The 72,089-nt window shown below is 40.5% G+C and overlaps 1 protein-coding gene across 1 annotated transcript; it reads right to left on the bottom strand.

The window, feature by feature from the left end:
- Nucleotides 1-17,954: 17,954 nt before the first annotated feature.
- pwp2h (PWP2 small subunit processome component) lies at nt 17,955-49,023 on the bottom strand. The gene is made up of 21 exons (XM_079851597.1): nt 48,871-49,023; nt 48,537-48,649; nt 48,307-48,401; nt 45,383-45,482; nt 45,141-45,284; nt 44,731-44,866; nt 43,603-43,865; nt 42,766-42,909; nt 41,978-42,048; nt 41,752-41,888; nt 41,529-41,677; nt 38,587-38,734; nt 36,234-36,384; nt 35,946-36,126; nt 28,689-28,836; nt 23,038-23,146; nt 22,845-22,910; nt 20,320-20,538; nt 20,066-20,216; nt 19,583-19,657; nt 17,955-18,254 (listed from the first exon to the last, which is right to left on the bottom strand). The coding sequence occupies exons 1-21, from the start codon at nt 48,886-48,888 to the stop codon at nt 18,080-18,082; spliced, it is 2,793 nt and encodes a 930-aa protein (XP_079707723.1). The 5' UTR covers nt 48,889-49,023; the 3' UTR covers nt 17,955-18,079.
- Nucleotides 49,024-72,089: the final 23,066 nt, after the last annotated feature.

Below are 72,089 nucleotides of genomic sequence, written 5' to 3'. Positions count from 1 at the left end.
CAACCGCCTAGCAACATCATAGCAACCACCTAGAACACCCTAGCAACCGCCTAGCAACACCCTAACAACCCCCAGAATACCCTAGCAACCGCCTAGCAACAGCATAGCAACACCTAGCAACACCCTAGCAACCAACCAGAATACCCTAGCAACTGCCTAGCAACACCATAGCAACCACCAAAACACCCTAGCAACCGCATAGCAACATCATAGCAACCACCTAAAACACCCTGGCAACCGCCTAGCAACACCCTAGCAACCCCCCATAATACCCTAGCAACAGCATAGCAACCACCAAAACACCATAGCAACCACCTAGCAACAGCATAGCAACCACCAAAACACCCTAGCAACCGCCTAGCAACAGCATAGCAACCACCCAGAACACCCTAGCAACAGCATAGCAACCACCCAAAACACCCTAGCAACCGCCTAGCAACCACCCAGAATACCCTAGCAACCGCCTAGCAACAGCATAGCAACCACCCAGAACACCCTAGCAACCGCCTAGCAACCACCCAGAATACCCTAGCAACCGCCTAGCAACACCATAGCAACCACCCAGAACACCATAGCAACCGCCTAGCAACCACCCAGAACACCCTAGCAACCGCCTAGCAACACCATAGCAACCACCCAGAACACCCTAGCAACCGCCTAGCAACCACCCAGAACACCTTAGCAACCACCCAAAACACCCTAGCAACCAACCAGAATACCCTAGCAACCACCTAGCAACCACTCAAAACACCCTAGCAACCACCTAGCAACCACCCAGAACACCCTAGCAACCGCCTAGCAACACCATAGCAACCACCCAGAACACCCTAGCAACCGCCTAGCAACCACCCAAAATACCTTAGCAACCGCCTAGCAACACCATAGCAACCACCCAGAACACCCTAGCAACCGCCTAGCAAAAAAACGTTCTGGTCCAAACTTTCTCAAGCCAACTTAAAGTTTGTCTCGACGAACTTTTGCATCTAGTTATTATTATTATTCCGAGACTAAAATTTCTATATGAAACTCCTCCTAGAGCTTTAACTCTACATACTCCAAACTCGGCTCAGACACTCAAACTGATCTGACTCGCGTTGCTATATCTTTTCAGACTGATCGGACTTACGGTTTTCCTAAAAATGACGATCAAAACTCGGAAAAACTCCCATTGACTTGCATTGGGGAGTTCTAAAAAATTCAAATTTAGATTCAAACTCACCAACCGACGAAAATTCAAATCAAAATACCTTGAAGACTAAACCAAACTGCCGTTCTATATACTATATTAGCCAATGAGACTCATTTAAACTAATGAACTCTAAACTCATACACTTATAAACTAATTAACTTATAAACTCATGAATTCATAGACTTATGAACTCTTAAACTCATAAATTAATAAACTCTGAACTCTTAAACTCATTTAAACTTATAAACTCTAAACTCATTTAAATTTATAAACTCAAAAACTCATACACTTATAAACTCATCAATTGATACACTTATAAACTCTAAACTCATAAACTCTTGAGTGTGCGTGTGTGTCTGAGTGAGTGTGTGAGCGAGTTAGTGTGTGTGTGTGTGTGTGTGTGTGTGTGTGTGTGTGTGTGTGTGTGTGCGCGCGCGTGTGTGTGTGTGTATTTATACTTATTTATCTATCTATCTGTCATGAACTTCAAACTACTGTAAACTACTTTAAACTTCAAACCACTTTAAACTTCTTACGTTTAAAGCTCCCAGCTCCCAAGCAACTCCATAGCAACCAAACTTGAGAACCCTAGCAACCGTTTTGCAAGACCTATATCTCTGCATCAGAACATCGTATAGAGATGAGGTTTGGCTCTTTTGACTCATGCTAGCAAACAGCACTTCCAACATGCTACACATGCTAGCAGTGAATAGCTACATGCTAATAGCGATTAGTTAAGTGCTAAATCATGCCAAGATCATGCTAAGAACTCTATAAAAACTCCATAGTAACCATCTGTGACAACTACCAACCACCTAGTGACACCATAGCAACAGCCCAGAACACCCTAGCAACCGCCTAGCAACCACCCAGAATACCTTAGCAACCGCCTTGCAACACCATAGCAACCACCCAGAATACCCTAGAAACCACCTAGCAACCACCTAGAATACCCTAGCAACACCCTAGCAACCACCCAGAACACCCTAGCAACTGCCTAGCAACACCATAGCAACCACCCAGAACACCCTAGCAACCGCCTAGCAACATCATAGCAACCACCTAGAACACCCTAGCAACCGCCTAGCAACACCCTAACAACCCCCAGAATACCCTAGCAACCGCCTAGCAACAGCATAGCAACACCTAGCAACACCCTAGCAACCAACCAGAATACCCTAGCAACTGCCTAGCAACACCATAGCAACCACCAAAACACCCTAGCAACCGCATAGCAACATCATAGCAACCACCTAGAACACCCTGGCAACCGCCTAGCAACACCCTAGCAACCCCCCATAATACCCTAGCAACAGCATAGCAACCACCAAAACACCATAGCAACCACCTAGCAACAGCATAGCAACCACCAAAACACCCTAGCAACCGCCTAGCAACAGCATAGCAACCACCCAGAACACCCTAGCAACAGCATAGCAACCACCCAAAACACCCTAGCAACCGCCTAGCAACCACCCAGAATACCCTAGCAACCGCCTAGCAACAGCATAGCAACCACCCAGAACACCCTAGCAACCGCCTAGCAACCACCCAGAATACCCTAGCAACCGCCTAGCAACACCATAGCAACCACCCAGAACACCATAGCAACCGCCTAGCAACCACCCAGAACACCCTAGCAACCGCCTAGCAACACCATAGCAACCACCCAGAACACCCTAGCAACCACCTAGCAACCACCCAGAACACCTTAGCAACCACCCAAAACACCCTAGCAACCAACCAGAATACCCTAGCAACCACCTAGCAACCACTCAAAACACCCTAGCAACCACCTAGCAACCACCCAGAACACCCTAGCAACCGCCTAGCAACACCATAGCAACCACCCAGAACACCCTAGCAACCGCCTAGCAACCACCCAAAATACCTTAGCAACCGCCTAGCAACACCATAGCAACCACCCAGAACACCCTAGCAACCGCCTAGCAAAAAAACGTTCTGGTCCAAACTTTCTCAAGCCAACTTAAAGTTTGTCTCGACGAACTTTTGCATCTAGTTATTATTATTATTCCGAGACTAAAATTTCTATATGAAACTCCTCCTAGAGCTTTAACTCTACATACTCCAAACTCGGCTCAGACACTCAAACTGATCTGACTCGCGTTGCTATATCTTTTCAGACTGATCGGACTTACGGTTTTCCTAAAAATGACGATCAAAACTCGGAAAAACTCCCATTGACTTGCATTGGGGAGTTCTAAAAAATTCAAATTTAGATTCAAACTCACCAACCGACGAAAATTCAAATCAAAATACCTTGAAGACTAAACCAAACTGCCGTTCTATATACTATATTAGCCAATGAGACTCATTTAAACTAATGAACTCTAAACTCATACACTTATAAACTAATTAACTTATAAACTCATGAATTCATAGACTTATGAACTCTTAAACTCATAAATTAATAAACTCTGAACTCTTAAACTCATTTAAACTTATAAACTCTAAACTCATTTAAATTTATAAACTCAAAAACTCATACACTTATAAACTCATCAATTGATACACTTATAAACTCTAAACTCATAAACTCGAGTGTGTGTGTGTGTCTGAGTGAGTGTGTGAGCGAGTTAGTGTGTGTGTGTGTGTGTGTGTGTGTGCGCGTGTGTGTGTGTGTGTATCTAACTTATTTATCTATCTATCTGTCATGAACTTCAAACTACTGTAAACTACTTTAAACTTCAAACCACTTTAAACTTCTTACGTTTAAAGCTCCCAGCTCCCAAGCAACTCCATAGCAACCAAACTTGAGTACCCTAGCAACCATTTTGCAAGACCTATATCTCTGTATCAGAACATCGTATAGAGATGAGGTTTGGCTCTTTTGACTCATGCTAGCAAACAGCACTTCCAACATGCTACACATGCTAGCAGTGAATAGCTACATGCTAATAGTAATGAGTTAAGTGCTATATCATGCCAAGATCATGCTAAGAACTCTATAAAGACTCCATAGTAACCATCTGTGACAACTACCAACCACGTAGTAACATCATAGCAACCACCCAGAATACCTTAGCAACACCATAGCAACCACCCAGGACACCCTAGCAACCGCCTAGCAACCACCCAGAATACCTTAGCAACTGCCTAGCAACACCATAGCAACCACCCAGAACACCCTAGCAACCGCCTAGCAACCACCTAGAATACTCTAGCAACCACCTAGCAACACCATAGCAACCACCCAGAACACCCTAGCAACTGCCTAGCAACCACCCAAAACACCCTAGCAACCGCCTAGCAACCACCCAGAACACCCTAGCAACCGCCTAGCAACACCCTAGCAACCACCTAGCAACCACCCAGAACACCCTAGCAACCGCCTAGCAACACCCTAGCAACCACCCAAAATACCTTAGCAACCGCCTAGCAACACCATAGCAACCACCCAGAACACCCTAGCAACCGCCTAGCAACCACCCAGAATACCCTAGCAACCGCATAGCAACCACCCAGAACACCCTAGCAACCGCCTAGCAACCACCCAGAATACCCTAGCAACCGCCTAGCAACACCATATCAACCACCCAGAACACCCTAATTAATTTAAACTAAATTAAACTTCAAACTACTTTAAACTTTAAACTAAATTAAACTTCAAACTACTTTAAACTTTAAACTAATTTAAACTTTAAACTACTTTAAACTTCAAACTATTTTAAACTTCAAACTACTTTAAACTTTGAACTAATTTAAACTTCAAACTTCTTCAAACTTTCTGGTCCGGCTTTCTCAAGCCAACTTAAAGTTTGTCTCGACGAACTTTTTAATCTAGTTATTATTATTATTCTGACCCTAAAAATTTCTATATCAAACTCCTCCTAGAGCTTTAACTCTACATACTCCAAACTCGGCTCAGACACTCAAACTGATCTGACTCGCGTTGCTATATCTTTTCAGACTGATCGGACTTACGGTTTTCCTAAAAATGACGATCAAAACTCGGAAAAACTCCCATTGACTTGCATTGGGGAGTTCTAAAAAATTCAAATTTAGATTCAAACTCACCAACCGACGAAAATTCAAATCAAAATACCTTGAAGACTAAACCAAACTGCCGTTCTATATACTATATTAGCCAATGAGACTCATTTAAACTAATGAACTCTAAACTCATACACTTATAAACTAATTAACTTATAAACTCATGAATTCATAGACTTATGAACTCTTAAACTCATAAATTAATAAACTCTGAACTCTTAAACTCATTTAAACTTATAAACTCTAAACTCATTTAAATTTATAAACTCAAAAACTCATACACTTATAAACTCATCAATTGATACACTTATAAACTCTAAACTCATAAACTCGAGTGTGTGTGTGTGTCTGAGTGAGTGTGTGAGCGAGTTAGTGTGTGTGTGTGTGTGTGTGTGTGTGCGCGTGTGTGTGTGTGTGTATCTAACTTATTTATCTATCTATCTGTCATGAACTTCAAACTACTGTAAACTACTTTAAACTTCAAACCACTTTAAACTTCTTACGTTTAAAGCTCCCAGCTCCCAAGCAACTCCATAGCAACCAAACTTGAGTACCCTAGCAACCATTTTGCAAGACCTATATCTCTGTATCAGAACATCGTATAGAGATGAGGTTTGGCTCTTTTGACTCATGCTAGCAAACAGCACTTCCAACATGCTACACATGCTAGCAGTGAATAGCTACATGCTAATAGTAATGAGTTAAGTGCTATATCATGCCAAGATCATGCTAAGAACTCTATAAAGACTCCATAGTAACCATCTGTGACAACTACCAACCACGTAGTAACATCATAGCAACCACCCAGAATACCTTAGCAACACCATAGCAACCACCCAGGACACCCTAGCAACCGCCTAGCAACCACCCAGAATACCTTAGCAACTGCCTAGCAACACCATAGCAACCACCCAGAACACCCTAGCAACCGCCTAGCAACCACCTAGAATACTCTAGCAACCACCTAGCAACACCATAGCAACCACCCATAACACCCTAGCAACTGCCTAGCAACCACCCAAAACACCCTAGCAACCGCCTAGCAACCACCCAGAACACCCTAGCAACCGCCTAGCAACACCCTAGCAACCACCTAGCAACCACCCAGAACACCCTAGCAACCGCCTAGCAACACCCTAGCAACCACCCAAAATACCTTAGCAACCGCCTAGCAACACCATAGCAACCACCCAGAACACCCTAGCAACCGCCTAGCAACCACCCAGAATACCCTAGCAACCGCATAGCAACCACCCAGAACACCCTAGCAACCGCCTAGCAACCACCCAGAATACCCTAGCAACCGCCTAGCAACACCATATCAACCACCCAGAACACCCTAATTAATTTAAACTAAATTAAACTTCAAACTACTTTAAACTTTAAACTAAATTAAACTTCAAACTACTTTAAACTTTAAACTAATTTAAACTTTAAACTACTTTAAACTTCAAACTATTTTAAACTTCAAACTACTTTAAACTTTGAACTAATTTAAACTTCAAACTTCTTCAAACTTTCTGGTCCGGCTTTCTCAAGCCAACTTAAAGTTTGTCTCGACGAACTTTTTAATCTAGTTATTATTATTATTCTGACCCTAAAAATTTCTATATCAAACTCCTCCTAGAGCTTTAACTCTACATACTCCAAACTCGGCTCAGACACTCAAACTGATCTGACTCGAGTTGCTATATCTTTTCAGACTGATCGGACTTACGGTTTTCCTAAAAATGACGATCAAAACTCGGAAAAACTCATTCAAAAACTCCCTTTGACTTACATTGGGGAGTTCTAAAAAATTCAAACTGACGAAAATTTAAATCTAAACACCTTGAAGACTAAACCAAACTGCCGTTCTATATACTATATGAGCCATTGAGACTCATTTAAACTAATGCACTCTAAACTCATACACTTATAAACTCATGAATTCATAGACTTATGAACTTTTAAACTCATAAATTAATCAACTCTGAACTCTTAAACTCATTTAAAACTTATAAACTCTAAACTCAAAAACTCTTACACTTATAAACCATCAATTTATACACTTATAAACTCTAAACTCATAAACTGTGAGTGTGTGTGTGTGTGTGTGTGTGAACACACACGCACTCTAAACTCATTTAAACTTAAACTCTAAACTCATTTAAACTTGTAAACTCAACTCGTAAACTACTTTAAACTTCAAACCACTTTAAACTTCTTAAGTTTAAAGCTTCCAGCTCCCAAGCAACTCCATAGCAACCAAACTTGAGTACCCTAGCAACCATTTTGCAAGACCTATATCTCTGTATCAGAACATCGTATAGAGATGAGGTTTGGCTCTTTTGACTCATGCTAGCAAACAGCACTTCCAAAATGCCACACATGCTAGCAGTGAATAGCTACATGCTAATAGCAATTAGTTAAATGCTAAATCATGCCAAGATCATGCTAAGAACTCTATAAAAACTCCATAGTAACCATCTGTGACAACTACCAACCACCTAGCAACACCATAGCAACCGCCCAGAACACCCTAGCAACCGCCTAGCAACCGCCCAGAATATCTTAGCAACCGCCTAGCAACCCCATAGCAACCAACCAGAACACCCTAGCAACCACCCAGAATACCCTAGGAACCGCCTAGCAACACCATAGCAACCACCCAGAACACCCTAGCAACCGCCTAGCAACCACCCAGAATACCCTAGCAACCGCCTAGCAACACCATAGCAACCACCCAGAACACCCTAGCAACCGCCTAGCAACCACCCAGAATACCTTAGCAACCGCCTAGCAACACCATAGCAACCACCCAGAACACCCTAGCAACCACCCAGAACACCCTAGCAACACCATAGCAACCGCCCAGAACACCGTAGCAACCGCCTAGCAACCACCCAGAATACCTTAGCAACCGCCTAGCAACACCCTAGCAACCACCCAGAACACCCTAGCAACCGCCTAGCAACCACCAAGAAAACCCTAGCAACCGCCTAGCAACACCATAGCAACCACCCAGAACACCCTAGCAACCGCCTAGCAACCACCCAAAACACCCTAGCAACCGCCTAGCAACCACCCAGACTACCCTAACAACCGCCTAGCAACAGCATAGCAACCACCCAGAACACCTTAGCAACCGCCTAGCAACCACCCGGAATACCCTAGCAACCGCCTAGCAACCACCCAGAATACCCTAGCAACTACCTAGCAACACCATAGCAACCACTAAAACACCCTAGCAACAGCATAGCAACCACCCAGAACACCCTAGCAACCGCCTAGCAACCACCCAAAATACCCTAGCTACCGCCTAGCAACACCCTAGCAACCACCCAGAACACCCTAGCAACCACCTAGCAACCACCCAGAACACCCTAGCAACCACCCAGAACACCCTAGCAACCACCTAGCAACCACCCAGAACACCCTAGCAACCACCCATGACACTTTGGCAACCCACTAGAAACACCCTAACAACTTTTTAACTTTAAACTACTTCAAACTTTAAACTACTTTAAACTTCAAACTATTTAAACTTTAAACTAATTTAAACTTCAAATGATTTTAAACTTTAAACTAATTTAAACTTTAAACTACTTTAAACTTTTTCAAGACGCCCCTTTCCTGAGGATCACGCAGCTCTCGCGCTCGCGGACGGCGACTGCCCTCACTGCGAGCTAGTTACTGCCTATGGTGACTCTTAGGACTCACCTGGCATCCTTCTCCGAGACTGCTCCTCCGCCCCCCCCAACCCGCAAAGCTCGCCGGTTTGCCCGCTTGCCTTGCCTGCTTGGGGGACGATACCTGTTCTCATCACAGGGGATGTCAGGAGCGGACGGTCACGGGGCTAGCTTTCTCTCTCCCTCTGTTCGAGCCGCGCAAACTGCGCCGTTCACAAGGGAGGCTGGAAGCGGACGGTCGGGGTTAGTTTTTCTTTACGTTACAAGAAAGCTACCCTGCCCCTGCGCCCCATTCATGCGTCACTCACCGGCGAAAGGAGTGTTTTTAGTCCCGCCGAGGATGGACTGACCTCAATTTCTCACATTTCTCAGTTCCCTGATCAGGCGACTGGAAATATCAATATTGCAGCAAACGAGCCTGTTATATTACAAGCACGCCTGCAAGCAAACGCCGAAGAAAACATGTTGACGCTCTCTTATATGCTCGTGCATCTGAAAGCCTTTGTGTTCCCCCCCGTGGCTCAGTGGTGGAATCTTAGGTTTTTCGCACGAGAGACCGGTGTTCGAATCCCGGTCTAACGGCAGATAAATTATGCCGCCAATGCTTCGCTCTGTCAGTTCCATGAAAGGCGACTGCAGATGTGCATTTTGCAGCCAACGAGCGCGTTGTACAACCCGCTCGCCTGCACCCAAACACCATTTCTATGGTTCCCGTGCGTCACTGGCGAAAGGAGAAGAGAGTGTTTTTAGTCCTGCTGCGGCCGGGCCGACCTCTATTTCTCATACATTTCTCATTCCCCTCTGAAGTTCGGGCGACTGGAAATGTCAATATTGCAGTGAGCAAGCCTGTTGTAATGCACGCACGCCTGCAAACAAACGCCAGCATGTTGACGCTCTCTGATAATACTCGCGCTAACTGAATGACCATGTGTCTTGCCCTGTGGCACAGTGGCAGACTCTCAGGCTTTCGCGCGGGAGACCTGTGTTCGATCCCGGGTCTACCGGCAGATAAAATTATGCCGTTAATGCTCACTCTGTCAGTTCCCTGAAAAGGCGACTGCAGATGTGTATTTTGCAGCCAACGAGCGCGTTGTACAACCCGCTCGCCTGCACCCAAACACCGTTTCTATGGTTTCCGTGCGTCACTGGCGTAAGGAGAAAAGAGTGTGTTCCTGGTCCGGCTGCGGACGGACCGACCTCCATTTCTCACACATTTCTCATTCCCCTCTGAAGTTCAGGCGACTGGAAATGTCAATATTGCAGTGAACGAGCCTGTTGTAATTCACACAGGCCTGCAAATAAACGCCAGCATGTTGACGCTCTCTGTTTCTATGGCAACTTCTCGCACGTTCAGTTCCAGTAAATGTGACTGTTCCAGTGTATTCTGCAGTAAACAAGTCAGCGACGCAGCCCGCTTGCCTGCACACAAACGCCGCTTTTACGGCTACCCAGATAAATCCCATAAGAGTGATTTTTCTGGTGTCCCGGCCACGGCCGATGGTGTTTTGTGTAGAAAAAATGCCCACTGCCCAGTGCCCATTCCTACACACGAGCACAGCCCGTCACACAGGGCTCGCGCACATAAAATCGACTCAGATCGATTGCGCATTAAACGTGGTAAATGTGCCCACTACCCAGTGCCCACAAACACTACGTTCTGCATGTCTCAAGGTTTCTGTAAAAACGAAACCAACGTGCATTCGCTTCACTCAAGCGGACAATGTTTTCAGTGTGGTAAATGTGCCCGCTATCCCGCGCCCACATCCACACACAGACATGATAGTTCCTACGGGACTCGCCCAGCCCTCCCTCTCTCGGTTGACCGCCGCAGGGGAGTCGAGCGTGGGCAATCTGCCCGCTGTTATCAGCGCGCCCCCTGCCTCAAATGTCATAAGCGTGATGCTTATGTTACAGCACACCAAAGCTTCTCTGTCGCTGAGCGAACGGAGCGCGCTTCGTATTCAACCCCTAGCTATTCATGCAGACGCATGGGCAAAGCTGCCCGGGGTTTCGAAGTGGGTGCTAGACATTATAAAGGAGGCTATTCGCTGCAGTTTCGCTGACGCCCTCGCCGCTATGCGGCACGCGTCGAGACCACGGTGAAAACAGAAGTAGCACATTTACTTCGAGCCGAAGTTGCGAAACTATTGAACAAAGGGGCCATAGAGCTCTCTCTCTCTCAAGTTCAGAGCGAAGGTGGGCTATACAGCAGATACTTCCTGGTGCCGAAAAAAGACGGGGGTCTCAGACCCATACTAGATCTAAGGCAACTGAACAGAGTGCTTGTGAAGCGACAGTTCAGAATGCTCACGACCAGAAAAATCCTCGCGCAGATTCGCCGAGGAGATTGGTTTGTGTCAATAGATCTGAAAGACGTGTATTTTCAAATACAGATAGCGTCACGTCACAGGCGATTTTTGAGATTCGCCTTCGAGGGCCAGGCATATCGGTACACAGTCCTGCCGTTCTGCTTATCCCTAGCACCCCGTACATTTACGATGTGCATGGATGCAGCGCTCGCACCCCTCAGACTGCGGGGCATGCGAGTACTGAACTATTTGGACGATGAACTCCCAAAAGGAGTTGAACTCCCAAAAGGAGTGTTAAACACGATCACGCAGGCTAGAGCTCCGTCTACGAGACGTCTCTACTCCTTGAAATGGTCAGTGTTCTCGGGCTGGTGCGCAGCCCGTGGCGTGTCACCCACAGACTGTGGGGTGACGGAGGTGCTCTCCTTCCTACAAGAGCTGCTGGATAAGGGCAGGACCCCTTCCACGCTCAAAGTCTATGTGGCGGCTATAGCAGCGTTCTCGAGAACAACGCTTGGTCAGTCAATAGGAAGGAACGATTTAGTCATCCGCTTCCTTAGAGGGGCTAAGCGACTGAATCCTCCCAGACCTCCCTCAGTCCCTGTATGGGACCTTTCTACGGTGCTGGAAGCCATGAAAGGTGGCCCATTCGAGCCTTTACAGACGATTGATCTGAAACACCTGTCTTTCAAGACTGTGTTTCTGCTGGCTCTCGCTTCAGTGAAGCGCATAGGGGACTTTCACACACTCTCAGTGAGTGCGACGTGCATGGAGTTTGGGCCTAATGACTCGAGAGTTATACTCAAACCTAAGCACGGTTATGTTCCAAAATCCCTCAACACACCGTTTAGGGCGCAGGTCATTTCCCTGTCAGCCCTACCGGTCCCTGATGAGGAAGGAGACGCGAGCCTCCTCTGCCCAGTCCAGGGCATTAAGAGCTTATGTGTCTCGCTCGTCTGTTTTCAGACAGACAGAGCAGCTCTTTGTTTCGTTCAGCGGGCGTTCTAAGGGACTAGCCGCGTCGAAACAGAGCCTATCCAGATGGATAGTTGACGCTATTGCGCTAGCGTACGCTTCCAAGGGCATGCAATGCCCGTTGGGTATCAGAGCGCACTCCACGAGAAGCATGGCTTCATTGTGGGCCTGGTCAAGTGGGATTGCCTTGCAAGATATATGTATGGCGGCAGGCTGGGCCTCCCCGTCTACATTTATAAGGTTTTACAACCTAGAGGTTCCCGCCCTGCAGGCCAGGCTGCTGTCGGTCTAGATAACCAGTATTGTCTGTCCTGATGCTATCAGCTCAGAATGCTGCATCTACTGAGCACAGCTCAATGATCGACAGTGTAAAAAAAAACAAAAAAAAAACAGTCTGTATGATGTAATTCGCGTCCAAGCGACGCTGCTATACGGCTTCGCCCCTCCCTCTTCCCGGACTCCCTGTGAGTTCCCTGGGTGATTGTGCACTATATGAACCCCGGGCTTTCGCCCTTGGGTCTTTGGTGTCAGATCCCAGCACGCACGGCGTCTTGCATTGGGTCCCCTAGCGTAAGATATCTTACGCAGTACGAGAGACCTCTCGTAAGAGAACGTACTCGGTTACTAACGTAACCTCGGTTCTCTCTAGTAGAGGGAACGAGTACTGCGTATCTTGCCGTGCATGCACACGCTCTGGTTGCTTCGATGATGAAAAAACAGATATTAGCTGCCTGCGAGCTGTATTTATAGGCCTAGGCCACGCCCGTTTCGGCGGGATGTGACGCAGCGGGCGCGAAGCGCCCTCATTGGGTCTGACGTCACCCCAGACCTCGCTTGATAGGCTGCTGCAGTTGCCGCAGAGCAGCCAATAGTCGCGCGAGCTGTCTCGCCTATGTCTGTATGCTGCCGCAACGCGTTTTGCATTATTAAAAAATTAAGGATAATTTTTGGCTTCAATATCTCGCAGAAAAAGGATTTTCCCCTAGCATAAGATATCTTACTCAGTACTCGTTCCCTCTACTAGAGAGAACCGAGGTTACGTTAGTAACCGAGTACGTTTTATAGCCTATGATTTTTCTTGTTTATTAATAAACAGCACAAGATGAATATGAAATGCATAACTATACACACATATATAATGTTTGATGTTTTTTTCAAACATTGAAAAAAATGTTTTCAATGTTTTTTTTTCACTTTATTATGGCTTTTATTTACTAATGAAAAACATTGGCATACTGTGAAATCAATTTCATGACTTGCGTTCTTTACATAAACTTTAAAAGAGAGCTTTGCCTTGATGAACCATTTTAAAAACAGAAAGCCACAACATATGGGAAATAACCAACACACTTAAGCCTTGTATTATTTGAGGAGTCTTTTGGTGACAGACAGTGGGGAAGACAGTTGGTTACCTGGGTTGGTTGAAAATATGACCTACATAAAGCTTGGCCTTGGTGTATTCAGTCATCACTTAATTAACAAATATATTGCCATTTAATATTAATCATGTCTGCAAAGTTAATGTGTTACATTTTTACAAGGTGTAGTTGTACACATGTGGCATGCTTCATATTAGAGTAGACATGGAAGACTCTGGATAAAGAAAATCTTAATGAAAACAAAACAAAGAAAGCAATAATCTTTCTTTAGCAATTTCTTTAGCAATAATCCTTGACTCTCAGAGACTTTTTTTAAAATATATTTTGTAGCTTGTTTGTCACCAAGATGCTTTGGGGGTAAGATGTCCCATGCATATATTTTTAAATGACTGCGGTGGCTCATACCAACTTACTAACTACAGTTTTTTTACGATCGCTATGACAATTTTCCTAAACTCTTAACACAGTCAGCATAACATCCGTCTGTGTAGGCTATACAATTAACACATTTATTGTTGCTTTGACACACAATGGTTAATACAAATTTAAAATGTATTAACACACAAGTACTTTTACACACAAGCTCAACCAAGACCAAAACAGTTTTTACTGCCAAATTTACAAATGCTTTCACACAATGTCAGAACAGATAACATCATGTTAGAAACCTAACTTATAGGCTAAAGTAAAACTGAACAGCTGTTCATATTGTGAACTGAAACAAATATATCCCCTGTATTTTATTCCTTTGCAACTGAAAAGCAGCTGATTGAAGTTAAGCAAATATATATATTGAACACTCAGGTGTTGAAGCTCTTTCAATCACATGGCCATATGGTATACAATAAAAGAGGACCTCTTTGGGCTGATTTTGTGTGGAAAAGGGACAATATAAAGCAACACACAGAAAGTAAGACAAGGGCAGGGGCAGGGGTAAGGCCAAGGGCAGGGGCAAGAGCATGGGGGGGCAAGAGCAAGGGGGGGCAAGGGAGGGGCGAGGGGCAAGGGCAAGGGAGGGGCAAGGGCAAGGGAGTGGAGAGGAATGCCTGGACGAGGACAAGGTAGAGGGAAAGGAGTTAGAATGCGTGGTGGCGCTCAAAGAAGGGTCAGAGCTAGGGTAACTGATGAAATAAGAGCTACTCTCATAGACCATGTCATAAACCAAGGGCTACAGTATCATACAGAATGGCTGGTGAACGAGTACAGCCAAATCTCAGCCGGGACACAGTGGCATCCATTGTCATCCAACGTCATCCAACAGGTAAGATATTGTATTAGGGCATCTCCTACTGCAAAGTGTAAATCATTTTACCATGTATTACAGAGACAGTATGCCTCCGGTCTCTAATATGTAACTGTATTTTGTCTCTCTAAGGATTCAACATCTACCTCCCTCAGGGGGCAGAGGAAAGCTCCTAAATGAAGAACAGGAACTTGCTATTGTCAACATGGTGATTTCTGACAATGAAATAAAACTGAAGTACATTTAGTCCAGAGTTGTAGAGGACAACCTTGTCTTTGGGAACATTGCAGCAATCAGCATAGTATCCATTTCTCGGACTCTAGCTAAACACAGAGTCCGAATGAAACAACTATATAAAAGTTCCTTTTGATAGGAATGGTGAGCACATCAAATAACTCCATCACAAATACGTCCAGGTAAGGTTATGTAATACAGTCATTATTGTACTATACATTAGTGTGTTTAAAGCAAACTACTATAAACCTGGAGTACAGTAGGACATACAGTAGGTATACAGCAAAGAATTTACACATGCGTCTGATTACTTGCAGAGAGTCATGGAGTTAGATTATTAGATTACCTTTATTGTCATTATAAACATGTATAATGAAATTTGTAAATTGGAGGCCAATCAAGTCCCATATGAAATGATCTACATTGACAAGGCTGGCTTAAACTTGGCGAAAAGGCTTTGGCAAAAGGGCCAGTTCCCATTGTGGAAAAACAGATTTATTAAATGTTTAATTTAGATTCCAATATAAACTGAGAAAGTTTAGCAGCGGTTATGATGATTATATCAAGAGATTCCTGCCAGTCCTGTTCTCTAAATGAGCCAATGGCTGAGGCTCTCACTCTCACCCTTTGTCTTTATGCATTTCCTGACCATTAAGATCAATGTACAGCTGTGCTTTTGTCTCTGTGATCATGTGAAGGTATGGGTGATACTGTCAGGCTGATTGGATCATTTGAGTTGATCCATGATAGTGTTATGCTGATTAAGGCCTGTTTCTCTTGAGCAAGCCAGATAACCTGCCAAACTGGTTTTCACTTGATTGAATCAAATCATCCCTCTGCTTGGTTTGAGTTTGTCTCCACCTCTAAAAGTCCCTCCTCCTAAAATGTATATAAAATTGCAAGGTAAAGTTACTTTGAGTTAGATTGTTGGATGACTGCAGCCACGCTCAGCGAAGTCCTCAATAAAAGAATAACTTCTGTTTGAACGCGATCCCAACGTCTCCTGGTCTGCTTTGAAGAAGAAAAAAGTTCCCAACACAATGCCTGGCCAGAGAGGAGCCAACATCTCCATGTGCGCCATCTCCAACAACGGTGCACTCCAGCATAGATGTGAGATTGGCCCCTACAACACCGACCGGCTTCTCCTGGTTTTAGAAGACCTGCAAGAAAGACTGGTAACAGAGGTAGAAAGGGGACAGATGGGAGACCACTTACCAATATATGTGATCACATGGGACAATGTGGCATTCCACCATTCCCGTGCAGTCACAGCCTGGTTTGACGCCCATCAGAGGATGATACCCCTTTACTCCCCTTTCCTCAACCCCATTGAGGAGTTTTTCTCACCCTGGAGATGGAAGGTGTTTGACCATCGTCCACAGGACCAAATGTCCCTCCTGTATGCAATGGATGCTGCATGCCAAGACATCACAGCTGAACACTGCCACGTGTGGATAAGGCATGCCAAAAATTCTTCCCAATATGCCTTGCCAGAGGAGATATCAGGTGTGATGTGGATGAGAACATGTGGCCAAATGCAGAAGACTGGGCAGATTAGAAGATGGCTTTTTCTGTTTGTATATTTTGTATTTTCACATAATAAATGGCTATATTACATTATTTTTGTTATCTTGTAGAAATGTCCTGTTGCAAATAAAGCCTTTACTGTAGCAATTCTATCTTCTTTTTTCATAAACCGTACATTCTATAAAGCTACATAAATTTTTTGTATTAAATTTCTGCAGCAAAATAAACAAAATGCACGCATTTACCAAACCCAACAAAACAAAAATGTAGAGAGGCTTCAAAATTAACTGCAGACAAAAATAATGCAGTTTCTGTAATTCCATCTGATGTTAATGGTTTTTTTTTATGACATTGTGCCATGATTGACTAAATGTTCCTGTTGGAAGAGAACATGTGTTAGTGTTTTGGAATATTTTTTTTGATTTTGAGACATGTTTGCAGTGTTTTGGTAGACATAGTGTATTGTGTTAGTTTATTAATGTATTTTGAAAATTAATGTTGGAGTTTAGTTTACAATGTGTGATTTTGAGCATGAAATTAACCGTTTTGCCAATTATGTGTTGTTGCATTAAGAGTTTAGGAAAATTGTTAAAAGTATTGAAAAAATTGTCATAGCGATCGTTTTTGTTTAGTTTTTTTACTGTAACAAACTAGTTTGGGACTGCTATTTAGCCTTGCCTTATACTGTTTATTCATCGATATTAGTCTTTCTTACAGTTTAAGTACAGTCCGAATTTACTTGACATAGATATAATTTGAATGTATGTGTATGTTAAGCAGGACTGTACCTGTGTGTCACCCATTTTTGTGAAATAATTTTGTTTTAAACATAACTAGGCTTAATTTTTTTTTAGGACTTAGGTCATGGCTTAATGGCCATGGGAAAAATGTGGGTCCCATGGCCAAACCAGTTGAGAAACACTGGTTTATACAATTCTATGCCAAATATGCAATTCTATGAAAATATAATGGACAGCCTGCCACAAAGCCTGACATTAGAACAGCAGAAAAAAATAAAGAAATGAGACACAAATAATTGCAGGTATCCTTTGGGAGATGCCATGCTCAATGACAAAGCATTATTAGTCCATGTAGATAAGCTAAGTCTATTATTTTTATAAAACAAAATCCATTAGCTCATAAGTTCTTAAACAGATCAATGTTGTTAAAGTGAAACTCTGAACACTTTCTATATTTAAATCATTTTATTTTTTACACAATACAACAAAACATCTTTCAGGATACAAGAATAATAATAATAATAATAATAATAATAATAATAAAAGTATTATCAACAGGTTTATCAATAGTTGAGCACGTTCATTTTATATATAAAAATCTAAAATGCATCATGTCTGTTCTAGCAGGTTTGTAGGTACAGAATGCCTGTTTACATTGACATAATAAACAGACCAGCACAAATAAAAAAAATAGAACACATCTCCTCCTGTTCCTTGTCCTAGCCCTGACCTGCTTTCCATTTATTTGGGTGATGTGCTGGCTCTAATGTTTCATTTGAAAAGTTCATGATATGCATTTCAGTTTTCCACCATTATAGGCTCATTCATCATATTCTCCTCACCAACTGCAGAGTCCATTGTCTCTGATGACGACTCTTCTTCATCACTGAGGGACTCTGCTGCTGTTCTTTTCATCCCTCTCTGTTTGGACAGAGCAGCGGCATAGCGAATGTTGTAAATGTTCCAGTCACAACTGGAAAGAAAACAAAAATGTTTAATCCTGATGAATAACTGGTGTGTGTTTTAAATATACACTGAAAAAAATTATAAATGCAACACTTGTTTTTGCCCCCATTTTTCATGAGCTGAGCTAAAAGATCTAAGACTTTTTCTATGTACATAAAAGGCCTATTTCTCTCAAATTTTGTTCACAAATCTGTCTAAATCTGTGTTAGTGAGCACTTCTCCTTTGCCGAGATAATCCATCCACCTCACAGGTGTGGCATTTCAAGATGCTGATTAGACAGCATGATTATTGGACAGGTGTGCCTTAGGCTGGCCACAATAAAAGGCCACTCTAAAATGTGCAGTTTTATCACACAGTACAATGCCACAGATGTCGCAAGTTTTGAGGGAGCGTGCAATTGGCATGCTGACTGCAGGAATGTCCACCAGAGCTGTTGCCCGTGAATTGAATCTTCATTTCTCTACCATAAGCCGTCTCCAAAAGGCGTTTCAGAGAATTTGACAGTACATCCAACCGGCCTCACAACTGCAGACCACGTGTAACCACACCAGCCCAGGACCTCCACATAAAGCATCTTCACCTCCAAGATCGTCTGAGACCAGCCATCCGGACAGCTGCTGCAACAATCGGTTTGCATAACCAAAGAATTTCTGCACAAACTGTCAGAAACCGTCTAAGGGAAGCTCATCTGCATGCTCGTTGTCCTCATCGGGGTCTCGACCTGACTGCAGTTCGTCGTCGTAACCAACTTGAGTGGGCAAATGCTCACATTCAATGGCGTTTGGCATTTTGGAGAGGTTTTCTCTTCACGGATGAATCCCGATTTTCACTGTAAGGGGCAGATGGCAGACAGCATGTATGGCATTGTGTGGGTGAGCAGTTTGCTGATGTCAACATTGTGGATTGAGTGGCCCATGGTGGTGGTGGGGTTATGGTATGGGCAGGCGTATGTTATGGGCAAAGAACACAGGTGCATTTTATAGGCATTTTGAATGCACAGAGATACCGTGATGAGATCCTGACCCGACCCCCCCCCCCAAACCCCTGCAAAGGAGAAGTGCTCACTAACACAGATTTAGAGAGATTTCTGAACAATATTTGAGAGAAATAGGCCTTTTGTGTACATAGAAAAAGTCTTAGATCTTTGAGTTCAGCTCATGAAAAATGGGGGCAAAAACAAAAGTGTTGCGTTTATAATTTTGTTCAGAGTACATAGAGAATTGAACTATATTTAAACTTTATCCACAAAATTACTAAGAAAGGAAAACTAATAAATACATACATTTCTATTTTAGAATTTTTTAACGGGTAAATATTTGTGAAAAAAAGCTTACAGTTTGGACAAATCATCACTATGTCTTTGGATGCTCTTCAGCAGCTGCTGTACAGTAGGCAGTATGGCTCCAGATCTGAAAATTACACACGACAGTCTTACGGTGGTCACCAACAACAGAACAATATTGATACTCTGAATACAGCACTGTAAAATGGGACTAATCTATATATATTATCTAAAAAGATAATATATATATATATAATTTTTAACTCTTTCCCCGCCAGCATTTTTTTTAAATAAATTTGCCAGCCAAAACGTTCAACATTTAGAATATGCAGTATATCAAAATAAAGAACAGAGCATCTGTATACACACATTTACATGTTTTCAATTACTTGGGTAACAGCTGAATATTTGAGATTGACAATTGTTTGCAAAAAAAAAAAAAAAAAAAAAACAAACAAAAAAAACCCCCGGCACAAATAGTATAAGAATTCAATAACCAGTGTGAGCTTATTCTGAAAAGAGTTATGTTGCTGACCGATTCTTGAGCTTCTGTCCATGTAGGGTGAGCAGACACTGAGCCCAGCTGAGGTAGAACTGCAGGTGGTTGGACTTCTCTAATGTTGAGGCCACAAAGTTTAGAAGCTTATCCACATACACATCTGGAAGTGAGCTACATACCACTGTAACTAAAGCATCAAACAATAACATGTAAAGAATGACAAGAAAATTAAGCATTTTGAATATGACAAGAAATCACAACAGATGTGAGCGTTTTAAAAGGGAACGCACTTTGGTCATAAGGGACTGCCTCCAGAACTTCTCTTATGAGTGGAATTTCATTCAGACGAAAAGACAGCAAAATTGCAGATGCCCACTCTTTTTTCGTCACCTGTCGCCGTATGCTTTTTGGTGTGACATCCATGTCCAGATCATATGGGTCAAACACCAGTGAAGCGTCAAGAGAGTAAATCAGCAAACCTTCAGTGGAGGCTGCTGCCCAACTGCGTCCTGAATGGAGAAGAATGCCAAAACTTCATTCCGTTATGAATTTCATTATTTAACCCTCTGAGGTCGACAAACGCACGGGCGCGTTTTGCTGGATTTTCTCCGCATTGTAGCACTATAAACTTAAATTACTCCGTCATTTATGGTCATACAGAAAAAAGAAATATAAAAAAAGAATCTGTGATATTTCTCCTTTTGTATGTGTCCACTTACAATCAAATCAAAACATTGTGCTTTTGTAAAATAAAGAAAATAAACAGGGTGTGCGTTCTGCCTCTCCGTCGCGGTGAACTTTTTTTTCTTTGATCACGTCTATAAACTGAAACAAAACTCAGCGAATACTTGTCACACATTTATGAGCCATATACCTTTATAAACATTTAAGTGTGTACTTTTCAATGATCGGATTCAAAACGAAAACAAATATTCTCTGTTTAAGTAATTTGTATAAAACCAACAAGATGTCCAGCTTCTCAAACGCTTGCTCATTACAGTTAATTTGGCCACGCCCACTCGTGCAAAAGATATTCACATGCAAATCTCCACATGGAACGCGAACTCGCTCATTACCTCAACAACAAAACACTTCACTTTTCGTCGAGTTTGAAAGACGTGCCTGAGCTTACATTGGATTTAGGCTACCTCAGAAGAAGAAGAACACGATTTGAAGACAAGAAAGATGTAAGGTAAGAAATTCTTACATATTAATTTGTTATTGTTGCATAAATGTCACGTTGCAGTTGAACTGTTGCTAGATATATGGGGAATATTATAATATTTAGACCCGTGTTTACTGTTACTGTGTTTGTGGATATCTGCTCAAACGTAGATATGTATATGGTAACCATAATGTTTTATATTTGAGCGCGATCGCATTTGAATGTATCATATTTTGGATAGCGATCGCATTTGAATGTATCATATTTTACAGCGCGATCGCGTTTGAATGTATCATATTTTGGATAGCGATCGCGTTTGAATGTATCATATTTTGCAGCGCGATCGCGTTTGAATGTACTGTATCATATTTTGGATGAAAGCAAAACGCACCAAACGGCTTCATGTTTTTATTATTATCTCATTTCATATCATCATAACGGATGGAAACATTTGAAGTAACATGATAATCAATATATTTTTCTCTAGCTTAGTTGTTACTGAAATCTTTTGGAAGATTTATACTGCTATAGGTTATTTATTGTTATTATTATTTTATCCGGCACTGCGCATATACCTTATGCCTACAAGGCACAACAAACCTGGTGTTCATTATATTATATTATATATTGTTGGAAACATTTGTGTGTGTGTGTGTGTGTGTGTATTCTGTGAATTTTAAAAATGAATTTTAAAAAGCAATTTTAACCAGAAAAATCTAATATTTATTTCCAAAATCGTGCAGGCCTTTCTCTTGATATCAGTATGTTCACTTTTTTTTTTCAGGGCCCAGATGCCACTGAGGACTTCAACATTCACATGAGTCTCTGTACGTGAACATGGTAAAGTGAAAATCTTGGAAATGAAAGGTATGTACAATGTTTTTAGGAATGGCACAAAGATCTCTGTCTTTGAAGTGCTTTTTTGGCATTTGTTGTGTATCTTTGGATTATGTTGTGTTGTAAATAAATCCAAACAATTTAAAAGCCATTCTTTTTTAAATCTCCTCATTTACAGTATTGTGCAAGGTTGCTCAGAATGACAGGGCCTGATAGCTCCTAATAGGGCCGTTAGGGGATTGTCTGTCTTTCTCAGGTGTGAAAAGCTTACATATTAATCCCGCATAAAGCTTTTTCACACAAAACACGTCGTAAAATTTTTAAATCAATATATTGTCTTATCTGAATGAGCAGTCAGGGTGATTTTCACATAGTTTTGCAGCACATATTCTAGGCTACGTCATACAATTTTCAAAAGTCTTGTGAAGAAATAATCAGTATGGGTTTCATGGCCTTATTTCAGTGAGAATTTTTTTTTGTATTTTCACAAACCACGCATAAATGTCATTATCTCAAAACTACAAACTTTTACATACATGCTGCTGATATATTATTGTAGCAGAGTTTGTGCTGAATACAGTGTAATTAGACTTTAGCCATGAAAATGTCACAAGTAACAGAAATAACCAGAAATGTCAGAGCATGTCAGAACACCTCCAGGGCCCAGAAAACAGCTCAGACCTCAGAGGGTTAATGAAAATGTTGGGAAGTCTTGGAATGTTGGGAATGTTTAGAAATATACTGAAAGGATTACTGATGTGCAATTTGTTATATCGCTCTTAATGTGTTGTACTGTATAGACAAAAACTATACCAGTAGGTGAGAAGCGGAGAGAGCCAACACGGATCTCTGGTTTAAAGCGTCTGGAGCTCATATCACCTGAGAGATATGGAGAGAAAGGCATTAGAGCAACATTATATTCAATTATACTTTCAATGCTCCTAAAAGCATAACCCTTAGTTAAAATTGATTGGCAGGTTTATTGATAAAGGAGGAGTGGACTCACCTCTCTTGACTCCGGGAAGACTGAGCTCTATTCCGTCTCCATCCCCTGTACCTTCATCCACTAAAGACAGATTACCAAACTCTGTCATCTTACGCCTGTCGAGGAACTCCTGAAAACACAAGAACATGACAGAATTGCTATTTAAGCTAGTAGGGGTGGGAGAAAAAAAAAATCGATCCATCAAAGCATCGCGATTCTCTCTCCAACGATTCTGGATCGATTCTGAGAATTTCAGAATCGATTCTGAGCTTAGTTTTTAACCAGATATGAGATGACGCTGAGTTTGCTTTAGAAACACCCGTAATCTGCTTTCTTCCAATTCCTCACACACATACATACACCAATCAAACTTTCCGTAAAATAATCTTTCATAAGTTCGAAAGGTTGAAGCGAATTACTAGGACATTCACAGGCTTCATTGCACAGGATGCGCTGTGAGAGACGCGCGCTTTGTTTGATGTTACGTTACACTTGAAGCGTGCTGTCTCGCCTTTCGGTATTTTCCTTACAAATGCTCTACGAAGTCATCATTTATGTGGTTTGGAATGCAGTGGACTTGTATATTTAAAATATGAACCTCACTAACAGAAGGCTGCTTTCAATTTCAAATGCTGACACGCGCTTTGTGTAGACTGCTCGCGCATGCGGCTGTGCGACTCCGTGTAAGTGGTTTAATATACTTGTGCAAAATTAACGTAAACACAGCCAGTTATGTCTTAAGGGATTAAATGGACAGGACAAACCACTTTACTTCTTATATTTCAAAAGAGATCCGTGCGTGAATGCAACTTAATAGATCTCTCGCAGTCTATGATGTCATAGTAAAAAACAACAGTAAAGATGAAGAAAAATCATAGTTCTTGAATGGAAAACGTTCAGGGGGGAGGAGTAGATAAAGAATCATTCTGGAATTGGATCGGATCGTGAGGTGACTAAAGATTCCCACCCCTAACATTTACATACTGTGAATCGTTTTTTTGAATCGAGAATCGTTTTTGAATCGAAAATCGATTTCGAATCGAATCTTGAGCCTAAAAATCGATATCGAATCGAATCGTGACATTTTCTGAATCGTGCACCCCTATAAGCTAGTGTAAAATAATTCTGTAATGCTAATCTAATGATTATTGCATGAATACAATTGATTTAGAGGCATGTTAATAAAAAAAGGAAACTCCTTTTTAAAGTGGTCATGAACTGCATTTTTTTATTTCTGATTCCTGAGGTGCACTTATAAATGTTAGTAGGGTTTTTGCCCTTTGACTTAAACACTGTTTAAATAGGTGGGTCTCTTTTAAAGGGGACATTGGATGTAACATTAAATTTGACATGGTGTTTGCATATGAATGTGTCCTAGCAGTGTGTGTTATCACAACCACCCTACAATAACTCCAAAAATCTCCAAAAAACCTTAACCGTCTCAATTATCAAGCCGTTTTGATTTTCTGAGCAGTATGACCCCGCTGACGGACTGTCAGCGTATAGGCATCGTTTCCGCCCTCAGCCAGTTGTACACTGTCCACCATTTTCTCCGTTCTCGAGCAGCAACAAATGTCTTATCAAAGTTGTTGGATGTAACAGTGAACATAACAGTCTTCATTTACTTCCGACATCAGAGACGCTGAAGACGCAGTGGATTACTTTAAGTTTATGGGGGCACATTCCCTTCAAAAATAGAATGTGTTTATGTCTGAGTGAATCATTTTACACCAAACTGCTTTGTGAACAAGGGTCAATACAAAGGGACAAAACAGGTTTTGCTAAAAAGTTGTTACTCAATGGATCAGTACCAACTGTTCATGATCCAGCTTATAGTCCCAGGAGCGATACTAGTTACGGCAGTAATGAAAGGGAGAGTGTGCACTTTATTACAGTTCAAAGGAGTTGTATTACGGATATAAATTTAAAAAGAAATAATAAACAATGTTTTACTAGTTTATTAAACGTTGTATCAGAGATTTCAAGCCCCCCCCCAAAAAAGATCACATTCATCTAATCTTTCCTAACGATCCGCTAGCTGCCCGCCCCATAAGCATGCCGTCAAAAAAAAACGCGTCTCTGTAGGCAGCCTAGGCTCTGAGATCTGCACACAAAAACAATTGGTTTCACCAACCACTCAAAACCAAAACAAATAGTGTTCCAACCAATCACCGAAAAGGGGGAGGGTGTTGTGAGGTTTTGAGCCAGCTTCTTCTTCAGCTCCGACTTTGCGTGCAGCTGTACACAAGCACAAAACCGAGATAAAACATCATTCACTTATCTTGATTCCAGATGCGTTCTTTCTGACTGCTAACAGCAACACTACCGGTATTTGTTTGAATGTTGAGCCGCAGCTCATAATGATGTGATCGCTTCAAAATTATTTAAAGCAGGGTTTCTCAACCTTTTGCCTACGGCGACCCACTTTTTTTTGTATGCCTTTCATACAACCCAAGGCGGAAAATAAATCAATAACTGAAATGCCTTTTTAGACCTAGGCTACACTGTATGCTTATAATTAATTTCATGAAAACACAAACATTTTCAATAATTAGGCAGACTATGAGGCAAACTGATTTTTACTTGCGTCAATGTGACACTTGAGACTGCCGCTCTGAAATGATGATATCCAGACGCGGTGGAATTTAAGAAAGGATGACTCGTAGTGTCGCACACAAACTAGCTAGCTGTTGTCAGTAGGGTGACCACCCGTCCCGCGTAGCGCGTGCGCGCACAGCGTTTGAAGCCCAATTCATGCGTCCCGCAAATTGAGACCGTGTCACGCATAATTTATGCTTGCTCAAAAAAAGTTGGTCGCTCGAGCCCCAAGCAGACAAACGAACATTACTTGACATTTCAGCACGCTATTGTTGCCACACCCACCCCTCAGTTGAACTGCTGACTAGGTTGTTGTCAACTTTTTCGTTGTTGTCATGACAACGCACGCACGCGCATACCAGACACACTGGGAAGGAAGGAACTTTCAGATGCGCGCTTTCCAATTCGAAAAATTCGAGAAAGAGACTGTCTGAGAGGCAACGCCATCATCAATTAAAAAGAGAAGGTGTGGGTACAAGAAAGACTGGGAAAATGAATATTTGTGGCTGAAAGGTGTTGAGGGGGATACCGAGAGGGCTTTTTGTGACCTTTGCAAAACGTCCTTCTCAATCGGACATGGAGGGGAATACGATGTCAATCGTATTTTTTTTTAAATACTTTTTTTTTTTACTGTTCCTGTGGTGTTGAGCAACTACAATTCCTGTTAATCCTATAATTTTATATTATAATTTATTTAAAGTGAATAAATTGTAATGAAAAATAAATAAAATTAAATAGTAAATCTTAAGTGGAAGTACATCTGTCAATTCATTGAATGTTCAAAATATTATGAATCTTTATTTAGAAAAAAAATACACATTGGTTGGCCTATTCATGAGCATACATCAGCAATTACTCATGTTTAGGGGAATAGGGCATTATTACCATGTAAGGTGGTATGTGCTAGAAATGGGTAAACCACTATCAGTGAGTCTGCCCGTGGGGTGGCGCGGGCCAGGCAATGTCCCACATTGTCCCTGAGAAACATACCCCTTGTCCCCCCTTGGGCTTATTAGCAGGTGGTCACCCTAGTTGTCAGCCTATTCCTAATTTTGTTTTTGTTGACATGCGCACACTGCACACATATACAGAGTTTCCCACTGTTTGCGCATATTAACTATTCTCTTACATTGGTTCTTTATTTGTTTTAGCCAGCAGACTTAATATTTATCCATTTCTGGTCATAATTTGGAGCCAATGAGCTTATGAACCGTTGTGCCATGCTGCTTATTTTGATCACGCAGTAAAAATTAGAATCCAAAACAAGGACTGGTGGGATGTTGTCCTGCTCCACTTCAGACGCTGAGTAAAAGGAGAATTTTATAATGACGGGACACTCATTTATATGACACTTTGTTTAACAGGAAGAACAGCTCGATCAGCGCGTCATACGTCATTACACTATTTCAACGTCATTGCACATGCGCAGTCTGATCAATTGTTTACATGTTCTCTCGATCGGATTAGAAAAAGAATAATCCACCCCTTTCAATCCGATCTAAATTTCATTTGAATCGAGCTATGCTGTTCGCAACGTTAACAGTTCGCAATTTAGCGACCCCTAGAGGTAATGTGCCCTATTTAAGTAGAGCATGTGCTGTTCAGCCATTTTGTTGTCAGGTATTTGAGAGAGCACACAGATGATTTCCATCTCCATTCATACTTCACTCTTGAAAAGGCATTTAAGTGTTATCTAAAATCAATGTTATGAAAGTTATTTGGTGTTTGTCATATTGTGATGTTGTATTTGAAGATGTTTGTTTTTAATTACACAATTACCTATTATGTCAAAAGATGACTTTATGACCACTTTAATAAGTTAATTATTAGACTATACTGAGCTCATGTCATGTACCCATAAAAATTCTCTGATACTACTACAACCGATACTACACAGCTTTTGTACACTTGTGTCCAGAAAAGGAAACAGTATAAAGGGGATTAAAAAAAAAAAAGAAGGCTGTCTATGAGAGAGAGAGAGAGAGAGAAACTGCTGATCGTTAACTCAGCACATGCTATTTGGATTAAAACTAAATCGTATATATATATATATATATATATATATATATATATATATATATATATATATATATATATATATATATATATAAACATGAACTGTTACCTGATTTATGTATAACGAGCGATTCCCTACATTATTAATTTACAGGACATGTGCAAGTCAAGAAGTTCCATGAACGCAAACATTCAAAGCGCACGCCCCGAAAACCAGCGTCTCAGCGCAAATACTGAATTGAATTGTCTTTCACGTCTCTTGCTTGTACTGGCGAATTCAAGTGAACATAGACAGTATATTCAAATAGGGTTCATGCGTTCGGTCTTAAAGGGGCAGCAGTCTTACAAACCTGATGCTGTGTTTTAATGTTAATCAAACAATGGACAAATAAATTACTCACTACTCGACTAAATAGGCTACCTTTTGAAACTTCACAAAAAGGTTAAGGTTTACAAAAATTTAAAAATTACATTTATTCAGTAATGAATAGGCTATGCAAGCTTTTTTTTTTCACATTTGATTGATTACTGTAGTTTTTGTTGTAGTATCAAAATTGGAATCACTGGTGTCTAAACATGTATACCACTGACCCAATCCTCAGCACTGAGCCCTTCTGGAGCTGCTCTAAATATGTGCTGTACTGTTAAATGAAAGATAAAATATGATAGAGCAATAAAATGAAGAGTGAAAGTAGCTCATACAATACATTTTAGCAGGCTTTTAGTAAATGTTAAGCATGAAAATAACTGAAGGAAATATTTATTTGAACAAATTAAGCCAATATATTTGATTTGAATACTTATATGATTTATATTCTTTTGGTTTCTCTACCAATATTTAACAATTACAAATGCAGTGAAAATACAGGTATTGGTTATATGGTATCAGTATCGGCGAGTACCAAAAATGAAAGTATCGGTATTGGACTCGTTCTGGAAAAAGTAGTATTGGTGCATCCCTAATTAATAAACTAATTTACTCAAGAAATCCTCTTAATATGATCCAAATAGCAGTTTTCTTATATCTAGATCTGCAGTGAGTACAAACAAGCAAGTACCTCCATAGCGTCCAGAGAGAGATTACAGGAGATCTCAAACTTCTTCTTCAGGATTTGTTCCTTGATGTTATAAATGCACACAAACTTTGACTGTCCACCTGCAAGAATCGATTCACCATCCGCAGAGTAGCACAAGGAGGTGAAGGACCTACAAATCAGTTAGAGGAAATAAGTGATTAATGCCGTTTTTACATACACATAGGTTCAGAAGGGTAAAAAGTTTATTTGGGGTGGAAATATTTAGGCACCTCAGAATTCATGCTGTTGTTAATTCAGGGAGTCACAAAGCAATACGATTGACAAACTTTAAAGGGATGGTTCGGAGTAAAATCAACCTAGGGTCCTTTGCACCATGACCTCGAGCCAAACACCTCACCCTACCCCACCCCTAACCCCACTTTTTATATAAATATAAATAATATTTTAAATATTTTTTAAATAAAGACAAATGTAACACTAATTTTACATACAGCACAGGGAACATTATATGAATAGGACATAGTGGCAACTGAATATAGAGCAGCATTGTTTGAAATCAAGGGTTTAAAGTTTGTTGCTCAAGTGAAGCTGAACTCCCCTGTACACATTCAATTCACACAGACAGACCGTCACATGCAGAGTAACACGTTCATGCAGGCAACAAATGTGCACTACAGAAGATCTGACAGCTGGATTTGAGCAAGTCTGCAAGATTTGTGAAATTAAATGTTCAGTAGATATTTAAAGATTTGTTTAAAGACATGTATGTATGTGTTAAAGTGCCCTATTGTGCTATTTTAAAGTTCCCTAATGTTGTTTTGGAGACTCCTATGACAGGTTTACATGCATCAAAGGTAAAAAAAACGGTTTAATTTTCTCATAATATACATTTGCACCACCACATTTTCAATGATTCTCAAACGACTCCTCAGACGAATCAGTCTCTCTAAATCCCTCCTTTCTGCGAGCTATTCTGTTCTGATTGGCCAGACAGCGCAGTCTGTTGTGATTGGTTTACCTGCCATAACGTCAGCTCTGCGTGTCCTGAGGCTTCCTACAGCGTAAACTAAACACAGTAGCGAACAATGATGTTGATTTTACCATATCAATGCGAGCGCGAGTCCAATGATGAAACATTGGAAGAATTCATTCAACCAGAACCTCCATCGCAAGGACGACTCGTCTCGAGCAGGACTCAGAGTTTCTCAGTGATACACTACTCAGTTTGAGGTACATTGAATGAGATTGTTGCAACTGTAATTCCTCACCATCAGCATTAACAAGTGCATGTCCATCAACAAACCGATTATTATACTTATAGGCCTACTTATTTATTTACAGAGTATTTTTCTAATTTATTGCAGTGAAAGTGGAAATTATCAATAATGCATACATTAGCCGAGCTCTAGCGTGAATGACTGATGTAACAAATGTGGGTAAAACAAATCTTGCTCCATGCTTAATCTTTCCTCAAAGTAGTGAGAACGACAGACGACCTGCATTAATATACACAGTTTTAGGTAATAGTGGTCCACAACTGATCAGCAGAAGTATTTCAGTAAGACAGTAATAATGTGAGTTAGCAAGAAGCAGGAGACCTACACAATATAAAACTCAAAACTAAGTATTTTGAACATCATCTTTCAAGAGCAAGCGGTTTGCGAATCCTGGATTGAACTCCCGAGGTTTGAGAAGCAGTCATCTGTCAGTAAAACAGGGTATCTGCACATTTTTGATCAACAAATTTAATGACTTTTAAGACCTTTTTAAGACCTTCAAGAATAAAAATTAAGACCATTACCATGGAAAATATATATATATAAAAATGACACTCTAGGGTGTTAAGGTTAACAAAGCACATTTGTATTTGAGCAACAGTGCAAATAGTCTTAATAGCCTTTGGTGGTCCAATTCATGCTTTCGTCAAACATGACAACGAAGCTGCCTTGATTCACACTTGACAGAAGTCCCCTTTTTATGTACTGAACAAGTCCAAATCGAGTAAGAGAAGAGGTTTTGTCCCTGCCACAACTAAATGTTTTTGCACATTCCTCAGGGAACATTGCCCTGAAGTGCTCATGTCTTCGTTGGATGTATAGGAGTGATGTCGGTTAACCGTGTGCAAAACCCACAGCATTTCAGCCTTCAGTGTATTAGTTGGGGAGAATGTAAAATGGTGCCCCAAAGACACCAACGCGGCTGTAATGTTAGCCTCAGGGCCGTAGCCTAGCCATCATTTCAAAAGTGAGGGGGACAGAATAACTACCAAATCTTTTTTCAGGCTTGTTGACAGGTTTTTCCTTAAAGGGGTGATGAACTGAGAAATCAAAGTTTCCTTGAGCTTTTGACATATAAGAGATCATCATACTATAATAATATCCTGTAAGTTTCAGAACTGAAAACTACCTTGTTAGTCCAATAAAAGCTTTTATAGACATCAGGCTCAGCAAACGACTAGTTTTTCAAAGTGGGGAACAATGACGTCAAAGAGGATAAAACACCGCCTCCACAAAAGAAGATCAACGCCTACTTCAACACGGCCTGTTTAGCCCCGCCCACCGATTCGCCCAAACATGCTAAATAACATAGGACGACATGATAATTGCTACCGGATCGAGCTACTTACAAGCAATAAACATGCTGTTGACTAAATATTGTGTAGCGCCTGTTTGTGGAAGAAGACAGTCATAAGCTTCCTTCGGATTCCAGCATGGTTAAACTTTATTAAATCAATCACAATTCCCCGACACGGATCTGCCAGCAACATGTAAGTAACCATGTGTATTCTAATGCCTGATCTGCGATCAGTGATTTCTGTGTAATTATTCAAGTTCAGATATTTCTCTTAAAATCGTTCAATACTGTTTATGCATCAGTGACTAAACGATCAACTTCACATAATTTCTCGTAGTATTATGAAAATAATCTTTTTTTAAACTGTTATTAAATTATATAGCCTACAGAAAGCGATCAAAGAACGATCCCTTTCGCCCAAGCTGTCAATCAAACAGCACAGCGGGAGCCGCGAGAGCTTATCTGGACACTCACCAAACTCGTGATGAAATAATGACACTGTTACACTACACAACGAAGCTCTTACTGTGTATTCACATCGTGTTTGCATTGTGATTTGGTGTAAGCATTTGTGAGAGTGCAAAAATTGCGTTGCAATGATAAGATCTTTATTCACGCGATCAACAGACTGTCTGTCATCTGCATCATGCTGCAACCTTTCATGTGATGGAATAGATTTAAATATAATGCTTTAAACGATACTTTTCACGATTTGTTAATCTCGATAGCTGTAATAGTAAAAACTTAGTAAAAGTTTTCGAGAGAGTTCCTGTAATACTAGCTATTTCATTGCAAGCATGTCAGCCAATCACAGCAGTGGGCGTTTGCACTGCAGTCTCACAGCAGACACGCCCCTTAAAACGGAGCGTTCAAATCTGAGGCAGAAATCAGGCTTGGAAAAATGGCTTTTATTTATAAATTATGACAATTTTTTATGTAAAAATCATACTAACATTATAAGGGCACCCCAGGCAACATTATAAAATAATAAAACAATCCAGTTCATGACCCCTTTAAAGGTGCTGTATGTAGTTTTTAGCGGCCTCTAGCGGTGATGTTTCAGATTGCAACCAATAAGTTTACAAGCGCGTGCTCGAATTTATGAGCGAGCACTGTGGGTACCGGCCAGACTGAGACGCAACCGGACGTAACACACAAAGCATCCCACAACATGCTGGAAACTCAGGTAAACTCCCACTGCAACGTTAAAATAATAGGCTACTTTTATCAGCTTGACGTTGAACTAATGCTCCATGCTCGTACCATGATAAGTATGGAACCCTATCAACCGTGCCGAATTTTGCCACTGCAAGCACCACTTCACATTTTCTTCAGGAAATGTACATTCTAGGTTTGTAGATAAGGTTTCTCCATTATTCAAATGCCCTGCCGATGTTGATCCGTGTTTTTTACCCGAAGTTCGTCCGATTCACGTCTGGCCTTACGAGCTTCAGCAGAAAAAACGTTTTTTGTTGTTTTTTATCAATATGTGGAGTTTGTGTTGGAGTCTGTGTTTTGCTGGGCGCAGGTCGTTTCTTAGTGTTATCAGACATGTCATAAGTTGCATAAGTCATAAGTCCATGTCATAAGTTGCAGTGTCGTCGCTGTTGAGTGCAAAGTCAGTAGGCTAGACGAGGCGAGAGGTTCTGGAGCGCGCATGCAGGTGACGTCACTGGCGGTAAATCCGACCCGGGACCTTCACATAAAAATAAGAATACTTGCTTTCAGAGGTAATAGCAAAACCCGCAAAGTGGATAATTTTAATGTGAGATTACAACCCCTTCACACACAGGCAATAAAAAAATTATTCGTTTTGGTTGAAAAGCTACATACAGCACCTTTAATTGGCTTAAAATGCTATTTATTTTTAAAGCAATACAACAGAAAGAAAGAAATGCAGATGTTCAGTATACCGTATACTTTATAGGCTATAAAAAAAGTATACTTATACTTTATATACTTATGGTAAAATCCTGATCATGTATTTTACTAGTTAATAAAGTAAGCTAATAAAAAGAAAATTTTGTACATTTTAAAGATAAATTCATTAATCTGGTGCACTTAGTCACTCGAATCCACTGTTAAAAATAAATAATCCACCGGCCAACCGCCCAAACCTAACGTTATATTCTCCGATTTAGATATCTGCATCTGATCATTGCATTACAATTATTCAAATGATCAGTGTTAAGCATGATAATATGGTAAAATCACACTGAATTAAGCTGATTTAAAAAATAACATTTACTTAAAATAAAAGTTGTTATTTTGGCAAAATTACATTTCCTTAATAGCCTAGCAGAGTCTTACTAAAACTTTCCAATTGCAAACCTTTTAAAACTACTTCAAACTTTCTAGTTAGGCTTTTTCAAGAGAACTTAGTTTGTAGACAACATTTAGACAAACGTAGACAAATTTTATCTAATTGTAAAGTGTGAACAAATTATGGTAAACATAATCTAACCTAACATTACTGCCTGATTCAAGCAGATAGAGGCTGTTAATGCATGAAAATACAAATTCAGCATTAACAATCACCATGTTTATTCTAATTTGAAGGGCTTCGATAATATATCTGTGAAACTAAAAGATATTACGAATAAAAACAGTTAGTGAATATTTTAAATTTACAACAAAACTTGTTAATTATTCAACAAGAGAAATAGGCTGAGTTATCCGCATTGTGCAACCCAATTCGAATACCACATGAATTATAGATGACAACTTACTTGTAGTGCTTGACTTTTTCGTGAATAAGGAGTGAAGAGTTTTTTTTGCCGTTTTGAACTCATTGCGACCTCTATGAAAATTATTCGGCGCGGCCGCGCAGTTGCGTGCATTTGGGCGTGATGCACGAGTGACTGATTACCATGGAAACGTGAAAGTCACGTATGTAGATAGACTATCCTTGACTTTTTGGATTAAAAATCTCGATGTAGGCAAACAGCTGAATGGGGACAGTTGTTGCCTGACTGTCGCGCTTGTGCTTCCCCCCTTTCATATGCGCGTCAAGGGCTTTGCAGCCCACCGCACTTCGTATACCGTCGTTTTTTTGTAACCAGCCGCTATATTTCTCATCATCGAGCCAGTTATCATTAAATTTGCACTTCCCTATCTTAGCTCGCGTCTGCCACTACACTTCTTCGTCTGTTCGTCTGACAGGCCTACGGAAAACACGTACTGCCCCCTAAATGGTGTGAGATGCCTGTGCAAATAGGCACACGCTACTTTTTACTGTCTTTAGACAGGGACGTGCGCTGGTGAAATGGAAAATACCGGTAGTTTCTCCCGACAAAAGGAGAAACTCCGCCAGATGAAATTTAATGCCACTCTTCAAAAAATAGTGAAATTTAATACATTTTAAGACCTTAAAAAACGTATATTTTATTTAAGACGTTTTAAGACTTTTTAAGGACCCGCGGGGACCCTGTAAAATAAAGGGAACACAGCAAAAGTTTAGGATTATACTGCTGTGGTATCGTGGTAAAGATGAGTTTTAAACACTGATTCTTCACATGCTCGTCCTTGGGCAGTGAAAAAAACTGGCTTTACCTTCACATTGTAGAGCACAGCTTCTCCTCAACATGATGCTATCCAGTATTCACAGGAATCAGCTGACGGTTTGAGGGCGTCCAAGTTTTCCCTTCTGTTTGCGTGCGCAATATGCTAATGTTTCGTCTTGACGTCACAACGAAACGGCTTATGACTCGTTTGAAAAACCATTAATTTAATTGACTCCAGAGTCGACTCTTACTTTTGAAAGACAATAACTTTATATATGGTGCACTTTCAGATTTAAAATTTTGCAGGATGTTTTCATTCACTTAGAGCTATGTTACACTAGCCTGGATGCCTGTAATCATCCACGTCACCAAAGAGCGTTTGGGATGAATTTGTTTACAACAAAGATGACTGCCGCTGGAGAATTGAGATTTCACAAGTTCACACTTACAAATAAGTCAGAGAGAATAAATGCATATTTTAATTCAGTATCATTAAAATGATTGAATTTCATTATAGACTTCAACTCAATATTAATACAATTATTAAAAAATAAGCTCATTTAAAATAAGATTTTTTTTTTTTTTAAAGCATTTTGATTTTTGGCCAAGAGCATTCAGAATTCAGGTTTCAGCCCAAAATTTTCATTTCGGTGCACCGTGCATCCCTACTCTCTATGTGTAGTATGGCTTTTATTACAATTTTTATACAGAATTTGGGGGCGGCAAAAGTCGTGGTCACACTAGACTTTGAGCACGCAAAATTTCTATGGACACTGCAGCGGGCGTAATATGATGTCACACTCTGCTGCGTCTTTATAAAAAAAAACAGTTCAGAATATAATACATCCAAAATGTAAAAATATGCAATCTACTCCACTTAATCTGCGGTAATCCTGCAGATTTATAATTTGCAAAAGTTTTTTAAGCAAAGAGGCCGAGCTGTGACATATCAACCTTCTATTGGTCACACGTCTTCACATGATAGAGATTTGCAGGTGAGAGTTCACCAAGCTTGAATTTTGGAACGCCACGGAATTTTCTGTCTCCTGCATTCACGTACGTATAAATGGAAGTTAATGGACCAAAAAGTGTAATATGACCGTCCCTTTAGATCACCAAAGATTTAAACCCCTAGAGTACTGAATGAAAGAATAGCAATTTGGAGATCATTTCCAAGCCCATCTGCTACTGTCTGACTTACTTTCCCTTGGCAGACTGTTTAGCAGTGATCTTGTCTGTCTCTTTACGTCCCATCTGCAGGTCATGGCGGCCAACAACACAGCCAGTCTGTCCTCCAGTCTGAGGGTTCCAGAATGTGATCTCACCATCCAGACAGGCCACTGCCAACTCTTGACCATCAGGACGATACGTTACAGCCAGTCCTGAATGAGCACAGGTGCAAGACATCTTAAAATAACTTTTCTTTCCAATCCATCTGCTCTATTTCTCTCTGAATAGTTTCACATTAACTGTCACTTTGTGAACTTGCCATCAGAGTTGAGCCTCAGGGTCTCTTTGGTCTGCCAGCTGTCTAGCATGTCCCACAGCCGGACAGTTTTGTCCCATGACACACTGGCAAGCACAGACTGGACTGGGCTGAAGCACAAGTTGCTGACCGGACCCTCATGACCACTGAGCACCTGCACCAACAATAAAGAGTTACAAAGGACTGAATTCTTGGCCTAGACGGAAAATTATGGACCCACTGGGCCAAAAAACATAAGGCCCCGATATACTTCAAGTGAAATCGAACAACAAATTTCAGTAACGTCATTTCCAACAAAACCAGTCCAAACCGAACTTTGTATGGAGTTCGTTTTGGGAGTTCAAAACAGCTTGCCGTAAAAGTTTGCTATGACTGGTAAACACCTTTGTACTACCATTGGTCCGTGGTGATTACATAACAGGTAATAATTCATTCATTCAATAATTAATTTCTCCTGTTCAATCCTTGAATGATTGAAAACATGAACACACTGGAGAGCTGCTTTATAGAAGAAATTGAAGTTGTACTTCTGATGAAATGAGACACTGACACTGTTTTTCATGTTTAATACTGTAAAGATGCTTGATTTTAAAGGCACACTATGCAGTTTCCGTTTTTCTCAAACAGCGATCCCTAGAGTCACAGTGGGAGTACTTGTATGTAACGTTACTGTCGTAAATACCACTCACGCAAAGCCGTCGTTTTCTTTTCTTTGACTCTTCCGACCGCGCTTTCTTCGTCGACTCGGCCGAAGCTGTTAAATTAAGGTACAAATCTTGCATAGTGTGCCTTCTATTGTAAGCAATCTATAGCAGGGTTTCTCAACCTTTTGCCTACTGCGACCCACTTTTTTTTTGCATGCCAGTCATACGACCCACTAACTAAGACTGGAAATAATTCAATAACTGAAATGCCTCTTAGATCTATAGGCTACTACTCCGTAAGCCTATATGTTTATTATAATTAATTTCACAAAAACACAGAAACATTTTCAATAGACAGACTATGAGGCAAACTGATTTTTTTTTTACTCACGTTAATGTGACACTTGAGTAAAAAAAATCAGTTTTGAAACATTTTTATTCATAAAAATAAATCATGAGAACATGAACTTCATCACTGCATTTGCAGGAATTGTAAAATATTTTTTCTTATTAACTCATGAAGTAGCCTAACGCAATATTTTTACTTAAAAACTTTTACTTTAAAAAAGCCAAAGTAGCGCATTTTAAAATAAAATTGACTTTAATCAAACCACGGATCCGTGATAAGTTTTGTGATCTGTCGTTTGATTAAAGTCAATTTTATTTTAAAATGCGCTACTTTGGCTGGCTCTGATATAGCTGGAAGGCAGCATATTATTGAAGCGGGAATAAACATCACAATCTGATTATCTGCTTCTATGACGACAAGCAGAGTTAGTGTCCCAGTCACACCACTGAGAAGTTACACATACGGTGTTTCACTCAATTGAGGCTAAAGCAAATGTTATTTGATTACTCACTCACTCTTGAGCGTCTGGCGCGAGTGATTTCAATTCAATGTAAAGACGCGTTTACGCGCGCCTAGAGGTCCTGCGGCGCGAATGAGGCGTTTAGCGCAGCGCGGCGCGGGCGCGTCCAGTTCGCGCGAACACGAGATAATGCATCTGTCTTTTCTATCATTTCACTGTAGCTCAGCATCGCGATGTAAAGTTAACGTTATTACAGCAGCAGTAAAACTGGGCCATTTAATTTGGCCATTCATAAATAAGTGTTTTGACATGTCTAGCCGAGTGGCACTATCCATGGTACTGGGAGGGAGATTTAATTCTTGCGCCTATTGTGAAGCCCATTTATTAGCTGTGCTAGTGAACACAGAAGTCTTGCGACCCCCTATAGAATTATCAACGACCCACTTGTGGGTCGTGACCCACCGGTTGAGAAACCCTGATCTATAGTATACAGTGCTACATAAATAAACGTCACGTGAATTGCAGAGCTTTCCATGTTGTTATGATCTGATGCTATTCTTATGCTTTTTTTTAAATGCTTGCTGTTTTCTCAAATTTGTTGTGTTTATTTTGTTAAGAGAAGAAAGCGTGCAGCACATATTTACATATTCATCTAAACACTGCTCTCACCAGTGTGGGAGGCGTCGGATGTTCGCTAACAGAATATCACTGTTCACATATTTCAAACTTCTTTTTACCCTAGCGAAGAACGAAAAAGAACTTTGCAGCAAGTATATCAGGGCCTTATTTCAAACCTAATGTTTAGCTAACCAGTAACTACAGTATCATTTCTATTTTTACACCATTTAAAGACAAAAAAGCTGTTTATTGATATAAACTGGAGGAAAAAAAAAGATATTACACCTCTAGCAGTCGTCCAGTCTGCATGGACCAAAGGAAGATCTCAAAGGAGTCCTGAGAACCTGCACACACCAACTCCCCACTACTGTCCACTGCCAGAGAGGAGAACTGGGCTGGTTGTGGTGATGTCATGGTACGGAAGTTCCGGTATCTGAGAGAACAGAGTTTAGCACACAGAGTTTATTTTTTAATCTGTACCCAGAAATATAGATCTATCTACAGATGAAACTCAAAAAATTTGAATATCGTGCAAAAGTTCGTGTATTTCAATAATTCAAATTAAAAGGTGAAACTAATATATTTAGTATATATAACTATATACATATGCATGATTATACTTTTCAGTGGGCCGACATTTCTGTATTTAAAATCTTTTTTTTTTTATTGATTTCATGTAATATTCTAAATTTCTGAGATTTTGAATTTGGGGTTTTCATAAGCTGTAAGCCATAATCATCAAAATTATAACTTTTGCATGATATTCAGATTTTTTTGAGTTTCACCTGCATCTATCTGCAAGTTATTTTTGTTTTCACAAAGTCTGAGAGTATCTCAGACGCTTAAAGATTGGTCTACTTTTGACTCACAATGGATTCAACTCAATTTCGAACATGGGACTAATAACAAAGATGGACTTGTTTATCAGTGATGCACCATAATGATTTCTTTACAGAAAATTTTTCTTTAGCCAAAACCCAAAAATAAAGTTTGTTTAATAATCAATTAATTACTCAAATTTATTTAATAATAAACTCAAATAAAAACTTTTTACAGAAGACCATTTACATATAAACTTTTCTACTCCAATTCATTGTTGAAATATAAAAAATTTAAATTGTCTGCCATTAAAAAAAACAAAAAAACTTAAATGCCATTACTTAAAGGTCCCGTTCTTCGTGATCCCATGTTTCAAACTTTAGTTAGTGTGTAATGTTGTTGTTAGAGTATAAATAATATCTGTAAAATTATAAAGCTCAAAGTTCAATGCCAAGCGAGATATTTTATTTAACAGAAGTCGCCTACATCGAACGGCCCGTTTGGACTACATCTCTCTACTTCCTTCTTTAATGTCGTCACTAGAACCGTTTTTTGACTAACCTCCGCCCACAGGAATGCTCCCTCAACTCTACCGAAATTCGTTTATGTACTTGCACACTTCTTATAACTTACTGTGTTTACTCAGTTCTTACGGTGATTTTCTGAAGTAAAACTGACGCTTCATCTTTTGTGTGATGTACAACAAACTTTATTAAACTCATCAGTATATGTTTGATCATCATTCAGACAGCAGACTTGTAGGCTATTAATAAATAATGGATACATACAAGCAGATGACAAATACGTTATAATAACCGTAATTAAACTACTAAACTATACCTGTTTCATCTCTATACAGCACTCTGACTCTGTAGGCATTATTGTCCGACTCGAAATGAACACTGTTACTGAGAGTTTCTGATATTATCATCATTCCTGAGATGAAATTGTCCTGAGAAACTGAGCGCGAGCTCGTGAGGCTCCGCCCCCTGTGTCGTGCAGCAGCAGCTTATTTGCATTTAAAGGGCACACACTAAAACAGAGCGTTTTTCTGAGCCCCAAAAAATGACAAATTAAACATGCTGTAAAAAATGATCTGTTGGGTATTTTGAGCTGAAACTTCACATACACACTCTGGGGACATTAGAGACTTATTTTACATCTTGTGAAAAGGGGCATAATACGGGACCTTTAAAAAGATTAACTAAAAATAAAATGAACATCTAATAGTGCATATATTAAGCCAATGCCCCTCTCTAGAGTTGTTTTTCTAGAGAACTAAGGAGCTAGGGGAGGGCGATATGGCAAAAATATCATATAACCTGTATTTTCTTCCTGTTTTCGGTAGTCCACAGTAATCGATTGTCGAGTTCACGCGCGTGATCATAGGTAACTAAACCTATGCGCGTGAACTCGACAATCGACTACTGTGAACTTCGACCGAAAACAGGATGTAAATACAGGTATGTGCGCTGGCTGAATTAACATCACTTTTATTAAGATCTTTCACATCTACTGCAGTCAGATTCACACGTGTTCACTCTGAAGGAATCACTCACATGGCTGGGCACTTGTAATGACACATCAAGGATGTTAAGAGGCTAAAAGCAGGTTTAAAGCTTGCCCCATTGAAGTCAACAGGGTGCAAATTTTAAAAAGAGGATAACAAGGTGTAGGCAACACCGATTTTTGTCGTTGTTCTCTGTACTGACAATGAAAATGAGCTCAATGTTAAAATTGACCGGAGTTCTCCTTTAAGACCGGCACGTGATGCCTCTAATATACACGCACCAGATTTTCTCTCAAATGTTTGCTTTCACTTTAGACATAACCAACTCGGTTTATGTAAACCTTGTGTGTATTTGACAATATTAGCGCAATTAAGACTCGAAAGATAACAGTCCAGTAACCAGGCACTGTTTGACAGGCTTTTAGTGCCTGTGCAATTCGGGTTTATGCGGTCAGAAAAGTGCATGTTAGAACAGCGCATCAGCACGCGAATTAAATGTTTAACCAGCAAGGCTTTAAAGCACATGCAAATAATTAACTTTTGTGAATTGCAGTGTCCCGTACCTCTGCATTAACATGTGATGTGAATGTACGTCACGTTGTAGCTACAGTTGAGCATATGTTGAGAAGGAAGCACCAGAACTGCAACTGATAGAATGCACTGTAGCACGATACTATGATATTTCTTCAAAAGCAGATCGGAGACATTTTAATCGTCCACGATCAAAAACTGTGATATCACACACCCCTATGAGCTATGGTCATTTAATGGCTTTCCTGAGGTAAATGTAACGTTATGTGACATCGTTTATAAGCTGTTTATTGACTTCTTTCTGCAGTTGAAACACTGAGTGATTACAGGAGACATGATACATTTCACAAAATGAACAACATGATACCTGTGCAGGTCAAATGCTCTGACAGTGCCATCTAGTGAGGCGCTGACCACCACAAAGCCACTGGAAGTGAAGGCAACATTGGTGACACTGCTGGAGTGTTCAGTGAACGTCACAAAACAGAGGCTACTGTTGGTGTTCCACACTTTTACCTGGAAAGTAGCAGTTTAACTTAATCTCTCACTTATTTATTCTCTCAATAAAAACCTAGCGTTAGAAGACTCACCTTCCCATCATCCCCTCCAGTAACAAGATACTGACCATCAGGTGAATAAGCCAAAGAGTTCATGTTATTGAAGTGTCCTTGCTGTTTGAAAACATAGGACTCACTCTGCCATTCCCAAACCAGCAGCTGGCCCAGACCTTTAATACAGAACAGACGCAAGAAATAATAGCAAAGGATAGCACACTGTTGTGCTCTTAAGAAATAGACCTGGTTGTAAGAATAATACCTGAACAACCAAAGCCAATCCAGTCACCAGTGGGGTTCATAGCAATGGTAGAAATCCTCTGATCTGAAATACTAGATGTGAATTCAATAAACAATTCAATAAACAGCATGGAATAAATTCACAGCAACGTAGTCACAAACAATAGTGGTTGAGACTGAAGATAGATGAAAATCGAAATCCAAGACACACTGGAGGTTGAAGCTGGGTAAAAATGCACAGACCTTCATTTAGGCAATTTTTATATAAAGATTCTTAAAACCTCAAGATCTTTTACTTGAAACGAAATGCAGCTTTCTATTAAGATGTCCTTGTAAGGCTCCACACAATAACATTATGTGAACAGTAAAGTCCGATTCACAAAAAAATGGCTCTTATGAAATTGTCTTTTTAAAGAACCACAAAAAAAAAAAAAAAAACCTCAAGAGACTTTCTTAACTCTTCAAAAAAAGCTGCGACACATAATATGTAAGATTTACTTCAATCGTAATTCACACAGAAGTTTTTTTGTTTGTGCTGATTATTTTGTTAAATAAACAGCAAATTAACTGCACAGTTTGGGCTCTGTTGTTCATTTTTAAAATGTATATTCTTGTAACATACCAAGTTAGAAGGTTCCCTGAATAATTTACAACATTAGCTGAAATATCATTGTTTTTCTAAATGTAAGTAAAAAGGGCATCATAACTGAAATATGCCCAAAATACAATTCAAATCGAGAGCTCAACCGCAATTGCATCATCCCAACTGGAAATATAATTTGACAAATATTCACTTGAAATATGGCAAACCTGAGTGAGTGAATGAGGTCAAATTCTGGCATCTCATGCAGGTGGAAAGCTCCAGATGCGAAGCCGGTCACAAGAATGTGTGTTTTCTTGTGGAAGGCAGCCGCTGTCAAATTGTTGAAATCCCCTTCCTTGTTAAAATAGTGTCTGTTTAAATGCAATATTAGAAACGCATCTTTGCATGTTATTATACACACAAGAGCTTTTTCCATGCTCTACAATAAGTTTAAAGGCCTGTTCAGACCAACACAAATGTTCAACATGAAAATTCAGCCCAGTTTTCGCATGTAATTTGTCTGTTCAGAATAAACACTCTTTGACAGTAGTGGTGCTTATGGAAGCACAGAAACAGCGGTACACAAGGAAAGCGGTTTGTTATGCTCATCAAGATGCTAACATACACCAGTTCATTTTTCCCCCCTTTTTATAAATTTTCTTATGTTTGGTCATAATTGCCTTTATGTGTTCATTGTTCAAAATATTGCAGAATACAAATCCGAATCACATATACTAATTAACATATAACGTCATCTAGCAACATTAAGCAACTTTTTGAGCAGGCTTTAACAATGTGAAGTAGTTAAAGCCTGCTCAAAGTTGTAGTTGGCAATTTGCAAGTAGTTGGCAATTGTGATTAAAACACCTCTTTGTAAAAAATTCCATCATGCAAATCGTTTGTTTTAGTTTTAAAAGGTGCATTAACTGCTGTTCATTCAAATTAAAATGATGTTCGCACCTTATTTTTGCATAACATTAGTCTTGGTGTGAACAGGCCTTAAGAATTGACCAAAAGATTGAAGAGATAAGGATAGTTTGGGAGAGATAAACTGACAAACTCACTTGCTCCTCAGTGAATAGTGAACGTTTTTGATGCCTTCCACCTCTTTGGGTGTTTCTGCGCTTCCTTTAATCACATCATCCTCGCCTACAATTTCCACAATATCATCATCATCATCATCTTTTTCCTCCCCTACTTCATCTCTGCTTTTTTTCTCCTCCTGCATCTTCTTTCTCTCAGAGTATTTTGGTCCCTTCCGTAAGCCCTCGAGCTCAGTGTCACTTTCCCATACACACAAAGTGCCCTCCTGGCTCACTGTGTACATCTGTAAAAACAAGTGAAAAGCAACTTAAAGGTGCCACATTTAAGCACAGGTATGTCATTAGAGCACAGCTAAAACAAAGTAATTTCAGTGTTCCTTTCAAACTCAGTCCCTCATAACACTACACGAAAGCTTTCAAAGACTAGGTTTGTTATAAACTAAAGTTTTGAATATTATAGATAATGAAAGAGAAATCCTCCCACATGCAATTCCATATTGAGAGTGATCAAGTCCTATTAAAAGAGCTAGCAAATGAGCGGATTAACTGAACAAGATATACTACACTGAAAAATGTGGTGCAGAAACTATTTTCACTTAATTGTTAGTTAAATTTCACAAATAATTACAAAGAAACACCAAGTAACATCTAATTAAATGTGAAACTTTGTATAGTATAGTAATAGTATTTTCTTGTAAAACACGCTCCAATAATCTGTTTTATTTACAACTTTCCAAAAAAATATTTTTTACAGTGTACACCAGGGTTTCTTGTGTGGGTCAGTTCAATTGAGGATGGTTATGATGTGTAGCTTATAAAATTAAAAAGTATTACTTTGAAAGACACTGACATTACATGACATTTTCTGAAAAGAGAAATGTTTAAAACAAAAATTTGGTTAAAATGGAACCACTTCCCAAACCAACTGGTAGGTTCTGTTTGGGAAGAGTCTAGTTTTGTAGTATTGCAATGTTGCTGAACTGCAAGAAAAAAATGCAATGAATTAACAATCTATTACGACTTCTTCATGTTTAATATACAACAATACGTTGCAAAATACTCTTGACCCGATAAAATCGTAAAGAAAGGGCTGCTAGTTGATTTACCCATATGCTACACAAATGCAGCAGACACTTTTTACAAACTTACATCCAAGCTGTCCTTCTCAAAGAAACAGCCCACTATGATGTCCTTATGACCCCCAAGCGAGTAGTAGATGAGATTCGCCCATCTTTCTGCTCCAAAGATCCAAGTGGTCATGTCCTTGCTACCAACAGCAAAGCACCTAGTTATCAGAGAAGGAGAGTGAGAGTGTAACTGGTTACAGAGTGGTAAAATACAGTCCAAGAATTGTTTGCAGTGTGTTATATATCAAACACATTACTAAATACCGTGGGAAACCAGTATGTAAAAATGGACAAACACAAAACATGTGATTTATATTTGTTATCGCACTGAAATAAAAGAAAGAAAGTATAAATCGCACTGTAACAAAACGACTGCTGTGAGGCAGCATTCATACATCAAAGGAAAGAATATAGAAAAAATATTTTACGCACTTGGAATCATCCGTCCAGTCGATACAAGTCGTCTCATCAAATGGTCCATAATAACTCTTTTCTAATGCAAATGCATTAAACTCTCTGTTTTTTCCAGGCGCATCATACATTAGAGCCACATTTTTCTTTGTTATTACAAATTTCCTATAAAAAAATTAAAGGAACATGAAATAAGAGCTACTCATGCATAAAGTCATATTGTGTAGATAAAAAGCACTGTGTGCAGGTGTGTAATAGCTGACCTTCCATCAGGGGAGAAGGACACACTGTGAACAGGATTATGGAAGTGATGATGGTAAAGTACTGCCCGAGTGACCAAGCTGACCAGTATGGCTGCTCCATCTGAAACACATTCATCAAACGGTGTTAAACTCAAAACTTTCTTGGCATAAAAAATAACCAACAAGCTGTAATGCCACATTTTTCCAACTTAGACATTGGAGTCCAAAATTACGCTTGTTCTATGGTTCCATTTTCTCATTCATTACATTGTTTTTCCCTTACAAATGATATTATTAGCATCATAATTTGAATGAAAAGCTAAATATTAGAAATCATTTCAATATTTCTTAGTATTTGGTACACCTCCCTTTTTCTTGAAAGGGTTAGTTCACCCTAAAATGAAAATTATGTCAGTAATTACTCACCCTCATGACGTTTCAAACCCGTAAGACCTTGGTTTGTCTCCGGAAAAAAATAATGAAGATTAGATGAAATCTGAGAGCTTTCTGTCCCTCCATTGACAGCAACGTCATTGCAACTTTCAAGGTCCAGAAAGATGGTAAAGATATAGTTAAAATAGTCCATGTGACTACAGTAGATCAACTTTTTGTGCAAAAAAAAAAAAAAAAAAAACTAAAATAACTACTTTATTCAACAATTTCTTCTCTTCCATGTCATTCTCCTACATGATTGGAGTAGTGTAAACAGTGCAGCGTTTCTGGGTTCTATGTCAGAACGTCGGCTCATTACTGGCCAGCTCCTCCGTCAGCATCACACACGACCAGCGTCGGCCAATAGTGAGCCGACGTTCTAACGTAGAACCCAGAAGCGCTGCACTGTTTACCCTACGTCAACAATGTAGGAGAATGATGTGGAAGAGAAGAGATTGTTGAATAATGTTGTTATTTTGGGGGGGGTTTGCGCACAAAAAGTATTCTCGTCACTTCATAATATTAAGGTTGAACCACTATAGTTACGTGGACTATTTTAACGATGTTTTAACTACCTTTCTGGGCCTTGAATGGCTGCTCTGTCAAGTCTTCGTCATTGGTTAGGAACCTGGGTGTGCTCTCTGATACCAATCTTTCATTTGAAAGCCACGTTTCTAGCATCTGTAAAATCGCATTCTTCCATCTTAAAAATATATCTAAATGACGACATATGCTTTCAATGAAAAATGCGGAACAGTTCATGGCCTCATGGCTAGATTATTGTAATGCTCTACTGGGTGGTTGCCCTGCATGCATAATAAACAAAGTCAAGTTGGTCCAAAATGCAGCAGCTAGAGTTCTCACTAGAACCAGAAAGTATAACCGTATCAGCCCCGTTCTGTCAACACTGCATTGGCTCCCTATTAAACATTGTATACATTTTAAAATATTGCTGATTACTTACAAAGCACTAAATGGTTTAGCTCCCCAGTACTTGAGCGAGCTCTTAATGCATTATAGTCCTTCACGTCTACTGCGATCTCAAAATTCTGGCCAGTTGATAATACCTAGAATATCGAAATCAGCTGCAAGCGGCAGATCCTTCTCCTATTTAGCACCTAAACTTTGGAACAGGCTTCCTAACATTGTCCGGGAAGCAGACACACACTCAGTTTAAATCTAGACTAAAAACACATCTCTTTTACCTGGCATTCATATAGAACATTATACATTTCTATTATGGAAATCAGTTAAATGATTATTAGGCTGCATAGATTAGGTCAGCCAGAACCAGGGACACTTCCTGTACTCATTACATCATAAGAAGAATGGCATCTATGCTAATGTTAGTCTTTCTGTTTATTCCGAGGTTTACTGAAGTCAGCCGGATCCGGGCCGTATCCAGATCAGAAGGTGGACCTGCAACTGGTCCCATCCACAACGTATCCCTGAAATACCAGCCTCATCAGCCCTGTGAAGGCCTCATCGACACGACAGCCATCTGCACTGATCCTCAACAAACCCGTCTCCATACCGGCGTGATGACTCCGATCTTCAACCAGATGGAACTGGATAATATTCTGAATGTTCCGATCCAATCTGACTTTTGACCTGTAATGCTGCCTGGATCATAATCATACACTGTTCGCTCGTTGGCCAGAGGAGAACTGGCCCCCTGACTGAGCCTGGGTTCTCCCAAGGTTTTTTCTCCATTCTGTCACCTTGATGGAGTTTTGGTTCCTTGCCACTGTTGCCTTGGCTTTTGGCTTGCTTAGTTGGGGACATTTAATATTCAACAATATTATTGATCTGCCTTACTTAAGGTGGACGATGACGCAATTTTCTTCTAACATCAAAGAAACAACTTCTAAAAAACAAACTTTGTTGTATTATTTTCATGTTATCACTGTGAAGCTGCTTTGATACAATCAGTATTCTAAAAAGCGCTATATAAATAAAGATGACTTGACTTGAAAGTTGCAATGACGTTGCTGTCAAAGCTCTCAAATTTCATCAAAAATATCTTAATTTGTGTTCCGAAGATGAACAAAGACTTAACGGGTTTGGAACGACATGAGGGTTAGTAATTAATGACAGATTAAGATTGATTTTTGGATGAACTAACCCTTTAAGTAGCATATACTTGAGCCGGCATGAACGCCACAAGTTTGTGTTAAAACCTGATTATCTATGTTATTCAGCATGATCTGAAAATGTTACGAAAACCTTGTGCTTCTTTGGAAGCAAGGAAATCTGGGAGATAACATGGTCGATGTCAAAATTTTGCTAACTTGATTACTGACACAGAAAAGGTGCAGGATCATCAATATTACATTTTATTAGCATTTTATATTAAACAATTTCTTTGTTTCATAACCTTTACTCTTATTTCTCAGGATCAAATATGAATTTGGATTATTTTCAAAAAGGACTTTTTTTGAACAAGTTTTGAACACAGTCATGTTCATGACAGAAAAAAAAATACGCATGGAGAATGGTGGACTTTTCAATACCTTCATCTATAAGTATGGCAAGATTCCCATCTGGAGAAACTCCAAAACAGGTGATGTTCTTTGTGGTGGACACTGGTAAGGTTTCTGATCGGTTACTGAAGAAATACGAAAAATAACATTCCTCAGCTGAAATCAGCATAACTTTCGCTTGTAAATGAGAGTGTTTTCAACTCACTTAGACTGGGCTATGAAATCAGTTTGTTTCAACGTTATGAAATAGAAATACTCACTTTTTCATATCAAAGACGGAGATGCGGTTCCCAACAGGACTGATGACAGAATTCCCATCTTTAGAGAAAGACAGGTTCCCGTGGCGATAAAATGCCCCTAATAAGTTGGAAAACTAGAAGAAAATGCGAAATGCGGAATCAGTCCAAACGTTCTCTTTCAGGCATGCACATAATAAAAACAATTAATTGTCGCTTTTATTTATTTAGTATATATTATGAAATATTTATCAACAATCGTAAACCGGCAGGCAAGATCTCACTAAAAAATATATAAGGAACAGCAATACAATTATTCACAGGAAGAACATCACGAATAAAATAGCGTCTGTCATACCTTGTATGCAAACTTCATGTTTTTTGAGATATTACGTTATGGATGAACCATTAAACATCAAAAACCCATCATTCTACACGTGAGAACCTCTAAATACATGAACGCACATGTGTGCAAGATCACTTCTTCTTCTTCTTCTTGCTATCTTACGGCGGTTGGCATCCAGCTTATTGGTGCATTTCCGCCACCTTCTGCTCCGGAGTGTGAATCAGAAAATAGGTTTACAGACTAAATCCCCCTCCCCCACTCACACACACACACACCTCATCCCAGTCATTCTGCACAATAATAATAATAACAATTATTATTATTAATCATGACAACAGCAATATTTATACTTTTAACCCTCCTCTATTCTTCATATCCTATTAAAAACCCATATTTCTCTTAAGAAAGTCATAAGAATTCTAGTCTGAACCCTATCACTGCTCAATAACCCTTTTAATGTAATGTACTGAACTCCCATCTCCCTCAGCTTATTCCTCATCATCTCTCTCTGAGCTCCATATCTACTGCATCTCGAAACATATGCTCTACAGACTTCTCTTCCTGGCACCCATCACATAGCAGTATTATGTTTCCCTATCAACTTAAGCGTTTTATTTAATAAACAATGTCCCAATCTTAACCTAGATATCACCATTTCTTCTCTCCTATTTCCACTTCCAACCCTTGTATCTTTAATTTCCCTTTTGATATAAGTGTCTCCCTTTCCCCTCTCTATCCCACCTTTCTTGCCACTTTTGATTTATTTTCTCCCATATCACACTTTTAACCTCTGCTTTAATACTAACTTGCATTTCTATATTTCCTTTTGTTAATGCCCTTTTTGCTAATTTATCTGCCATTTCATTCCCCCTTATCCCTACATGTCCCGGGCGGTACCCATATAAACTTTACCTGTCTACCTTGATTTACTATTCTTGTTACTGACTGGGGTACTTCAAACAGAATATCTTGACGACTTTTGGATTTGAATGACCTTAAGCTTGTTGAAACTGATGATGAATCTGAGCATACCAAAACTTTGTTCTGTCGCGTTCTTTCTACCCATCTTAATGCAATTAATATTGCCAGCATTTCCACTGTATATACCCCTAATTAAGTTGGCTTGAGAGAGCCAACTTACTGATATTGTATTTAAACTTATTATTAAGTTGGCTTGAGAGAGCCAACTTACTGAAATCCTATTTAAACTTATTATTATTAAGTTGGCTTGAGAGAGCCAACTTACTGAAATCCTATTTAAACTTATTATTAGTGGTGCTTGCTGAAAGCAAGGCATATTGTTCTCTTGCATACTTATTATTATTAGTGGTGCTTGCTGAAAGCAAGGCATCACTATTGTTATCCTCCATACTTATTATTAGTGGTGCTTGCTGAAAGCAAGGCATCACTATTGTTATTACTCATACTTATTAGTGGTGCTTGCTGAAAGCAAGGCATCACTATTGTTATTGCTCATACTTATTAATGGTGCTTGCTGAAAGCAAGGCATCACTATTGTTATTGCTCATACTTATTAGTGGTGCTTTTCAAAGCAACACTATTGTTATTGCTCATACTTATTCTGGACAAAAGTTTGGCGCGTAACTCGCCCCACACCGTACGATGTTCGCACAGCGGACGAAAAAGCGGCCAAAAAAGTCCCATTGACTTAACATTGGGCATTCCAAAAAATTCAAATCCAAACCGACGTTTTCACACACACAGACTCCAAAGGGCCTGACACCCTTGCGTCTCTCCCTCTCTCTCTCCCTCAGAGGATTTATATTATCAAGCAACCAATAAGTAATGGCCTAAAATCTTCATAGCCACACCCTAGCAACCAGTTTCAGCACCCTAGCAACCACTAAGAGCTCCCTAGCAACCACCCTAAACCAATAAATAATTAAAAAAAAAATTTGTTACATTTTTTAAAGCAATATCACACTCGTAGCCTTGTGATATTGCTCCATGCTTGTGCATATTCGGCCCTGCGGCCTCGTGCCATACTGAAGGCACTCGTTATTAAAGATTTTAAGAACTCTGTAAAAACTCCATAGTAACCATCTTTGACAACTACCTACCACCTAGTAACACCATAGCAACTACCAAACATACCTTAGCAACCACCCTGAACACCCTAGCAACATCTAGAAACGCTCTAGTAACCACCAAAAATACCAGAGCAACCACCCAGAACACCCTAGCAACTGCTTAGCAACCACCCAGAACACCTAGCTACCACCTAGAACACCCTAGCAACTGCCTAGCAACGCCCTAGCATCCACCCAGAATACCATAGCAACTGCCTAGAAACACCATAGCAACCACCCACAACACCCTAGCAACCACCTAGCAACCACCCACAACACCCTAGCAAACACCTAGCAATGCCCTAGCAACCACCGAGAATACCCTAGCAACCGCCTAGCAACCACCCAGAACACCTTAACAACTGCCTAGCAACACCATAGCAACCACCCAAAATACCCTAGCAACTGCCTAGCAACACCCTAGCAACCACACAGAATACCCTAGCAACCGCCTAGCAACACCTTAGCAACCACTCAGAACACCCTAGCAACGCCCTAGCAACCACCCAAAATACCCTAGCAACCGCCTAGCAACACCTTAGCAACCACTCAGAACACCCTAGCAACTGCCTAGCAACGCCCTAGCATCCACCCAGAATACCATAGCAACTGCCTAGCAACACCATAGCAACCACCCAGAACACCCTAGCAACCACCTAGCAACGCCCTAGCAACCACCAAGAATACCCTAGCAACCGCCTAGCAACCACCCAGAACACCTTACCAACTGCCTAGCAACCACCCAGAACACCTTAGCAACTGCCTAGCAACCGACCTAGCAACCACCCAGAACACCTTAGCAACTGCCTAGCAACCACCCAGAACACTTAGCAACTGCCTAGTAACCACCCAGAACACCTAGCAACTGCCTAACAACCACCCAGAACACCCTAGCAACTGCATAGCAACGCCCTAGCAGCCAGTTTCAGCACCCTAGCAACCACTAAGAGCTCCCCAGCAACCACCCTAAACCAAAAAAAAACATTTTTTTTTTATTTATTTTTTTTAAAGCAATTTTACTCTCGTGGCCTTGCGATATCGCTCCATGCTTGTGCCTATTCGGCCATAGGCACGAGGCCGCAGGCCGAGTGCCGTACTGAAGGCACTCGTAATTAAAGATTTTAAGAACTCTATAAAAACTCCATAGTAACCATATTTGACAACTACCAACCACCTAGTAACACCATAGCAACTACCAAAAATACCTTAGCAACCACCCTGAACACCCTAGCAATGTCTAGAAATGCTCTAGTAACCACCAAAAAACTCTAGCAACCACCCAGAACACCCTAGCAACTGCCTAGCAACCACCCAGAACACTTAGCAACTGCCTAGTAACCACCCAGAACACCTAGCAACTGCCTAGCAACCACCCAGAACACCCTAGCAACTGCATAGCAACGCCCTAGCATCCACCCAGAATACCATAGCAACTGCCTAGCAAGCCCATCGCAACCACCCAGAACACCCTAGCAACCACCTAGCAACACCCTAGCAACCACCAAGAATACCCTAGCAACTGCCTAGCAACCACCCAGAACACCTAGCAACTGCCTAGCAACCACCCAGAACACCCTAGCAACTGCCTAGCAACACCTTAGCATCCACCCAGAATACCATAGCAACTGCCTAGCAACACCATAGCAACCACCCAGAACACCCTAGCAACCACCTAGCAACGCCCTAGCAACCACCAAGAATACCCTAGCAACTGCCTAGCAACCACCAAGAATACCCTAGCAACTGCCTAGCAACCACCCGGAAAATGCTAGCAACATGCTAATCATGTTAGCATCATGCTACCAACATGCTAATCAAGCTAGCATAATGCTAGCAACATGCTAATCATGTTAGCATCTAGCTAAAAACATGCTAGCAACATGCTAATCATGCTAACATCTTGTTAAAAGCATGCTAACAACATGCTAATCATGCTAGCATCATGCTACCAACATGCTAATCATGTTAACAACATGCTAATCATGCTAGCATCATTCTAACAACATGTTAATCATAATAAATCATGCTGGAATGTGTTAAATCGTAGTAAATCATCTTAGAAACATGGTAAATCGTGGTGAATAATGTTAAAACGTGGTATATCATGGTATCACGACATATTAATTGTGTTAGCATCTGCCCAAGTGCGAATTTTGCCACTGCAAGCACCACTTCACATTTTCTTCAGGAAATGTACATTCTTGTTAGTGGTGCTTGCTGAAAGCAAGGCATCACTATTGTTATTGCTCATACTTATTATTATTAGTGGTGCTTGCTGAAAGCAAGGCATCACTATTGTTATTGCTCATACTTATTATTCTTCTTCTTATTATTATTCCACACAAAGTTTGGCGCGTAACTCGTCCCGCACCGTTTGTCACAGATCCATGAATGAGGTGTCAAATCGACCGGCTCATTGAGGAGAGGTGTGCTATGACTTTTATAAGCGATCGGGGGTGCGGTGTTCGCCCCAGGGGCGAAAAAGCGGCCAAAAAAGTCCCATTGACTTAACATTGCAACAAACTTTGAGCACTCGTAGCTCGGAGCGAGGATTTCGCAGAAACGTGTGATTTGCCACATTTGAAGAGGCTAACAGGCTCTGTAAGAACATACCTCACAATGGGGTAAAAGTTGCACCCCTGGGGGGCAGGAGCTGCCCAAAGTTGCCCCATTGACTTACTATGGGGAAGGAACGTCCCGTGAAACACACATGCTTTTCCCACTATGGTAAATTGCATAGGGATTTTCTATTGAACGTAGCTCTGGATCACAGTGTCATAGAGACAAGGGGGCGGGCTCATTTTACTCAGACGACCAATCAGTCTCTCAGGCTCATTGTGAAGCTATCAAGCCACGCCCTAGCAACCATTTAGAGTACCTTAGCAACAAGTCCCATAGACTTCCATTGAAAGAGATCAAAGGGATATCTCCGGACTGAATTGTCATAGAAACATGAGCGTGGTCTCGTTTGACTCGGGGCAGCAAACAGCCAATCATGAATCACCTCAACACTTCCTAGCCCCTCCCTAGCAACCATTGTCGAGCACCTTAGCAACCAAAATCCAAAGAGGGATATCTTCCATTCTGAATGTCACAGAGGCATGGGAGATGGTTTATATCATTCATAGTGACAAGAAGCCTTTGCAGTTTCATCATTGGCAGCTGCCAAGCAACTCCTTAGCAACCAAACAGAGTACCCTAGCAACCAAAATCCAAAGGGGGATATCTTCCATTCTGAATGTCAGAGAGTCATGGGAGTTGGTTTATATCATTCATACTGACAAGCAGCCTTTGGAGTTTCATGATTGGCAGCTGCTAAACCACTCCCTAGCAACCAAACACAGTACCCTAGCAACCAAAATCCAAAGAGGGATATCTTCCATTCTGAATGTCACAGAGGCATGGGAGTTGGTTTATATCATTCATAGTGACAAGAAGCCTTTGCAGTTTCATCATTGGCAGCTGCCAAGCAACTCCCTAGCAACCAAACAGAGTACCCTAGCAACCAAAATCCAAAGGGGGATATCTTCCATTCTGAATGTTAGAGAGTCATGGGAGTTGGTTTATATCATTCATACTGACAAGCAGCCTTTGGAGTTTCATGATTGGCAGCTGCTAAACCACTCCCTAGCAACCATACACAGTACCCTAGCAACCAAAATCCAAAGAGGGATATCTTCCATTCTGAATGTCACAGAGGCATGGGAGTTGGTTTATATCATTCATAGGGATAAGAAGCCTTTGCAGTTTCATGATTGGCAGCTGCCAAGCCACTCCCTAGCAACCAAACAGAGTACCCTAGCAACTATTTTGCAAGACCTATATCTCTGCATCAGAACATCGTATAGAGATGGGGATTGGCTCTTTTGACTCATGTTAGCAAACAGGACTTCCAACATGCTACACATGCTAGCTGCAAATAGCTAAATGCTAATACCGATTAGGTAAGTACTAAATAATGCCAAAAAATGCTAAGAACTCCAATAGTAACCATCTGTGACAACTACCAACCACCTAGTAACATCATAGCAACCACCCAAAATACAATAGCAACCACACAGAACACCCCAGCAACGCCCTAGCAACCACCTACCAACCACCCAGAACACCTTAGCAACCCAATAGAAACACCCTAGCAACCGTGCCGAATTTTGCCACTGCAAGCACCACTTCACATTTTCTTCAGGAAATGTACATTCTAGTTCTTCTTATTATTCCACACAAAAGTTTGGCGCGTAACTCGCCCCGCACCGTTTGTCACAGATCCCTGAGTGTGGTGTCAAATCGACCGGCTCATTGAGGAGAGGTGTGCTATGACTTTTATAAGCGATCGGGGGTGCGGTGTTCGCCCCAGGGGCGAATAAGCGGCCAAAAAAGTCCCATTGACTTAACATTGCGACGAACTTTGACCACTCGTAGCTCTGAGCGAGGATTTCGGAGAATAGTGTGATTTGCCACATTTGAAGAGGCTGACAGGCTCTGTAAGAACATACCTCACAATGGGGTAAAAGTTGCACCCCTGGGGGGCAGGAGATGCCCAGAGTTGCCCCATTGATTTACTATGGGGAAGGAACATCCCGTGAAACACACATGCTTTTCCTACTATGGTAAATTGCATAGGGACTTTGTATTGAACGTAGCTCTGGATCACAGTGTCATAGAGACAAGGGGGAGGGCTCATTTTACTCAGACGACCAATCAGTCTCTCAGGATCATTGTGAAGCTATCAAGCCACGCCCTGGCAACCATTTAGAGCCCCTTAGCAACAAGTTCCATAGACTTCCATTGAAAGAGTTCAAAGAGATATCTCCAGACTGAATTGTCATAGAAACATGGGGGTGGTCTCATTTGACTCGGGGCAGCAAACAGCCAATCATGAATCACCTCAACACTTCCAAGCCCCTCCCTAGCAACCATTGTCGAGCACCCTATCAACAAAAATCCAAAGAGGGATATCTTCCATTCTGAATGTCACAAAGGCATGGGAGTTGGTTTGTATCATTCATACTGACAAGCAGCCTTTGGAGTTTCATCATTGGCAGCTGCCAAGCCACTCCCTAGCAACCAAACAGAGTACCCTAGCAACCAAAATTCAAAGAGGGATATCTTCCATTCTGAATGTCACAGAGAAATGGGAGTTGGTTTATATCATTCATAGTGACAAGAAGCCTTTGCAGTTTTGTCATTGGCAGCTGCCAAGCCACTCCATAGCAACCAAACAGAGTACCCTAGCAACCTAAATCCAAAGAGAGATATCTGCCATTCTGAATGTCACAGAGGCATGGGAGTTGGTTTATATCATTCATAGTGACACAAAGCCTTTGCAGTTTTATCATTGGCAGCTGCCAAGCCACTCCCTAGCAACCTAACAGAGTACCCTAGCAACCGTTTAGCAAGACCTATATCTCTGCATCAGAACATCGTATAGAGATGGGAGTTGGTTTATATCATTCATACTGACAATAAGCCTTTACAGTTTCATCATTAGCAGCTGCCAAGCAACTCCATAGCAACCAAACAGAGTAGCCTAGCAACCAAAATCCAAAGAGGGATATCTTCCATTCTGAATGTCACAGAGGCATGGGAGTTGGTTTGTTTCATTCATACTGACAAGCAGCCTTTGGAGTTTCATTATTGGCAGCTGCCAAGCCACTCCATAGCAACCAAACAGAGTACCCTAGCAACCGTTTAGCAAAAAGAATATCTCTGTATCAGAACATCGTATAGAGCTGGGAGTTGGTTTATATCATTCATACTGACAAGCAGCCTTTGGAGTTTCATGGTTGGCAGCTGCCAAGCTACTCCCTAGCAACCAAACAGAGTACCCTAGCAACAAAAATCCACAGAGGGATATCTTCCATTCTGTATGTCACAGATGCATGGGAGTTGTTTTTTTATCATTCATAGTGACAAGAAGCCTTTGCAGTTTCATCATTGGCAGCTGCCAAGCCACTCCCTAGCAACCAAACAGAGTACCCTAGCAACCGTTTAGCAAGACCTATATCTCTGCATCAGAACATCGTATAGAGATGGGAGTTGGTTTATTTTCATTCATACTGACAAGAAGCTTATGCAGTTTCATCATTAACAGCTGCCAAGCAACTCCATAGCAACCAAACAGAGTACCCTAGCAACCAAAATCCAAAGAGGGATATCTTCCATTCTGAATGTCATACAGGCATGGGAGTTGGTTTGTATCATTCATACTGACAAGAAGCCTTTGCAGTTTCATCATTGGCAGCTGCCAAGCCACTCCATAGCAACCAAACAGAGTATCCTAGCAACCAAAATCCAAAGAGGGATATCTTCCATTCTGAATGTCATACAGGCATGGGAGTTGGTTTATATCATTTATACTGACAAGCAGCCTTTGTAGTTTCGTTATTGGTAGCTGCCAGTCCACTCCCTAGCAACCAAACAGATTATCCTAGCAACCAAAATTCAAAGATGGATATCTTCCATTCTGTATGTCACAGAGGCAGGGGAGTTGGTTTATATCATTCATACTGACAAGCAGCCTTTGGAGTTTCATTATTGGCAGCTGCCAAGCCACTCCATAGCAACCAAACAGAGTACCCTAGCAACCGTTTAGCAAAAAGAATATCTCTGTATCAGAACATCGTATAGAGCTGGGAGTTGGTTTATATCATTCATACTGACAAGCAGCCTTTGGAGTTTCATGGTTGGCAGCTGCCAAGCTACTCCCTAGCAACCAAACAGAGTACCCTAGCAACAAAAATCCACAGAGGGATATCTTCCATTCTGTATGTCACAGATGCATGGGAGTTGTTTTTTTATCATTCATAGTGACAAGAAGCCTTTGCAGTTTCATCATTGGCAGCTGCCAAGCCACTCCCTAGCAACCAAACAGAGTACCCTAGCAACCGTTTAGCAAGACCTATATCTCTGCATCAGAACATCGTATAGAGATGGGAGTTGGTTTATTTTCATTCATACTGACAAGAAGCTTATGCAGTTTCATCATTAACAGCTGCCAAGCAACTCCATAGCAACCAAACAGAGTACCCTAGCAACCAAAATCCAAAGAGGGATATCTTCCATTCTGAATGTCATACAGGCATGGGAGTTGGTTTGTATCATTCATACTGACAAGAAGCCTTTGCAGTTTCATCATTGGCAGCTGCCAAGCCACTCCATAGCAACCAAACAGAGTATCCTAGCAACCAAAATCCAAAGAGGGATATCTTCCATTCTGAATGTCATACAGGCATGGGAGTTGGTTTATATCATTTATACTGACAAGCAGCCTTTGTAGTTTCGTTATTGGTAGCTGCCAGTCCACTCCCTAGCAACCAAACAGATTATCCTAGCAACCAAAATTCAAAGATGGATATCTTCCATTCTGTATGTCACAGAGGCAGGGGAGTTGGATTATATCATTCATACTGAGAAGCAGCCTTTGGCGTTTCATGATTGGCAGCTGCCAAGCCACTCCCTAACAACCAAATACAGTACCCTAGCAACCAATATCCAAATAGGGATATCTTCCATTCTGTATGTCACAGAGGCATGGGAGTTGGTTTATATCATTCATAGTGACAAGAAGCCTTTGGAGTTTCATCATTGGCAGCTGCCTAGCAACTACATAGCAACCAAACAGAGTACCCTAGCAATCATTTTAAAAGACCTACATCTCTGCATCAGAATATTGTATAGAGATGGGGGTTGGCTCATTAGTTTCGATTGGAAAACAGTCTGTAAATATCACCATGGTAACTGTGTATTCACACCCTAGCAACCGTTTAGAGCCACCTAACAACCATATTGCAACATATAGAAGCCATATTTCAGCTCCACAACATCGTACAGACATGGTTGTTGGCTCGTATGCAATCATGTACAAAACCCTAGCAACCGTGCCGAATTTTGCCACTGCAAGCACCACTTCACATTTTCTTTAGGAAATGTACATTCTAGTTAAGTTGGCTTGAGAGAGCCAACTTACTGAAATCCTATTTAAACTTATTATTAATGGTGCTTGCTGAAAGCAAGGCATCATTAGTGTTCTCTTGCATACTTATTATTCTTCTTCTTATTATTATTCTGGACAAAAGTTTGGCGCGTAATGCGCCCCGCACCGTTTGTCACAGGCTCCTGAGTGAGGTGTCAAATCGACTGGCTCATTGAGGAGAGGTGTGCTATGACTTTTCTAAGCGATCGGGTGTACGATGTTCGCACAGCGGACGAAAAAGCGGCCAAAAAAGTCCCCATTGACTTTACATTGGGAGTTCTAAAAATATTTGAATCCCAACTGCCGTTTTCACACACACAGACTCCAAAGGGCCTGACACCCCTGCGTCTCTCCCTCTCTCTCTCCCTCAGAGGATTTATATTATCAAGCAGCCAATAAGTAATGGCCTAAAATCTTCATAGCTACACCCTAGCAACCAGTTTCAGCACCCTAGCAACCACTAAGAGCTCCCTAGCAACCACCCTAAAACAAAAAAAAAATTGTTTTTTAATTTTTTTGTATTTTTTAACGCAATATTACACTTGTGGTCTTGCGATATTGCTCCATGCTTGTGCTTATTCGGCCATAGGCACGAGGCCGTAGGCCGAGTGCCGTACTGAAGGCACTCGTTATTAAAGATTTTAATAACTCTATAAAAACTCCATAGTAACCATCTTTGACAACTACCAACCACCTCGTAACACCATAGCAACAAAACAAATACCTTAGCAACCATCCTGAACACCCTAGCAATGTCTAGAAACGCTCTAGTAACCATCAAAAATACCGTAGCAACCACCCAGAACACCCTAGCAACTGTCTAGCAACCCCCCAGAACACCTAGCAACTGCCTAGCAACCACCCAGAACACCCTAGCAACGCCCTAGCATCCACCCAAAATACCATAGCAACTGCCTAGCAACACCATAGCAACCACCCAGAACACCCTAGCAACGCCCTAGCAACCACCAAGAATACCCTAGCAACCGCCTAGCAACCACCCAGAATACCCTAGCAACCGCCTAGCAACACCATAGCAACCACCCAGAACACCTTAGCAACCACCTAGCAACGCCCTAGCAACCACCCAGAACACCCTAGCAACGCCCTAGCAACCACCAAGAATACCCTAGCAACCACCCAGAACACCCTAGCAACCACCTAGCAACACCCTAGCAACCACCTAGCAACCAACCAGAACACCTTAGAAACTGCTTAGCAACACCATAGCAACCGCCCAGAACACCCTAGCAACCACCTAGCAACCACCATGAAAACCCTAGCAACTGCCTAGCAACCACCCAGAACACCCTAGCAACTGCCTAGCAACGCCCTAGCAACCACCCAGAATACCATAGCAACTGCCTAGCAACGCCCTAGCAACCACCCAGAATACCATAGCAACTGCCTAACACCATAGCAACCACCCATAACACCCTAGCAACGCCCTAGCAACCACCCAGAATACCCTAGCAACTGCCTAGCAGCGCCCTAGCAACCACCCAGAACACCCTAGCAACCGTTTAGAGCCACATATAAACCATATTGCAACATATAGAAGCTATATTTCAACTCCACAACATTGTACAGACATGGTTGTTGGCTCGTATGCAATCATGTACAACACCCTAGCAACCGAGTGGAGAGTTTTGCCACTGCAAGCACCATTTCACATTTTCTTCAGGAAATGTACATTCTAGTTAAGTTGGCTTGAGAGAGCCAACTTACTGAAATCCTATTTAAACTTATTATTATTATTAAGTTGGCTTGAGAGAGCCAACTTACTGAAATCCTATTTAAACTTATTATTATTATTAATCTTCTGTTAAAAACTGTTGACTCAAACTCGTCCTAGAGCTTTAACTCTACATACTCCAAACTCGGCTCGGACACTCAAACTGATCTGAAGTTAGTTGCTATATCTTTTCAGACTGATCGGACTTACGGTTTTCCTAAAAATGACGATCAAAACTCGGAAAAACTCCCATTGACTTACATTAGGGAGTTCTAAAAAATTCAAATTTAGATTCAAACTGACCAACCGACGAAAATTCAAATCAAAATACCTTGAAGACTAAACCAAACTGCCGTTCTATATACTATATGAGCCATTGAGACTCATTTATACTAATGCACTCTAAACTCATACACTTATAAAGTAATTAACTTATAAACTCATGAATTCATAGACTTATGAACTCTAAAACTCATAAATTAATAAACTCTGAACTCTTAAACTCATTTAAATTTATAAACTCTAAACTCATTTAAACTTATAAACTCAAAACTCATTTAAACTTATAAACTAAACTCAAAAACTTGTACACTTATAAACTCATCCATTTATACACTTATAAACTCTACACTCATAAACTCTGAGTGTGTGTGTGTGTGTGTGTGTGTACACACACACACACACACACACACACACACACACACACACACACACACACACACACACACTCTAAACTCATTTAAACTTATAAACTCAAAACTCAAAAACTCGTAAACTACTTTAAACTTCAAACCACTTTAAACTTATTAAGTTTAAAGCTCCCAGCTCCTAAGCGACTCCATAGCAACCAAACTTGAGTACCCTAGCAACCGTTTTGCAAGACCTATATCTCTGTATCAGAACATCGTATAGAGATGAGGTTTGGCTCTTTTGACTCATGCTAGCAAACAGCACTTCCAACATGCTACACATGCTAGCAGTGAATAGCTACATGCTAATAGTGATTAGTTAAGTGTTAAATCATTCTAAGAACTCTATAAAAACTCCAGAGTAACCATCTGTGACAACTACCAACCACCTAGTAACACCATATCAACCGCCCTGAATACCTTAGCAACCGCCTAGCAACCACCCAGAATACCCTAGCAACCGCCTAGCAAAACCATAGCAACCACCCAGAACACCCTAGCAACCGCCTAGCAACCACCCAGAACACCCTAGCAACCGCCTAGCAACACCATAGCAACCACCCAGAACACCCTAGCAACCGCCTAGCAACCACCCAGAACACCCTAGCAACCACCTAGTAACACCATAGCAACCACCCAGAACACCCTAGCAACCACCCAAAACACCCTAGCAACCAACCAGAATACCCTAGCAACCGCCTAGCAACCGCCTAGCAACCACCCAAAACACCCTAGCAACCACCTAGCAACCACCCAGAACACCCTTGCAACCGCCTAGCAACCACCCAGAACACCCTAGCAACCGCCTAGCAACCACCCAAAATACCTTAGCAACCGCCTAGCAACCACCCAGAATACCCAAGCAACCGCCTAGCAACACCATAGCAACCACCCAGAACACCCTAGCAACCGCCTAGCAACCACCCAGAACACCCTAGCAACCGCCTAGCAACACCATAGCAACCACCCAGAACACCCTAGCAACCGCCTAGCAACACCATAGCAACCACCCAGAACACCCTAGCAACCGCCTAGCAACCACCCAGAACACCTTAGCAACCACCCAAAATACCCTAGCAACCAACCAGAATACCCTAGCAACCGCCTAGCAACCACTCAAAACACCCTAGCAACCACCTAGCAACCACCCAGAACACCCTAGCAACCAACCAGAATACCCTAGCAACCACCTAGTAACACCATAGCAACCACCCAGAACACCCTAGCAACCACCCAAAACACCCTAGCAACCAACCAGAATACCCTAGCAACCGCCTAGCAACCACCCAAAACACCCTAGCAACCACCTAGCAACCACCCAGAACACCCTTGCAACCGCCTAGCAACACCCTAGCAACCGCCTAGCAACCACCCAGAACACCCTAGCAACCGCCTAGCAACACCATAGCAACCACCCAGAACACCCTAGCAACCGCCTAGCAACCACCCAAAATACCTTAGCAACCGCCTAGCAACACCATAGCAACCACCCAGAACACCCTAGCAACCGCCTAGCAAAAAACCGTTCTGGTCCAAACTTTCTCAAGCCAACTTAAAGTTTGTCTCGACGAACTTTTGCATCTAGTTATTATTAATCTTCTGTTAAAAACTGTTGACTCAAACTCGTCCTAGAGCTTTAACTCTACATACTCCAAACTCGGCTCAGACACTCAAACTGATCTGACTCGAGTTGCTATATCTTTTCAGACTGATCGGACTTACGGTTTTCCTAAAAATGACGATCAAAACTCGGAAAAACTCCCATTGACTTACATTAGGGAGTTCTAAAAAATTCAAATTTAGATTCAAACTGACCAACCGACGAAAATTCAAATCAAAATACCTTGAAGACTAAACCAAACTGCCGTTCTATATACTATATGAGCCATTGAGACTCATTTAAACTAATGCACTCTAAACTCATACACTTATAAAGTAATTAACTTATAAACTCATGAATTCATAGACTTATGAACTCTAAAACTCATAAATTAATAAACTCTGAACTCTTAAACTCATTTAAATTTATAAACTCTAAACTCATTTAAACTTATAAACTCAAAACTCATTTAAACTTATAAACTAAACTCAAAAACTTGTACACTTATAAACTCATCCATTTATACACTTATAAACTCTACACTCATAAACTCTGAGTGTGTGTGTGTGTGTGTGTGTGTGTGTACACACACACACACACACACACACACACTCTAAACTCATTTAAACTTATAAACTCAAAACTCAAAAACTCGTAAACTACTTTAAACTTCAAACCACTTTAAACTTATTAAGTTTAAAGCTTCCAGCTCCCAAGCAACTCCATAGCAACCAAACTTGAGTACCCTAGCAACCGTTTTGCAAGACCTATATCTCTGCATCAGAACATCGTATAGAGATGAGGTTTGGCTCTTTTGACTCATGCTAGCAAACAGCACTTCCAACATGCTACACATGCTAGCAGTGAATAGCTACATGCTAATAGCGATTAGTTAAGTGCTAAATCATGCCAAGATCATGCTAAGAACTCTATAAAAACTCCATAGTAACCATCTGTGACAACTACCAACCACCTAGTAACACCATAGCAACAGCCCAGAACACCCTAGCAACCGCCTAGCAACCACCCAGAATACCTTAGCAACCGCCTTGCAACACCATAGCAACCACCTAGCAACACCCTAGCAACCACCCAGCATACCCTAGCAACTGCCTAGCAACACCATAGCAACCACCCAGAACACCCTAGCAACCGCCTAGCAACACCCTAACAACCCCCAGAATACCCTAGCAACCGCCTAGCAACAGCATAGCAACACCTAGCAACACCCTAGCAACCAACCTGAATACCCTAGCAACTGCCTAGCAACACCATAGCAACCACCAAAACACCCTAGCAACCGCCTAGCAACATCATAGCAACCACCTAGAACACCCTGGCAACCGCCTAGCAACACCCTAGCAACCCCCCATAATACCCTAGCAACAGCATAGCAACCACCAAAACACCCTAGCAACCGCCTAGCAACAGCATAGCAACCACCAAAACACCCTAGCAACCGCCTAGCAACAGCATAGCAACCACCCAGAACACCCTAGCAACAGCATAGCAACCACCCAAAACACCCTAGCAACCGCCTAGCAACCACCCAGAATACCCTAGCAACGCCTAGCAACAGCATAGCAACCACCCAGAACACCCTCGCAACCGCCTAGCAACCACCCAGAATACCCTAGTAACCGCCTAGCAACACCATAGCAACCACCCAGAAAACCCTAGCAACCACCTAGCAACCCCCAGAATACCCTAGCAACCGCCTAGCAATAGCATAGCAACGCCTAGCAACACCCTAGCAACCACCCAGAATACCCTAGCAACCGCCTAGCAACACCCTAGCAACCACCCAGAATACCCTAGCAACTGCCTAGCAACACCATAGCAAACACCAAAACACCCTAGCAACTGCCTAGCAACATCATAGCAACCCCCCAGAACACCCTAGCAACCGCCTAGCAACACCCTAGCAACCCCCCAGAATACCCTAGCAACCGCCTAGCAACAGCATAGCAACCACCAAAACACCCTAGCAACCGCCTAGCAACACCCTAGCAACCCCCCAGAATACCCTAGCAACCGCCTAGCAACAGCATAGCAACCACCCAGAATACCCTAGCAACCGCCTAGCAACACCATAGCGACCACCCATAACATCCTAGCAACCACCTAGCAAAAAACGTTCTGGTCCAAACTTTCTCAAGCCAACTTCAAAGTTTGTCTCGACGAACTTTTGCATCTAGTTATTATTATTCTTCTGAGCGGAAAAATTTCTGACTCAAACTCCTCCTAGAGCTTTAACTCTACAAACTCCAAATTCGGCTCAGACACTCAAACTGATCTGACTCGAGTTGCTATATCTTTTCAGACTGATCGGACTTACGGTTTTCCTAAAAATGACGATCAAAACTCGAAAAAACTCATTCAAAAATTCCCATTGACTTACATTGGGGAGTTCTAAAAAATTCAAACCGACAAAAATTCAAATCAAAATACCTTGAAGACTAAACCAAACTGCCATTCTATATACTATATGAGCCTTTGAGACTCATTTAAACTAATAAACTCTAAACTCATACACTTATAAACTAATTAACTTATAAACTCATGAATTCATAGACTTATGAACTCTTAAACTCATAAATTAATAAACTCTGAACTCTTAAACTCATTTAAACGTATAAACTCATTTAAACTTATACTCTAAACTCATTTAAACTTAAACTCTAAACTCAAAAACTCTTACACTTATAAACTCATCAATTTCTACACTTATAAACTCAAAACTCAAAAACTCGTAAACTTCAAACCACTTTAAACTTCTTAAGTTTAAAGCTTCCAGCTCCCAAGCAACTCCATAGCAACCAAACTTGAGTACCCTAGCAACCGTTTTGCAAGACCTATATCTCTGTATCAGAACATCGTATAGAGATGAGGTTTGGCTCTTTTGACTCATGCTAGCAAACACAACTTCCAACATGCTACACATGCTAGCAGTGAATAGCTACATGCTAATAGCTATTAGTTAAGTGCTAAATCATGCCAAGATCATGCAAAGAACTCTATAAAAACTCCATAGTAACCATCTGTGACAACTACCAACCACCTAGTAACACCATATCAACCGCCCTGAATACCCATAGCAACCACCCAGAACACCCTAGCAACCACCCAGAATACCCTAGCAACCACCTAGCAACAGCATAGCAACCACCCAGAACACCCTAGCAACCACCTAGCAACCACCCAAAACACCCTAGCACTGCCTAGCAACACCATAGCAACCACACAGAACACCCTAGCAACCACCCAGAATACCCTAGCAACCGCCTAGCAACATCATAGCAACCACCCAGAACACCCTAGCAACTGCCTAGCAACACCATAGCAACCACCCAAAACACCCTAGCAACCGCCTAGCAACCACCCAGAACACCCTAGCAACCGCCTAGCAACACCATAGCAACCACCCAGAACACCCTAGCAACCACCCAGAACACCCTAGCAACCGCCTAGCAACATCATAGCAACCACCCAGAACACCCTAGCAACTGCCTAGCAACCACCCAGAATACCCTAGCAACACCATAGCAACCACCCAGAACACCCTAGCAACCGCCTAGCAACCACCCAAAACCACCTAGCAACAGCATAGCAACCACCCAGAATACCCTAGCAACCGCCTAGCAACACCATAGCAACCACCCAGAACACCCTAGCAACCGCCTAGCAACCACCTAGAACACCCTAGCAACCACCTAGCAAAAAACTTTCTGGTCCAAACTTTCTCAAGCCAACTTAAAGTTTGTCTCGACGAACTTTTGCATTTAAATGCTAAATCATGCCAAGATCATGCTAAGAACTCTATAAAAACCCCATAGTAACCATATGTGACAACTACCAACCACCTAGCAACACCATAGCAACCACCCAGAACACCCTAGCAACCACCTAGCAACACCCTAGCAACCACCCAGAATACGCCAGCAACACCATAGCAACCACCAAAACACCCTAGTAGAGGGCTGCATTGGGATTGAGTCCCGCCGGGTCCCGCGGGACCCAACGCAAATCTCGCGGGAGCGGGCGGTTTGAACTTTGCTGCGGGCGGGAATGGGCGGCTAAAAAAAACACTGCGGGATCGGGAGGTAGCCTTGCAACATGATGGAGATGTCAATAATGGCGCTTTTCCACTACACAGTACCAGCCTGGATCGGCTCGACTCGACTCGCCTCGCCTTTGTTTGGTTTTCCACTGTGTAAAAGTTGTAACTGTATCTGCTTCCCGGTACTTTTTTTCGTACCACCTCCGGCGAGGTTCTGAGCGAGCTTAGGCGATACTAAAATGTGACGTGAAAACACGGCAGACTGCTGATTGTTCAGAGAGAAGCATCACTATTCACTGCGTCATCATTGCACGCGCAAGACAGAGTATCCTGAATAAAAAACAGCAAAAACGAAAACAAAACCATCCAAAAACAGCACACTCGATTTCCTCCATTATCCTGTGTGTATGTGTCCAGTAGGCTATGCCGGCCAGGGAAACGAAACAAACAACCCCATGAATCTCTTTAATAATAGCAATACAAATATGTGTTTTTTCCTGCGGGACGGGAGAAGACACAAAATCAATGCATCTCTATTATTGTGCGGGAATAAATTCTCAGAGTTTTGCGGGTGCGGGCGGGAGTGGACATACATATTGCGGGAGCGGGCGGGAGTGAAACACATACGTTGCGGGAGCGGGCGGTAATGGTCAGAAATTCGGCGGGCGCGGGCGGGAGCGGGATGATGAAAACAGTCCCGCGCAGGGCTCTACACCCTAGCAACCACCTAGCAACATCATAGCAACCACCCAGAACACCCTAGCAACCGCCTAGCAACACCATAGCAACCACCAAAACACCCTAGCAACCGCCTAGCAACATCATAGCAACCACCCAGAACACCCTAGCAACCGCCTAGCAACACCATAGCAACCACCAAAACACCCTAGCAACCGCCTAGCAACAGCATAGCAACCACCCAGAACAACCTAGCAACCGCCTAGCAACACCATAGCAACCACCTAGAACACCCTAGCAACCGCCTAGCAACCACCCAGAATACCCTAGCAACCGCCTAGCAACACCATAGCAACCACCCAGAACACCCTAGCAACCCACTAGAAAACCCCCAACAACTTTTTAACTGTAAACTACTTTAAACTTTAAACTACTTTAAACTTCAAACTAATTTAAACTTTAAAGTAATTTAAACTTTAAACTAATTTAAACTTCAAACTAATTTAAACTTTAAACCTACCCTAACTTCAAACTACTTTAAACTCCAAACTACTTTATACTTCTTCAAACTTTCTGGTCCGGCTTTCTCAAGCCAACTTAAAGTTTGTCTCGACGAACTTTTAATCTAGTTAAGTTGGCTTGGAAAAGCCAACTTACTGATATTGTACTTAAACTTATTATTATTAAGTTGGCTTGAGAAAGCCAACTTACTGAAATCCTATTTAAACTTATTATTCTTCTTCTTATTCTTCCGACCCAAAATTTATCAACTCTAACTCCTCCTAGAGCTTTAACTCTACAAACTCCAAACTCGGGTCAGACCTTCAGACTGTTCTGACTTGGTGTGCTATATCTTTTCAGACTGATTTGACTTTCAGTTTTCTTAAAATCTATCTATCTATCTATTAATCTATCTATCTATCTATCTATCTATCTATCTATCTATCTATCTATCTATCTATCTATCTATCTATCTATCTATCTTTCTTTCTTTCTAACAATCTATCTTTCTTTTTTCTTTCTAACAATCTATCTTTCTTTCTTTCTAACCAATCTATCTTTCTTTCTTTCTAACAATCTATCTATCTATCTATCTATCTATCTATCTATCTATCTATCTATCTATCTATCTATCTATCTATCTATCTATCTATCTATCTATCTATCTACTTTTCTTTCTTTCTAACCAATCTATCTTTCTTTCTTTCTAACAATCTATCTTTCTATCTATCTATCTATCTATCTATCTATCTATCTATCTATCTATCTATCTATCTATCTATCTATCTATCTATCTATCTATCTATCTATCTATCTATCCAATCTACTTTTCTTTGTTTCTAACCAATCTATTTTTCTTTCTTTCTAAACAATCTATCTATCTATCTATCTATCTATCTATCTATCTATCTATCTATCTATCTATCTATCTATCTATCTATCTATCTATCTATCTATCTATCTATCTATCTATCTATCTTTCTTTCTAACAATCTATCTTTCTTTTTTTCTTTCTAACCAATCTATCTTTCTTTCTAACCAATCTTTCTTTCTTTCTAACAATCTATCTTTCTTTCTTTCTTTCTAACCAATCTATCTTTCTTTCTTTCTAACCAATCTATCTATCTATCTATCTATCTATCTATCTATCTATCTATCTATCTATCTTTCTTTCTTTCTTTCTTTCTAACCTATCTATCTATCTATCTATCTATCTATCTATCTATCTATCTATCTATCATTATTTCTTTCTAACCTATCTATCTATCTATCTATCTATCTATCTATCTATCTATCTATCTATCTATCTATCTATCTATCTATCTATCTTCAAACCTTATATATCTATCTATGCTACAATCAGTAAATCATACTTGAACATGGTAAATCATGGTATACTATAGTAAATCATAGTAAACTATGGTAAATCGTTGTAAACTATGGTAAATCATGGTAAACTATGATAAATCATTCTAGAATCAGTAAATCATACTTGAACATGGTAAATCATGGTATACTATAGTAAATCATGGTAAACTATGGTAAATCATGGTAAATCATGGTAAACTATGGTAAATCATGGTAAACTATGATAAATCATGCTAGAATCAGTAAATCATACTTGAACATGGTAAATCATGGTATACTATAGTAAATCATGGTATACTATAGTAAATCATGGTAAACTATGGTAAATCGTGGTAAATAATGGTAAACTATGGTAAATCATGGTAAACTATGCTAAATCATGCTAGAATCAGTAAATCATACTTGAACATGGTAAATCATGGTGTACTATAGTAAAATCATGGTAAACTATGGTAAATCGTGGTAAATCATGGTAAATCATGGTAAACTATGATAAATCATGCTAGAATCAGTAAATCATACTTGAACATGGTAAATCATGGTATACTATGGTAAATTGTGGTAAACTATGGTAAATCATGCTAGAATCATAGTAAATCATACTTGAACATGGTAAATCATGGTATACTATAGTAAATCATGGTAAACTATAGTAAATTGTGGTAAATCATGGTAAACTATGGTAAATCATGCTAGAATCAATAAATCATACTTGAACATGGTAAATCATGGTATACTATAGTAAATCATGGTAAACTATGGTAAATCATGGTAAATCATGGTAAACTATGGTAAATCATCCTAAACTATGGTAAATCATGCTAGAATCAGTAAATTACACTTGAACATGGCAAATCGTGGTATACTATAGTAAATCATGGTAAACTATAGTGAATCGTGGTAAATCATGGTAAACTATGGTAAATCATGCTAGAATCAATAAATCATACTTGAACATGGTAAATCATGGTATACTATAGTAAATCATGGTAAACTATGGTAAATCGTGGTAAATCATGGTAAACTATGGTAAATCATGCTAGGATCAGTAAATCATTCTTGAACATGGTAAATCCTGGTATACTATAGTAAATCATGGTAAACTATGGTAAATTGTGGTAAATCATGGTAAACTATGGTAAATCATGGTAATCTATGATAAATCATGCTAGAATCAGTAAATCATACTTGAACATGGTAAATCATGGTGTACTATAGTAAAATCATGGTAAACTATGGTAAATCATGGTAAATCATGGTAAATCATGGTAAACTATGGTAAATCATGGTAAACTATGATAAATCATGCTAGAATCAGTAAATCATACTTGAACATGGTAAATCATAGTATACTATAGTAAATCATGGTAAACTATGGTAAATCGTGGTAAATAATGGTAAACTATGGTAAATCATGGTAAACTATGGGAAATCATGCTAGAATCAGTAAATCATACTTGAACATGGTAAATCTTGGTATACTATAGTAAATCATGGTAAACTATGGTAAATCGTGGTAAATCATGGTAAACTATGGTAAATCGTGGTAAACCATGCTAGCAACATGGTAAAAAAAATTCTAGCATCATGCTAGCAACATGATCATCATGCTAGCAACATGATAATCATGCTAGCATGGTAAACTATGGTAAATCATGGTAAATCATGGTAAAATATGGTAAATCGTGGTAAACTATGGTAAATCATGGTAAACTATGATAAATCATGCTAGAATCAGTAAATCATACTTGAACATGGTAAATCATGGTATACTATAGTAAATCATGGTAAACTATGGTAAATCGTGGTAAATAATGGTAAACTATGGTAAACTATGATCAAATATCAATAAACATCTTTCTTTCTTTCTTTCTAACTAATCCACCATTCTTTCTTTCTTTCTTTCTTTCTTTCTCTCTTTCTTTCTTTCTTTCTTTCTTTCTTACTTTCTTTCTTTCTTTCTTTCTAACTAATCCACCTTTCTTTCTTTCTTTCTTTCTTTCTAACTAATCCACCATTCTTTCTTTCTTTCTTTCTTTCTTTCTTTCTTTCTTTCTTTCTTTCTTTCTTTCTTTCTAACTAATCCACCTTTCTTTCTTTCTTTCTTTCTAACTAATCCACCTTTCTTTCTTTCTTTCTTTCTTTCTTTCTTTCTTTCTTTCTTTCTAACTAATCCACCTTTCTTTCTTTCTTTCTTTCTTTCTAATCCACTATTCTTTCTTTATTTCTTTCTTTCTTTCTTTCTTTCTTTCTTTCTTTCTTTCTAATCTTTTTTGCTTTCTTGCTTTCTAACTAATATGTCTTTCTTTTTAACTAATCTTTCTTTTAATCTATCTTTCTAACTAATCTTTCTTTCTAACTAATCTATCTTTTTCTTTCTAACTAATATTTTTTCTTTCTTTCTAACTAATTTATCAATCAAAATTTAAACTACTTTAAACTTCATACTACTTCAAACTTCTAACTACTTTTAACTTTTTCAAACTCTCTGGTCCGGCTTTCTCAAGCCAACTTAAAGTTTGTCTCAAACTTTTTTTC

The sequence above is a fragment of the Squalius cephalus genome, assembly GCF_949319135.1.
Source record: "Squalius cephalus genome assembly, chromosome: 2".
NCBI classification, from domain to species: Eukaryota; Metazoa; Chordata; class Actinopteri; order Cypriniformes; family Leuciscidae; genus Squalius; species Squalius cephalus.
The sequence above is the reverse complement of the archived record's forward strand: the minus strand, read 5'-3'. Positions and strand labels throughout refer to the sequence as shown.

Coding starts and splice junctions, on each gene's coding strand:
- pwp2h (XM_079851597.1), bottom strand. Junction 41,678..41,751: donor CTGGAGGGGATGATGGGAAG/GTGAGTCTTCTA, acceptor GCTACTTTCCAG/GTAAAAGTGTGGAACACCAA. Junction 20,539..22,844: donor TCTCCGCTTCTCACCTACTG/GTATAGTTTTTG, acceptor TTCTCCATTCAG/GACGCAGTTGGGCAGCAGCC.